This window comes from Cynocephalus volans, chromosome 7, assembly GCF_027409185.1.
Source record: "Cynocephalus volans isolate mCynVol1 chromosome 7, mCynVol1.pri, whole genome shotgun sequence".
Taxonomy (NCBI): Eukaryota; Metazoa; Chordata; class Mammalia; order Dermoptera; family Cynocephalidae; genus Cynocephalus; species Cynocephalus volans.
Genome location: NC_084466.1, coordinates 53164524 through 53236612, shown reverse-complemented (window position 1 = coordinate 53236612; position 72089 = coordinate 53164524).

The following is a 72089-nucleotide window of genomic DNA, read 5'->3' as shown; positions in this document are numbered from 1 at the left end:
TATGTCTTTATATTTAAAGTGGAATTGTTGTAGACAACATACAGCTGAATCTTGTTTGGTTTTTTATCTGCTCTCACAGGCTCTGTCTTTTAATTGTTGCATTTAAACAAGTCACATGTAAGGTGATTATTTATCTAGTTGGATTGGATTAATATCAACTATATTTGTAACTGTGTTCTATCCATTTTACTTGTTCTTTTCTTATTTTTTTCTTCTCTTTTTCTGCCTTCTAGGGTTTTAATTGAATATTTAACATGGTTCCTTTTTATCTCCTCCTTCAGCAAAACAATTCTATTTCTTATTTTAAAAAATTTAGTAATTGCTTAGAATTTCTAATATACACTTTTATTAGCTATCAAAGTCCATCTTCAAATAATACTATATCCCTTCACATGTATAACATTATTTCAAATTCCTCCCTCCCATCTTTTGTGACATTACTGTCATTCATTTCACTTATTCTTATGCTTCAATCTCCCTATACATTGTTACTAATATTATTTAAACAGTTATTTTTTAATTAAATAAAATTCATAATTTAATTAATTAAGAATAAAAAAAGTAAAATGTTTTATCTGTCTTTTATGTATTCCTACTTAACACTCTTCCTTTCTTTATATAGATCCAAACATCTGACTATATCAATTTTATTTTTTCTGGAAAAACTTCATTAAACATTTCTTGAAAGGAAGATGTTATATACTGAATGGTTGTGTTTCCCCAGAATTTGTATGTTGAAGCCTTAACTTCCAACCTTATGATATTTAGAGATGGGCCTTTGGAATATAATTAGGTTTAGATGAGGTCATGAGGACAGGGCCTTCATAGTAGGATTAGTACCTGGTATTAGTATAGAGAAAGAGACACCAAAACTCTCCCTCTACAGCATGTGAAGTCACTGCAAGAAGGTGGCCATCTGCAGTCTGTAGGAAGAACCCTCACCAGACACTGAATTGCTGGTAAGATGATCTTGGACTTCTTGTCTCCAAAACTGTGAGAAATAAATTTCTGTTGCTTAAGCCACTCGGTCTATGGTATTTTGTTATAACACTCTCAGCTGATTTAAGACAGAAGTTTTGGTGATGAAAAATTTTTCCAAATTTTGTTGGTTAGAGAATGTATTTTTCAATCACTTTTAAACTATAATTTCAATGGATATAGAATTTCTGGTTGGTGGCTTTTTTTTTCTTCAAACTTTTAATATTTCATCCCACTCTTTTCTTGATTGCATGGTTTTTGATGAGAAGTCTATTGTAATTATTTTTGCTTTTCTATAGATAATGTGTTTTCCTCCAATCTTCTTTCAAGATTTTCTTTTTGCTTTTGATTTCTGCAGTTTGAATATTATATGCCTAGGTATTGTTGACATTGTTTGTTTGTTTGTTTGTTTTGGACTTTCTTTTTGGAATTTATCCTGGTTTACGTTTCCTAAGCTTTCTGGATCTCTTTTTTGGTGTTTGTCGTTAATTTTGGAAAGTTTTAAGCCATTATTACTTCAAATATTTCTATGGTTCTGTTCTTTCTTCTCCTTGTATTATTACAAATACAAATAAATTAAACTTTTGAAATTATCCCACACTTCTTGGATGTTCCCTTTAGTGTTTGTTTTCAGTCTTTTTTGTTTCAGTGTGGAACATCACTATTGATCTATCTTTAAGCTCAGTGATTCTTTCTTTGGCTGCTAGATCTAGTCTACTGACCTCATCAAAGGAATTCTTTATTTCTGTTATGGTGATTTTTATTTCTAGCATATCCTTTTGATTCTTTGTTAGGGTTTCTCGCCACCTGCTTATAGAGCCCACCTGCTTTCATATGTTGTTTAGGTTTTTAATTTCCTTTATATATTAATCATGGTTATTAAAAAAAAATCCATCAGATAATTGCCAAAATCAGTGTCACATCTGAGTCTGTTTCTGTTGCTTGTTTTGTCTCTTCAGACTAAGTTTTTTCTTGCCTTTTTGATATGCTTTGTAATTCTTTATAGCCTCAAAATGTGGCTGTGGTCAATGTTTGTGGTATATTCCAGATGCTTCAGATTCATCCATTGTCCTTTTATTTGTCTCCCCTTTGACTTAGGGCTTTCCTAAGTACAGCTCTCCAGAGAGTATATGTGTTTCTGCAGCTTTATCCTCTATTATCGTACCACAGTCCAGTTGGTAAGGTGTGAGGGTGAGTGTTTTATAAGCTTATGGTTAAATCTCAGTCTTTCCATGGTTTGTATCTCTGGTCTGTGACTTTCACAAATTCTTGTCCTTTGGTACAGCTTTTTTTCTCCTTTCCTCCCTGATGTGGGACAGGAAGTTTGGGAGGGAGGGATTGAGAAGGAATACACTTCCTCTAAGTGAGATCAAGCTCTGCTAAAATCTTTTCCTCTGAAGAATAGGCCTTTGTCATAGAGAAGACTCTGGGCATATTTCACAATGTTTACTTTTTCCCTTCCTGTCAGTATCAGGAGCAGATATTCTTAGATCTTCAGTCTGAGAACCTGATGGAGTTCTTGGACATAAAACCCACAAAATGTGGGACTTCTCTAAACCAAAAGCCCCCAGGGGTTTCTTTTTTATTTTTATATTTATTTTTCATTTTTTATTATTAGTATATTGATTATTACAAATGGTATTTTTTCTTTATGCCCTTTACCTGACCTATCACTCCTCAAGCCCCCTCCCTCCCTACCCTTCATCTCTACTGTCCTCAGGTTTGTCTCTCCTTCTGAAAGTTCAACGTGTTGTTGTGGTCTTTTCTCTTCTTCTTTCATTCTTTTCTTATTTCTTTCTTTTCTTCTTTCTTTCTTTCTTTCTTTCTTTCAACATCAATTTATGAGTGAGATCATGTGGTATTTCTCTTTCCTTGTCTGGCTTATTTCACTTAAAATAATTATCTCCAGACTCATCCATGTTGCTGCAAATGGCAGAATTTCATTCTTTTTATGGCTGAATAGTATTCCATTGTGTATATATACCACATTTTCCTTATCCAGTCATCTGTCCATAAACTCTTAGGTTGGTTCAATATTTAGGCTACTGTAAATAGAGATATAATGAACATGGAGTGCAGGTAACCCTTTGACATGATGACTTCCATTCCTTTGGGTATTTACCCAGCAGTGGGATTGCTTGATCATATGGTAGGTCTATCTGTAGTTGTTTAAGGAAATTCTTTACTGTTTTCCACAATGGCTATGCTAATTTACAGTCCAACCAACAGTGTAGTAGAGTTCCCCTTTCCCCACATCTAAACCAGCATTTATCATTCTTGGTCTTTTTAACAATGGTGAGTATAACTGGGGTGAGATAATATCTCAGTGTGGTTTTGATTTGCATTTCTCTGATGATTAGTGATGCTGAGCATTTTTCATATACCTGTTGGCAATTTGTATGTCTTCCTTTGAGAAATGTCTATTCATCTCCTTTGCTCATTTTCGAATTGGATTGTTTTTTTGCTGTAAAGTTGTCTGAGCTCTTTTTATATTCTGGATATTAATCACTTGTCAGATACATATTTTACAAATATTTTCTCCCATTCTGTAGGATCTTTTCACTCTACTGATTATTTCCTTTGCTGTGCAGAAGATCTTTAGTTCCCCTAAGTTTTATTCTAGGAGTTTTAAAGTTTCAGTCCTTATACTTAGGTCTCTAATCCATTTTGAGTTGATTTCGGTATATGGTGAGAGTTACAGATCAAGTTTCATTGTTCTACAAATGGATATCCAGTTTTCCCAGCACCATTTATCAAAGAAGCAGTCTTTTCCCCAATGTATATTCTTGGTGCTTTTTCAAAGATCAGTTGGCTGTGAGTATGTGGGTTGATTCCAGGGTTTTCTGTTCTGTTCCATTGATCCAAGTGTCTGTTTTTATGCCAGTACCATGCTGTTTCGGTTACAGTAGCTTTGTAATACAACTTAAAATCAGGTAGTGTTAGTCCTCTGGCTTTATTTTTTCCCTCAGGATTCTTTGGCTATTCAGGAATTTTATTGTTCCATATGAATATTAGGATTGCTTTTCTATTTCTGTGAAATATGTCATGATATTTTGATGTGAAGTGCTTTGTATCTATAGATTGCTTTGGGTAGAATGGACATTGTCACGAGGTTAATTCTTCCCATCCAAGAACATGGTATATCTTTCCATCTTTTTGTGTCCTCTTTAATTTCTTTCAGTAGCATTTTATAGAGATCTTTCAACTTGGTTAAATTGGTTCCTGAGCATTTTATATTTTTTTGGTGACTCTTGTAAATGGGCTTGCTTTCTTGATTTCTTTTTCTGCTAGTTCATTACTGGAGTATAAAAATGCTACTGATTTTGATGTGTTGATTTTGTATCCTGAAACATTGCTGAAATTGTTAATCAGCTCTCAGAGGTTTTAGGGGGTAGAGTCTTTAGGTTTTTCTACATATATGATTATGTAATCTGCAAACAGGGACAGTTTGACTTCATCCTTTCCAATCTGGACGTCCTTATTTCTCTCTTGCCTGACTGCTCTAGCTAATACTTCCAATACTATGTTTAATAGGAGTAGCGACAGTGTGCATCCTGGTCTTGTTCTTATTCTGAAAGCTTTTCTTCATTCGGGATGATATTGGTGATTTGTCATAAATGGCTTTTATTGTGTTGAAGTAATTTCCTTCTTTACCTAATTGGCTGAGAGTCTTTATTATGAAGCAATGTTGAATTTTGTCAAATGTTTTGTCTGCATCTATTGAGATAATCATATGGTTTTGTCCTTGATTTTGTTGATGTGGTATATCACATTTATGGACTTCAGTATGTTGAATCAACCTTGCATCCTTGAGATGAATCCCACTCTATCATGCTGTATAATTTTTTTTTGATGTGTTGCTGTATTCTGATTGCTAATATTTTATTGAGTATTTTTGCATCTATGTTCATCAAGGATATTGGACTGTAATTTTCTTTTTTGTATATTTTTCTGGTTTTAGTATCAGGTTGATGCTGGCCTCATAGAATGAGTTTGGGAGAATGGCTTCTGTTTCAATTTTTGGAATAGTTTGAAGAGAAGTAGTATTAGTTCTTCTTTAAAAGTTTGATAGGATTCAGCTATAAAGCCATCCAATCCTGGGCTTTACTTTGTTGGAAGATTTCTGATTATTGCTTCAATCTCATTGCTTGTTATTAGTTTGTTCAGGTTTCCTCTTTCATCTTAGTTCAATTTTGGTAGTTTGTATGTGTCCAGAAATTTATTCATTTCCTCCAGACTTTCATATTTGTTGGTGTACAGTTGTTTATAATAATCTCTAATGATTCTTCATATTTTTGTGGTATCAGTTGTAATATCTCCCTTTTCATTTCTGATTTTTATTATTTGTGTCTTCTCTCATCTTTTTTTGTTGACCTAGCTAATGGTTTGTCTATTTTATTTATCTTCTCACCAAACCAACTTTATGTTTCATTGATATTTTGTACCATTTTGGGGTCTCTTTAATTTAGTTCTGCTCTGATCTTAATTCTTCCTGTCTACTACTTTTAGGATTGGATTTTCTTTTTTTAATGCTTTGAGACATACTGTTAAGTCACTTATATGAAGTCTTTCCATTATTTGATTTAAGCATTTATTGTGATAAACTTTCCTCTTGATACTGCTTTTGCAGCATCCCACAAGTTTGGGTATGATGTGTCTTCATTTTTATTAATTTTAAGAATTTTTTTTTTTGTTTCCTGTTTAATTTTTTCTTTTACTTATAGGTCATTCAGGAGTCTGTTGTTGAGTTTCCATGCACTTGTATAATTTCCAGAGTTTTTCTTGTTATTGATTTCCAGTTTTAATCCATTTTAGTCTGAACAGATACTTGGAATGATTTCATTTTTTTTTAAGTTGCTAATACTTGATTTGTGACCTAACATGTAACCTGACATGTCCCCATTTCTGGTCTATCCTGTGGTCTATCATGTGGTCTATCCTGGAGTATGTTCCATGTGCTGATGAGAAGAATATGTATTCTGTAGTTGGATGAAATGTTCCATAGATGTCTGTCAGGTCCAGTTGGTCTAAGGTGTAGTTTAAATCCTGTGGTTCTTTGTTGATTTGTTGCCTGGAAGATCTGTCCAATGTTAAGAGAGGAGTGTTCAGGTGCCCACTATTATCATATTAGTGTCTGTCTCTTTCTTTAGGTCTAAGGGTGTTTGCTTTACATATGTTGGTACATACATATTTATGATTGTTATGTCTTCTAACTGGATAGATCCCTTTATCATTGTATAATGGCCTTCTTTGTCTCTTTATACGGGTTTTGGTTTAAAGTCTATTTTATCCAATATAAGAATAGATATATTGGATAAAATAGACTTTATTCCTGCTCATTTTTGGTTTCCACTTGCATGGTATATCATTCTCCATCCCTTCACTTTTAGTCTGAGTGTCTTTATAGGTGAGGTGGGTCTCTTGAAGACAGCATACATTTGGGTCTAGCTTTTTAGTACAATTAGTCAGTCTGTGTCTTTTGAATAGGGGGTTTAATCCATTAACATTTAGGGTTTTTATTGACAAGTGCTGCTTTACTCCTGAAATTATATTACTTTTTGCTTAGATGTTTTAAATATCATTTGTTCCTTTCTTCCCCTTTTATTTTTCATCTTCAATGTTAGTTGGATTTTTGAAGTGACATGATTTAGCTTCTTTCTCTTTCTTATTTGCATTTTGGTTTTAATGGTGGGTTTTGCTCTTTCTCATAAATCCATTATAGTGATTATCATTTATCAGATTCCAGATGCAGTACTCCTTTGAGAATTTCTTGCAGGGCTGGTCATGTGGTAGTGAACTCTTCTAACTTTTGTTTGTCAGGGAAATACACTATTTCTCCCTCATTTCTGGAGGATACCTTGCTGAGTATAGAATTCTTGGCTGGCAATTTTTTCCTTTCAGTGTTTTGAATATTTTATCCCATTTTTCTTCTAGCCTTTAAGGTTTTAGTTGAGAAGTCTGCTGTTAGTCTTATGGGGGCTCCCTTGTAGGTGACTTGACGCTTTTCCCTTGCTGCTTTTAGAATTCTCTTTGTCTTTGAGCTTTGCCAGTTTGACTATAATGTGTCTTGGAGAGGATATTTTTGGACTGAACTCTTTGGGGATCTTTGGGCTTCCTGAACCTGTGTCTGTGTCCCTCCCCATACCTGGGAAGTATTCTGTTATTCTTTCCTTGAACAGGTTTTCAATGCCTTTTCCTTTCTCCACCCCTTCTGCAATACCCATTATTTGGAAGTTTGTGTGCTTGCAGTTGTCTGTTAGCTCTCTTAGATTTCCTTCAATTTTTTAATTCTTTTTTTTTTCCTTTTTTTTTGTCTGAGTGGATTATTTCAAAAAGACCATCTTTGAGATCTGAAATTCTTTCTTCTGCTTGCTCTAGCCTGCTACTTGAGCTTTATGTTCTGTATTTTATTTCATTGAATGAATCCTTCTAGGAGTTCTGCTACATTCTTTTTTAAAGTATTAATCTCATCACAAATTTCTTCCTTCTTATAGTGGATATTTTTTCTAGTTTCAATGTATTCCCTAATTGATTCTTCTCTTATCTCTTTGAGTTTTCTTAAGATCATTGCTTGGAATTCATTTTCAGACATCTCAAGTCTCCTGCTCTTTGGGGTCTAGTACTTGAGAATTACCATATTCCTTTTGTGGTGTTATATCTTTTTGTTTATTTGTAGTTCTGGTATTTTTTCATTGATGTTTGGCCACTTGGTAGGGCACTTGTTTCTTCTATTACTCTGGAGTGGTCTATGAGGGGAAAGACTTATTCCTCTATTTGTAGGTTCTGCTGGTGACTCTTGTATCAATGCAGTTGAGTGAGCAGTGGGCTGCCTCAGCTCCTGCTTGGGTGGTGGGCAGGCCTCTCTGTGGTTTGAGCATGGGCAGGAGGCAGTGGTAGAGGCAGCATGCAGAATGGCACTCACCGCAGCTCCTGCTTGGGTGGTGGGCAGGCCTCTCCAGGGCTCAGGCATGGGTCAGCAGTGGTGGTGGCATGTGGGACCAGTGCTCACCTGGATTCTTGCTCGGGTTGTGGGCAGGCCTCTCCCCACAGGGGTTTCTTATTCTTGTGCTAGTTTTGCCACTTTGGTGTTTCTACCATTGTATGGCTCCACTAGCTCTGCTCAAAGTAAGCAGATCTCATCTAGTTACAATATTCACCACTCTCTCCAAATTTCCATATAGAGATGTGCCCTGCAACTTTATTTCTCTGATGAGTTCAAGAAAATTGTTGATATTCACTTTGTTCATTTTTTCTTTTTTTTTTCTCTTTCCTTGTATACGGATGGGAATGATAATTTCCAAGCTTTTTACATGTTGACCTGTAACCAGAACTCTTGCATTGCCCAATTTTTAATATTGTGTCTGACTCATACCATTTTCATATGTTAGTAAAGTTAGTGAATGGTTATAACAATTATCCTCCTTTTAAGTATGCAAATGCCAATACATGTGATCATTTGCAAGTAGAAATTCATATAATCATCGTTTGGAGAATAAGAGCTCAATTCTGGATTTTATTTTTTTAGTTTTTGTAATAAAGTCTTATTTTAGACTTATGATAAGACAGCATGTTCTTATTTAAAATTGTTTATTATGCACCAATACTATATTATCTTTGGTGAGTTAGGCTGCTTAGTTTGGTTGGTTAGAGCAAAACATTAATGAAGCCAAGGTCACAGGTTTTATCTCCACATGAGTCAATTATCTTTCCAATTTCCACTGCCACAGATTGTCCTACTTCAACAATCTTCAATCTGGAATTTTGCAAATGGATGTTATTGCTCATTCAGGGGATGGAATTAAAGAGCATAACTGAATTACTTTTAGGAGAAAGAACCAATAAGCATGTTGTCTAGTAAGGAGACCAGCAGTTCTCTGATATAATAAGAAGGTATTTAATATTTATTCTTTTTCAGACTTGAAATTAATTTCAAACTATTCCTTCAAGCAACAGATGACCAAAACATGGAATGACATGACACATCATATGAGATGAATGTGTATATATAAACTTGGTAAATAAATGCACACATTGTGAAGAGATAAAGGGACATCCTGCATCAAATGAATGGATTTTAGAGATCTGCTAAACAAAGTTCCATTGACAACTTTTATATTATCACTTGTGCAAGTATGAGTATAAGAGTACTTTAGGACATTCATGGAAAGATTTGTATTATCTTTTAATTCCATTTTTTCCACAAACTTTTTGAAGTACCCTCAGACAGTTCAGAGAATATATAGTAATTATGTGCTATATCTATAATATTTTGTCTTTTTTACTTAAGAAAAAAAAATCCACAATTTTAAACTTACTTTCATCTGGGTGGTTTTCATAAGAAATGGAATTAACAAAGACAAGCAAAATATCAGCATAATCTACTGCTTTATTGTTAAGAACTCTATTTATAATCTCTAGTTATTAGTATCTGCTTAACCTCTCCCTTTCAACTCTCTCCTTGTCTCATTCTATAAACATTTTTAAGTTGCTGTTATTTTACACCATCACCACATGCTGCCTCTGTTTTTACATCCTTCCCTAATTACATTATTCAATTTCCATTAAAACATTTCACAACAGTATGCTACAGATATTGTGTTCATTATGTCTAGCCATTGCTATAAGATGGCCATGCCTTTGCTACATTGATGCCACTTTCATAAAATGACAGTAATCTACAATTACCAGATCCAGAGGACCCTTTTTGTGCTGATCTCAGTTGATCACTGCGAGTCATTTGGTACTGTTGGCTACTTCCTGAAATCCTTTCCTATGCTGGCTTTAATGGCACCACTTATTCCAAGATTTTTTCTAATTTAGCTGACCATTTTCTCTTGGTCTTCTTTGCTGGCTCCAATTTCTCTGCTTGTCCCTTTTATATATTTGTTTCTCTCTCCAGGATTTTATCTTTGGCTGCCTTCTCTCTCTCTCTCTCTCATCAATAAGATCTTTAAGTAATCTCAACCACTTTATATCTTTGCTTCCTGCCTTTATACTAGATGTTTGGTTTCCAGCTTTCTACACTAAGTACATCCGTGTCTTTAAAACCATAAACTGGACAGCCAGAATGTGATTAACTCTAAATTGTGTCTACTATTCCTGAAACCATAACACAAACAAATCAATTGTCAGTTTCTCTCCATTGTAGCTCCTTAATATTTCTCGTATCTGGCCTCTCCTTTCTAATAGTGACTCCTATTACCCTAGTGCAAACCCTAGCCACAGCCTGATTTATAATAATAAGCTCCTAGGTTTTTTTGTTTTCCTCCCCTCCAGTATTGCACAATCCATCTGGCTTTTACTGCCAGATTGATTTTTCTAAAATGCAAATCTAATCACGTTTGCTCCTGATTAAAACGCTTTAATGGTTCCCTGTTTACCACAGAATAAATACAAACTCCTTAGTATGATACACAAGGCTTTTTTTGATCTGGCCCTTTTCCTTTAACTCCACATTCCTCTTTCTTCACAGTCCTTTCTTTGCCTATGCCTATGCCAGATCCCTTTCAGTTCCCCTATTGTAGCAGGATGTTTCAGGCACTTGTTCCTGTCTTTGTCTTCTCTCCTTAGTTACATTCTGAACACCTCACACCCAGCCCCAACATACACACACACACACACACACACACACACACACACCCCACACACTCAAATATCTTCATTATCTGATGAACAATCAGTCATCATTTAAAACTTAGCTCAAATATCACTTTTTCTGAAATCTCCTAGATTATAAAAAGTTTGCCCCACCAAACCCATGTTTTTAATTGATGTTTGGTTTCCAAATTTTCTTGCTGAGTTCAACTCTGTCTTTGAGCCCATAACTGGACAGCTAGAAGAACATTAACTCCTAAGTTGTCTAATATTTATGCCACCATAACTATGCCCAACTTCCTTATTGGATTTTAAACTCCTCATCAACAGATTTTCTATCCATTTTAGTGTTCCCAGAATACAGCACAATTCCTGGGAAATATGTACTACAGTTCTGTAAAATAGCTAACTGAACTGAGGTTTTATTAGTTGGCAAAATGAAACACCAGGAAACAAATACTTTCTTATTTGAAAGTTAGAAAGGATTCCTCTATTCAAATAACTATACAAAAATTGAAAATCACCTAGGACTATTTTTAAGAAAAATTAGATACTTTCGTCAGCCTCATGGAAACAGAAGTGAAGTTGGATGGAAAGAGGAAGAAAATCTTAAGACACCCTGAAGATATCCTACTTCTTAGAAAATGCTATAGGTGAATTATCTTGAATCAAGATATTATATTCATAAATCAGAATATACAAAAGAGAAAAAAGTATTACATTTTAATTATAATTTACAGCAAACTATTTCCCTGTCTTTTCTTTTATTTAACATCAGCTACTTAGAATTATTGTACTGAGGAAACACAAAAGGAAGAGTAGCTGAGTAGACTTGTTTTATACACTTTTCTAGAGATAGCTATAAGTTTATAAGTTGTGCTTGAACCTAAGGAAAAGTAAGAATGAGAAAACAAAAAAGATCCTGTATATGCTCAAGCATCTGTAGCCCTCCTAAATTGTCACTGTGGTTTTTTCTTCCTGTAGGTGACATTGCATAAGACTCAGGCAAGGGTTTAAATGCGGAGAATAAAATGAATGAATGAATATATAATAAATATAATGACATGAATAAAATGAAACTATATACAATACATATGCATATTATATAGTATATCTCACATATATTTTAAATGTTATATACAATGCGTATTAGATACATATCTGATATGAACTAGATAATGGTCAACTGTTGATTCTGATTCTCTTTTACCCAGTCTCCTAACTTTGATCTGAATGTGTATTTTCAGATTTTGAACAATAGTCAGACAGACCCTAGAATGGAAAATGAACCACGGTTTACTCTGATAAACACTTTGCCGTGTATTTGTTGATAGGCTGGAATGCCTTCACAAAGCAGTCTGCTTTGTCAGCAAGGAATGGTTTATTGCTATTTCCTTCTAATTTCCCCGTGAGTGCAAACTTGAGATTATAAGACGAAACCGTCAGGTGTCAGATTGTCCATTTTCCTCTTCACCCATTGCTTTGTCCTCATTAACTTGCTCACCTGTCTACCTGAGAAATATTGCCTTGCCTCTCCAAAATGGAGCGTGAGAATGATTTTTTAAGAAAGATTACCCATGGACATGCCTAGAGAATGTCCCCTTTATTACTTTATATTATACTTTATCAACACTATCCATCGGATGAAAATTGCAAGAAAGATGTCTGTCTCATGGGAGGTAGTATAGCTGAGAAGGTAACTTTCACTTTAACTTGATATATTTCACCTGAACATGGATGAAAATAAACACACAATGAAAAAGGAAGCTGACTTGTGTGAGGTCAGAGACAAAGAAGGATCTCATGTGGTGTAGACGGGCCAGGAAGGATTTGCAGAGAAGGAATGCAGAAGTCATAATTAGAGAGCACGGTGCTTAAGAAAGGACTTTTCAGTTCAAAGAATTGGCTCTGGTCTCCACCAAATAACCAATCACAGCCTATGACACAGGACTTAGTGTTTGTTTTCTAAGCCCAGGTAACTTAGGTTTTCCATTCCGAGTTGAAATCAGTTTTCTTAATCATATAGGTTTCTAATCTTGTATTGATCAGTCAATGAACTGAATGTATTAAAGACTAAATTGTATGGGACAAATGATAGAAAGGTACATACCTGTGTTATAGAGCAGAATTCTCATAATAGGGTAAGCACACCCAAGGGGATATTTAAGATGCAAAATGATCCAATAGCAATGCAGGAAGAACTAATGAAAATACTATTTATATCTAATTTTATCTTAAACTAAATTTTAAAAGTTATGCTTACTTAAATTTAATTTTTTAACAACTGTCCTAGAGGTCTATCACAAGGAAATGGCACTAAGATTTTTTAAATTACAATTGTTTAAGTTTACAAATAAATTTAAAATATGAGTGTGTATGTATGTGTGTATATATATATATATACACATGTATATATATATATATACACACACACACACACACACACACACACACACAAGGGTATTTCAAAAAATCCATGGAAAAATAGAATTAAAAGATAATATGAATTTTTCCATGAACTATTTGAAGACCCCTCATGTGTAACAATACAAGTGTTTGACAGTGTTTTAGCTGGCAAAAAATGATAATATATTATTTAAGAGCATGGTCTTTGGAGTCAGGAGGATCTGGGCTTGAATCCTAGCTGTGTTATTTACAAACTATCACCTTAGGCAAGTAATTTAATTTCCTTCTGTTTAAGATTCTTTCCTCCTTTTTTTTTTTTTTTTTTTTAATTTGTAGTAATAATACCTACATCACAGAACTGCTCAAAGAATTAAGTTAGATCACATATATAGAAATACTTAGCATAAAGCTTGGTACACAGAGAGTAGTTAAAAATGAGCCTGCCATGCAACACATTTTTACAACTGAGAAAATTAATAATAGAAGTTGAATTCAAATAAATTGGACTTCTGATGAGGATGGCAGAATAGATGGTCCCCAGCAACTCCCTCTCCCACAAATCATCCAATTTACAACAATTAAAAAGCAACAGCTGGCAAGCTGGGACTGCTAGAGCTCAGGGGAAGAGCAGAAGAGACCCATGGAGTTCATGAAGGCAGGAGAAGCCATGATGAGAGAAAGAAAGGACTTCTCTGACCACTTTGCGCCCCAGGCATTTCAAGCCTGGCCCTGGAGAACACACAGAGCAAGAACTAGCAAAAGCCGTTCCTGTGCCCTTTGGATGAAGTTGCTTGGAAGCTGCCAGGGAGAAGAGAGCTTTGGTGGCCCCCAGGACAGCAAGACCACTAACAGGGCTCCTGTGGACCTACATAGGAGTGAAGGGCCACAGAAAACTTAAAAAAGAAGCCACACAGAGGTCAGTGAGTCATCACAAGGGACTGGTGAATGGCCCACCCCATGGGAAGTATTTGGAGTGTATGGGTTGGGGGAGATGGGGCCACTGGAGGCACACTCGGGCACAACAAGGACGGCTGATCTACCCTCCAATCAGCACAGGCCCTCTCAGTGGAGACTGGTCAGGAATATAGACTTCAGGGGTTGCCATTTGCTGAAAGGACTCAGGCCCAGACCAGAGTTTCCACATAACCCAGGTGTACTGGACCTCACAAGACCTGGAAATGCTTACAAGGTCAACAATGAAATCCTGAGCTGCACAAAAAGCCTTCCCCAGAGAATCAGCAGCAAAACAACAATTTAGTTCAACCACAGAGCTCAAGAGCTGGTTCCCACAGGAAGTTCCCCCATTTTAGCAGTAACCAAAAGACAACAAATTAGTTCCAGTGCAGAGTTTAAGTAGTGGGAATAGCAAATAATCCAACACAGAACTGAAAGAAAAACAAAAAGCCCACAGATCAGAGACAAAGTTCTGATATTAACCAGTGAAGGTCTAACACCACCCAAGAACATCTATAAAACCTAGAAGGACCAGAAGCCCCCCAGGCTCCCATGCTGGGGTCGGAGAGGGAAGCCCAAGAGCCTCAGCCATGCTTCCCCAACATCTGCATCCAGCCCAGCAATGACCACCAGGATGCCAACAGTAGCACCCAGGTCCCTGAGCCAGGGTGGTATGGTGACTGAGGGTCTCAGCCATACCCCCTGATGTCTTCATGCAGCCCAGCGATGACCACCAAGCTGCTGCCAGAAGCCCCCTGGGCTCCCCTGTCAGAATGAGAGGGGTGTCATGGGCCTTGACCAAGCCCCACCCTCCGTCTTTTCTCCCTGTTCCTCTTATTTCCCTCCCCTTACACCTCTTCCCCTCCTCCAACTGCTCCACAATAGCATCTTAGAATGTAAAAAAAATAATAATGATAAATAAACAAGAGAAAAAAAAGATATGTTTAACTACTCATTCAACTAAAACTTTATTTATGACCTGTTAAGTCTAAGGTACTTGTAAGAAATCCAAGTGGATATGTAAAGTAAGGAATGGAATATCTAAGTGTCAAGAAGTATATTGTTTTAATGCATTCTATTTAACAACAAGTAAGGCATGGGCACTGACTAATCAGGAAGAATAGCCCCAGAGTTTGGGAACAGGTCTTGAAGCTCCCTCAAGGTGAGGATGAGCAGAGAATTTTGAGAGAAGGGCCACAGCAGAAAGAGAGCTAAAGAAGACATTCAGGGCAGTGGCTAGTCACTAATTAGGAAGGAAGTATTTCAATATTCTAATAACCAGGATGCCTGTACTAATGCAAACTGGCTAAATATCAATTCTGAATGCAGTTGAAAACATTTATTGTTGTATCATGAAATACTTCATTTATGAAGACTGTTGGGAGAAATGTCTTTAAGAACAATGCAAAGTTACACAGTTCTTTAGCATCTGGCTTTTTAAAAAGATATATCTCATGGATAATCTGAATCTCAAAATTGCTTTCTCTCTCTTGCTATGAGAAGCTTAGAACAATATTTCCATCAACGTTAGCTATTGTACTCATCTTACATGGTATAAAATAAGATACCTTTTACTCCTGCATTTGGCTGTATTTTATTTTTATTGTTCTTTCTTGTTTGTCCTTTGAATAAAGTTTTCCATTAAAAAGAATAATGAATTCAGATAAGTTACTTAGCTGCTTTTGAGTTTATGTTGACCATTGAACATTAGGGCTATGAATTTTCATTGACATGTAACACAGAGGCCACGTACTTATCCCTCAAGTACTTGGCAGCCACAGTTATCCAAGGAGGACCAAAATAATCATTCTCTCTCTAACCTCAAATACAGAACCCTGGTTTTAAGAAATAAATTATACCATAACATCAAAGAATATATATGAACACTTTAATACTGGATTTTGAGGCTGAGACAACATATGCCAAATAGATGTTCTAGAAAATCCAGTGTGATTATTTTGTTAACCAAGAGCTGCTTTATTCTGGCTTCAGAATAAAACCAGCTGAATAATAAGTGATAAAAATAATGATTAAATATTAGTGAGACTAATGCTGTTTCTTTATAATTTGTTTATCTTTTATAAAAGATCTTGTAAAATGACTCTAAAGTACTTATACTTAATCTATTTAGAAAAAAAAAACTTTCTTCCTTTCTTCCTTCCTTCCTCTCTCTCTCTTTCTATAAAAAAAGTGAGGGGATACTGTTCACATGCTCCTGTCTATTACCATTGCCTAGGCTAATGAAGTCGATACCTAACTGTTTTCTCTGACTCTTAGTACTCAGAGCTCTTTCTTAAAGAATCAGGCAATGTGATTTTTTAGAAATGTACATTAGGCTGTCACACCCTGATAACCATTGCTCAAAAATAAAATCCAAACTCTTCACTGGGGCCTTTTTTACCACTGCTCAGCAGACAGACCTTTAGGTCTCTAAATCTGAAAACTTATTCCCACCTCAAGGCCTTTGCCCTTGCGATGTTCCGTTCTTGGAATTTTCCGCTAAGAGTCTCTGAGTGACTGCCTCACTCGCCCCTTTCAGATATTATCTCAAATTCAGTTCCTCAAAGAAGCTTCCCCACCTGGACACATAAACTAAAGATATTCTCCATGTACGCATGACCTTCTATGATTTCCTTCACAGCATTTATGATAATCCAAATTATCTTTTTAACTTATAGTTTAGGTTTTGTCCAATAACTATTGTCTCAATAACTAAATAACTTCCTTCATGAGAATGACTACTCCAAGACGGTAAAGAATCTGTGTGCTTTTTTACCACTGAATCCCAAACAGTCTGTCAAGGTGTAGCACACATAGGGAACCTGATATGTGATAGTTGAACGAGGGAAAGAATGTTTGCCAAGGTAGTACGTCAGAGATAAGGGAACAGCCTCAGATATGCTAATCTAGAGAGTCCAAATACTAACAGCAATATGTAGATGAGAAAATTACAGCGTATGAGGAGGAGAAGCAGGAATCATTAACCTGCATTCAAGGCATGGAATGCTTCATAGGAAAAAAAGACATATACATATTATAGACTGTTAAGAAGGCTATTTGACAAGAAGCACTAAAAAATAAGTAAATCAATAAAAATCCATGCATAAGTGGAAACCTTGGCAAATATATGAAAAGAAGATATATAAACTAATTAAAAGGCAATTCGGCGGAGATGATTTCAGCACCTTGGGTTCCTAGTAAACAAACAGAAACCCAACTCAGTGTTAACAGTAAAACAAAACTTATGCTTAACTAATCAGAAACTGCCAGCTAACCTCTAATTAATTTACTAATCAGAACCTCCAACTAACCTCTAACTAGGAACTTTCCACTTTAACCAATTAAATTTTTTTTGTCTTTCTTCCAAGAACATCTCATAAAGTTTTTCCCTCATTCCTCCTTGGAGGAGCCCAAACTACTTGTAGTTTGGTGTTTCCCAATTAACAAATTATTGTTTGCTCAAACTCTTAAAAATCAAAAACAAAAAAAGATATGGATTAAAAGTTATGACAACCTCTATGTCAATTATTCTGAAAGAACAAAGAAGAAAAGAAAAGAAAAAAAAATACCATTGTTGTAAGTGGTTAGAGTTCAACAAATTATTTTGATAATAACAATAGCAGCAAAGGGAATAAATGTTACAAATATTGGTAAGATGTGGTGACCAAAATCAATATAGAAAAAGATAAATTGGGACTAATTTATGTTTGTGAATGTACAAAGCCAGGAAGGTATAGTTTTTAATGATGCTCAAAAATAGTAATTAAAATAGAAAAATCAAATAATAGAACAAAAACCAAAGTTTTGACTATCTATAATATGCTATGAACTTCTATATATATTATTTAATATAAAATAATTTTAATGTATAGGACTTAAAAGGTTCAGAAAATAAATTATTTATTTTTCAGGAGTGGATTTGAGAAAGGAAAATGTTTTGTTTTTTATGTAGAGTATCTCGAGAAAACAAAATAAAGGTTTTTTTTAACTCATTCAGTATACATTTAGACAATAGATAGCCGCCTGCATCTTACACACTTAATAGAATCTCCTTATACAAGAATTCTACAATTTCACAATTTATTGATTTACAAGTAACAAAAACAAAGATGCAGATTCATGGACTGATAGGGTACATTGTGCAATAAGAATTTATGCCATTCATTTGTTAAGCCAACTTAGAGTGTACAAAGTCATAGGATTTTAACCGTTGATTCAATCTGGCTCAGCCAAAATTCAAAATCTTCTGTCTTGTATATTGGCTATTCTAACAGAGGGTAATTTAATTTGATTGTTTTATCCGTTTCTGCATATTCTGAAATTATACATGTGCAAACACTTGGGGTTGTTACCTGCTATTAATCTCAAATAATATTGATACAAACACATCCACACAGCACACAGACACTCACACGAACCAGCTATAGTCAATCTATAAGATCTTTGCTTAGTCTCTTTCTTTTCCTAAGAGTCACTTGAATTTAACTAACATTTTATTTTCTTTCTAAATAAGTAAATCTAGTGTGACGAGGTGGCCGAGTGGTTAAGGCGATGGACTGCTAAATAAGTAAATCTAAGTATATAGTCATCCCTCTATATACGCAGATTTTGCATCTGCAAATTCAACCAACAATGGATCAAAAATATTAAAGATGAATAAATAAAAATAACAATATACCAATAAAAATAATAAAAATCAAACAATACAGCATAGCAACTATGTACACAACATTTATATTGTATTAGGTATTAGAGATGGTTTAAAGTATGTGGGATAATGTGCATAGGTTATTTGCAAATTCTAACTCATTATTTTATAATTGATTTGAGCATTCACAGATTTTGGTATTCTCAGAGGGTCCTGGAACCAATCCATCAAGGAGACCAAGGGACAACTGTAGACTGTATTCCTGACCATGGATTCAATATTAAATGCATCACAGGGATTATCAAGAGTATAACATGAAAACAAAAATAAAACTATAAACTCTGGAACTACTAAATCAATGGATAGTCATTCCCTGCTCTGAAGTACACACACTCAAATGCACATACAGAATTCCTTAGAGTATACCTGGTATCCATAGGTTATTTTGTTTTATTAGATCTATGCTTCTTGAATCCCTGGTAATTCAAATAACAGTATGTTACAACAAGGTTTGCTCTAGAGCTAGATTTATATTTCATACCAACCCATTTTTTCATGACCGTTGCCCATCACTCCTGATTTTGAATCAACTTTACATCAGAGATAAACTTTTCTTAACTATCCTCTTTTTGTCCTTCAGGTCAACATTTGGGCTATGCCTATGTCCTTTTGACTATCACTGAAACAGTCTCCTTTCATGCTAAATAAAGAAACTCTAGATCCTATAGTGAAATCAATTCAGTCACAATGTGTGGAAAGAAAGCATGTTTAATTACATATCAGTAGTTACACACAAATTACAGCAGCTTGTTAAAATACATAATCAAACTTTCAAGTGTATTGGCTGAGTCACCAACCCCAAAGCATTGTCTTTCTTTTTCTATGGATAGTTCTGAATTGACTGACTAATGTTTTGAAGACAACACAGCCTTATCTATTTGTTACAATTCCAAACAATTGCACAATGCTAGGTACTGAGAAATGCTTGATCAAGGATTTATAATTAATATATAATAAGATACCAACCTAATGTTTAATTTTTATATATAATGTGGTATTGATACATTTATGATAAATCTGGACATTTCTTTCCTTATAATATAGAAACAAACAGAATTTTCTGTGCTAACCCATGTGATATCTGCAGTGTAGGTCATATTAAAATGAAATGAGTTTTTATCACTTCCCAACTGAACTCGTTATTCCATTAAGGTAGATCAAATTGCTTATCTTGACAGAGATTGATTACCAATTAAGTGTAGAATAAGCCAACAAAAATGAGGGGTTGTGAAATGCTTTGAAGTTTACAGAGACATCTTTATTAAATACAGAAGTCTGTGGCATAAATACTTCTAAGAAAATTGTTTTTCAGAAATGTTATAGATGCCACATTGAGGTGGTAATGATATTCTGACAAAATAGGAAATCTTAGTAGCTCTGCGGTGAAACTTAAGGTGACCTTGTAAATAGCCTCCATAAACCATTTAATAAAATTCAGATTTCCTGACATTCTTTACTCTTGCCACAATTTGACGTTCAGTTGCATCAGGTCAAATGAAACTATGTGAACAGCCATCCTTCAAACATTAAATTCCATCTTTTTTCCTGCTTTTCAGGACATGGAATAAGTGCTTACCCCCTGCTGTTTGTAGGTTTCTTTGTCAGGTTGCAAGCTGGGATTGATAACCTCTGACTTTCACAGCACTCCGAACTTTACTAGATCTGTGGTAGTCTTCATATCTGTGATAGTCTGATCACAAATATTTCTCTCTTCAAGTCTAATAAAGTTAGAGAACAGCATTAGGATTAAACGTTTCCAAGATTAATTTGTTTTAAGTTTTCACACATGTGGCTTAGTAGACAGCTTCAGAAATGGCAGCTCCAGGGCTGATTCTCTAAATCCCAGGAGGAAGTTAGTGCAGCATCTGTAGTCTAAATTAGGTTGGCTCTACCAGTTCCATGCCCTTTACAAAATGATTATCTGATGTGTGGCTACTTGGTTTTATCAAACAAGTACTTCTGCTTTCTGGAACCTGTCAAAATGGCAATGGGTCTCAGGACCTAAAACAACTCCATAAATTGAAGTTCTACATTTGTTTCAGACTCTAACAAGCCTATGATTTTATGTTTTTAAGTCTTGAAAATATTAGAGCCAAAACACAAAATATCTGCATCCAAGGTAACTCTGAAACATGGGATATATATGAACCAAATGTCAGAAGGCATTCACCTGAGATAAACTAGTAATAATGCTTCAGAAAAGACTTTTTTCCTTCTACTTGCCTGATGGATGCAAATCAAATTCCTCGACCTTAGGAGAGTGATCATAAAATGTAATCAAAGTTTCCAGATCGAAAGTTGCTCTAAATGGTTCAGTAGGCAGCTGCATCAATGCTATAAAACATCATGACTGCAAACATAGGTCATGTTTCAGTAAAACAAGATGAAAACCTCTTGCTTTTAAAAGAAATTTGGTCAAGTCCCAGGAAAAAGAATAACAGCTATATTTATATGGCCTCCAACCCTAAGGAACTCCAAGCAATTTGCAGATTTTTAATGTAATTAACCTCCAGAGTATTCTTGTTTCATATTTATAAAAGCTAGTTTTGAGTACTATCATAACACTTCAAAATGAGAAAGCTAAAGTGTTAGACATCTAGTGACTTATCTCAAGGTTACAAACCAAGCATCGGTATAGGTTTTTAAGTACCATTTCATTTCTTTCTTGCAGGAAATTTAGAATATTTTGAGCATTAGAGAGAAAGGGTCCCTAAACTACTACTGAACAAAAAGAGCAGCTCACAATGTGAAAACCAATTAGTAGCGTATTTGATGAGTGCATAAGCCTCAAATTACCAATTGTTTAAAAAACAACCAGAACGTACCTGTCTATTCTCTTGGTGCTTCAAAACTATATTCATTTGAATCTGATGCCTTTAATGTGAAATTCCTGTCTGAATGATTCTATCCAGTTTGAAGCGTGTGTGTGTGTGTGTGTGTGTGTGTGTGTGTGTGTGTGTGTGTGACCTTTTAAAAGAGAGGCGTTATTAAATATCTTTTCTGTGTACAGTTTGCAACTACACTCCCTCTACCATCCCACAAAATGTGAAGGATTATGCCAGAAAGAGGCTAAATTACAGGTTACATTTTAAAATATTTTTCAGACTTTAGTACAAGACAGTGTGTGACTTCTCGGGGGAAATATTATCATTCATGAAGTTTACGGAAGGAAGTATTTTTTTTTTTATATATATATATATTTTTTTATTTTTTTTAATTTTGTCGATATACATTGTAGCTGATTATTGCTCCCCATCACCAAGACCTCCCTCCCTTCTCCCTCCCCCTCCCCCCTCCCCCCCAACAATGTCCTTTCTGTTTGCTTGTCGTATCAACTTCAAATAATGAAGAAACCCTATAACAGGGAAGAATGTTTAAATGTGGCAGTGAGGCTAATATTGGTTCTTAAGAAGGCAAAAGTAAAAGAACTACTGCTGTCAGCCTCTTACCTGTTATCAATTTAGGTCAAGAAACCAACAATTTTTATTGAGCACCACAACAAACTAGGAAATATATTATAAATTAAAAATATAAACAGAATTGGATAAAGGGATTGTCTTCAAGGAAAACAGAGAAATATGTCATCAATTACAATGTAATTTTTTTTTTTGGCAGCTTGACTATACTGGGATCTGAACTTTGGAACCCTTGACCTTGGTGTTATAACAGCATACTCTAACCAGCTGAGCTAATACAATGTAATTTTAAGTACTGTAATGACAAAAGAAATAGATAATAGTATTATGGACTGAGTTGGGTCATCCCCCCAAAAACTGGTATGTTGAACTCCTAACCTGCAGTGTAACTTCATTTGGAGACAGAGTCTTTAAAGTTAAATGAAGTCTCAAGGGTAAAGCTCTAATACAATCAGACCGATGTCCTTATAAGAGAAGGAGGAGACACCAGGGATGCACATGCACAGAAAAAAAGGCCATTTGAGGACATGACCAAATAGTGACTGTTTGCAAACCAAGAAAACAGTCCTCACCAGAAACCAACCATGACAGAACCTTGATCTCGAACTTCCAGCCTCCAGAACTAAGAGATAATAAATTTCTGTCGTTTAAGTCACCTTGTCTGTAGTATTTCTTTAATGGCAATCGAAGCAGACTAAGATGCGTAGATGGTAGAAAGGTATGTAGGTAGATAGATAGATAGGTACGAAAACATAGAGGAAATAATAAGAAATCCTATCTACAGATACGACAGAAGGCTGTAGAGAGGAGCAAACACTTGAATTATGTCTTAAAAGGTCATTTAGGAAGTCTTTCTAGTATAATGCTTTCACAATTTTATGCTTATGTTTCCTTAAAAATAAGGAATTACCATAATTTTTACAAATGACCTTGTCTTGTCTTTTCTTATAAATTTTATTCTGATTTTACTCACCTTGCTCCATACCAGAGTGTAAAGCTATGTGACTACGCCAATTGTTGGGTTACAGCAATTCATAACGAAAGCCAAAACGTTTCATTATTTTAATTATACCAAGTTTTCCATTTGTATTGTCAGGGTAGGGCTCAGACCCTTCAAACCCATTGTACAGACTGGGTCACCAGACCCCTCACATGCCAGGTTTGGTCACCAGACCCCTCACATGCCAACCTGGGTCACCAGACCCCTCACATGCAGGTCCACACTAGATAATTGGGAAGGATCCGGGAGCCATTGGCAGATGACAGGAGCTCAGTCCTCAGTCCTCAGCAGCAGCAGCTTACACCAGCAGTAGCAGCAGAAGCAGCAGTGGTGGTGGCCTCTCGGGGCATCCCAGGGACCCTCGCAACAACAGCCTCCAGCAGCAGTAGTGGCCTCCCTGTGCCCCTCCCCTCCCCCCAGGGCACCCTTAGGGGCAGGGGGCACCATGGATCAGAGTTGCTCATCCTTTATACTTAAGTCATAACCCAGAGCACCTGGGTGCACATGCGCAATTATATTAGACAATAACCAAGGAACACCTCCGCGCACGTGCATATTTACATCAAATGCTGGCAAGATTCCGAATATCTGAGGGACTCTGACCATTTTCCTATATTTTCCCAGCATAGAGTGTCAATGTCCTTCAAACTATCTTCATTTTGATCCAAACCTCCACTATTGTTTAAGTGCTGAGTTTTCAATAATGCCCTGCCTCTTACCTGCACTTTCAGTGAAACATTGCTACTTGAGTCTTTTCTCCATTTCTAAGAAATAATTACTTCAGGCATATTGGCACTACCACCACTACTACTAATAATAATAAGAAGAAATTTTTATGTTTATCAGTACATAATATTTTCATGTATGTTATTGATATTACCTAAAACAATATAATTATGCAAATATCTTGATTCATATTTCAAATTAGAAAAAGTTAAAGTTCAGAGAGGTTAAGTGATTTGCTAAAGTTACTCAGTTATCATGTTTGGCAACTAGGACATGAAATAGCTTCTGTTTTTAAAGCCAGTTTTCTTCTAATGGGTATTTACTATTTGGGAGTTAATGGCCAGCACCCATTCACCCTATTTCTCTTAAAAGCCCAGTCTCAGTTTGGCAACACCTGTCCCCAGTTCACAGTTTCTGTGCTTGGATGGAAGCCAGCCTAGGCTTAGGTCATTTGGTGTTTTCCTTTTCTCTGGTTACAGAGATTAGTCTAAAACTAGTCATGTGAAGTTATCCTTAATCCCAGGGCTTTTGTTGGAATATCTTGGAGAGGTGTTTGTTCTCTTCCTCTAAACTTGAGCCAAGAGAGAATAAAATGGGAACCACAGCACCCACCTCATCATTACGTGCAGCATAAGAAGGCAACCTACACAGGGAGGAAAGGCAAGCCTAGCAGAGGGGTAGAGAAACTGAGTACTGAAGGCAATATTTGACCAGTTAATGCATTTGTGTCTGATGCCACTAGATCACATGGGTTCATGCGCACTGACAATATCACCTTTCTTGGTTAAGCCCATTTGAGTTGGCATTTATATTAATCAAAACCTAAAATCCTAACTGAACAAGCTTTTCTCTAAAACACCTCTCTGGGCAGCAACTTCTAAACTGATGGCTGTATTGAATTATGAATGTGTATTTGAGTTATGAGCCTCCTTATGCGGAAGACCAAGCAACCCATAACTCTGACTTCAGAGTTAGCATCTCAAAGTTGGGTCAGAAAACCTGCTTATATCAGGAGACAGACATAAAGTGAAATGTTGCCACATGAAAGAGAAATACAGAATTAAATCCAAGACAGTATGGTCAACCGTGAGATAAAAAAATCACAATAGGAATATTTTTAATTACAAACACAAAAAGAGAGGAAAATGGCTAAAAACTCAAGATGAGTAAATTGAGAAGGAAGCCCAATAAAAAAGAAAACTAATGGTCACAGATTTATGGTGTCAAAACCCAAAAGAAACTGGCCTATTTGCCATGATCAAGTGGCTGCTAAAAGGGAAGTTTCAGCCTCACACAAGAACTGGTGAACTAGCATCCAGTTCTAGTGGAATACAGGGAGCAAATTAGGAACAATGGCCAGTGCTATTAATAGACTGTTCACACTGCTCAGATCTATCTCTGACCCAAGCTTCAAGTTAAAGGAGCTATAAGAGTCCTGAAAGCTGAGAATGATACAGCCCAAGTCTCCAAGGAAAACCCCCACTGAGAATTAAATGGCATATTCATCCTTGTGTTCTCAGTGCCTAGGATAATACTAGGCAAAATAGTAACTCAGCAAAATTTTGACTAAATAAATAAATGTTGAATGAATGGAGGCCTCCATTTATTTAAAGCTTTTAAGGGGCTTAAAAGAAAGAATCCAGCATTTAATCAGGGCCAAGAGAGAGGGAATTTTTAGCTAGACTACTTATCCAAAAATAGAACACCCATGGAAAGGAATTAGAAAATGAGAGGTGAGGGGCAAGAGTGGTATGTTTTAAACATACACTCAGCTAAATTCTTAACATAATACTCGACATGCATGTCATTTTTATTATGAACTGTCACCCACTATAGAAGAAATTAGTTCTTCATTTAAATGAAGTATGAAAATGAAGTCTAAAAATAGACTGGGTATGCCAGTCTATTTTCAACTATGTGGGGAAATTCAAGGTACCAATGAGGCAAGAAAGGTCACAGAAATGCTGGGATTCCGAGGACATGGTTTCTAACAATTACTTCAAGTCACAGAAAGGTAAAGTGCAAAAGTAGAAAAAAGAATCCCACTGAGGAAGCACAATGATTGAAAACTGCCTAGTTTTGTTTGTTTTGTCACATAATATATTAAGAAGAATATCTAACCTACATAAGAAAATAAACTGTTTTCAAGAACTTTATTTGGGCCATATTCATACACACATAATAATATGCTAATTTTAAATGAGTCTCAGCTTTTCACTTAAACATGCCAGCAGGAAGTCTATTTGGCAATACTTTCTTGGATGTTTTGCCAATTACTGTATGTACTTGAAAACAACAAAACTGCTTTCTGTCAAAAGCATCTATAATTCAAACTTTTCAGTGATCCAGAAGGGGTTCCACCTCAATTACTCTGAATGTGTAAAATTTTACTATATTTTTTCTACATCGATTCTGAGCTCTACTGTCATCTCAGGAAAGAATTCTAAAATCATTAAATAGGGAATGTTGAATTTTATGAAGATTTTTTTCCCTTGCCTCCCAGGACTGTGCTTAGCAAATATAAATGGTTCCCTCTGCATGTGCTATTCTGACTCATTCCTCCTGACCTGTGTACCCTTTAACATCCCTGAAATAGGTTAACACGGCTATCATCTAGCATCAATACTTTCCATTTATTAAATACTAACAATATATTACAAACATAAGGATACTGTCTCATTTATAAGTCCTGTGCACTGGGTGTTATTCTTATCCTCATATCACAGAGGAAGAGACCGATAAACAGAAGAGTTAAGTAGCTTGCCCTTAAGTTACACAATTAGTCAGTGAGGGGGTTTAAGATTCAAAGGGAAAAGATTCAAAGAAAGGAGCAAATCTATTTCTCCACCAGTTTTTGGAGTAAATAATGTTTTATTGAGACACAGCCATGCCCTCTTGTTTGTGTATTGTCAGTGGCGTGGGTCATTGAAACAGAAACCATATGGCCCACAAAGACAGAAATACTTATTAGCTAGCCATTTGCAGGGAAAAAAATTTGCCAACCTCTACTCTAAAGCCTATACCATTAAGCTGTACTCTCTGTAGTATTCAATAGTATTACCAAAACCGTTTTTACCTTGTAGGCAAATTTCATTGGAATTCAGTATTGCCAAGCAATCAGTTGTAAAGAGTCTGTCAAATTTGAAATACAAAAACAGCAATTTGGGAAAATCTTCATGTGCTTCTGGAAAGTTCCTACTTTTGAAGAAATAAGTACACCTTTTATTAATCCAAATGATTTTGTGTGCATTTCTTTGGTATGTTTTTTCCAAGTTTCATTACACTTTTTACATTGACTGAAGAAATCGTTTTAAACATAAGCTATTTAGCACATGCTAAGTGGTAAATTGTAACTGTAGAAGACACTATGTAGAATATTGCCCATGGACGAATAATACAAACCAAAATATTGTTGGATTCTTGTATGAAGAATTTCAAATAGTAGTTTCATAATAGATAAAATGTCCAGTATTCCAAATATTCTTTTCCAAATGCTAGATGAAAGCAGAGTTATTTGAGGGTGGTAGAAGCTGGAGTAGGACTTAAGAAAACAGAAGAGAATTGCAACGGATGATTTAGAAGGCTGTTAAATGTATGTAGCATAAATGGAAGCTTTAGACCTTCAATAAAAAAATCCATTTTGCAAAGTCTAAATGAGAACTTTAACAGAGATTGTTGTTCCCAAGCACTCTTATGGTGAGAAATGAAACTTCTCAGGTCCTATAGAGTAAATGAATTTTATGTGTTACTAACAGTCATTCATTTGATCTAGCAGTGGCAACCTTTGTTCTGTATTCAATAAACTCTTAATCTTTAAAAAATTTTCACTTTTTAAATTTTACATTTGTTCTGGGTTTAGTTTATTCATGAATTTATTTAAAATCTATTAGAGAATTGTAAGCTTCACTATTGATTTGTTAAAGATAAAGAAAAGCCACTGATGCAATACAAGCAACTGTTTTCTCAAGCCAAAATTGATTGAGAGAGTCCCCTGTATAAAAATGAAATGCGTTTCTGGGATGCACTGACGCTTCACCATCTGTCCAACATCTTAGATTTACTCTCCCAGATAACTTCATATTTCACCCTGCAGTCCCTAAAGAAACATCACTTTAAACAGGGCCACATGGAAAAATGCACTTCAATAACATTTGAAGGTCTTGCATTTAGCTGCAAGGGCCTCTCACCTAAATGACTGATGTGCCTAGAGAGAAGCTCCATTTGAAGTTATGGAAATGGGGAGGAGCAAATGCAAGGGATGGAATGTATAAAAAACTAAATGACGGCAGTAAAAGACACAGGGATTTACAGATAAAGCCAAAAGATGCTGGCAGCCATCTATCAGTCTGCCTTGATGAAATAGGTATTGGAAATTAACTCGGGAACCCTATGAATTACATTCAATCCATGCTCTGGGCTAAGCACTTGTCAATTTCAGCTGCTATTGCAACCTATTACTTACAGACTACATGGCTGGCAAGTTAATAGCACTGGATAGTGTTAAAGAAAATAGGAGAATAAACTGAATGTAGCAAAGCTTGTCACTGACAGAGCATGCCTCTCTGAAGTCCAGGGTGAACACTCAAAGCCCCGACCATTCACTTGCTCCTATGTGAGCATGTAATGTTACACATCATCATTTTGTCTATGAAGAAGAGTCTTCCTGGAGTATTAGTCACCAATCAGCCAGCTATCTAGGAGCTTTTACAAGTGTTTTCAAGGCCTCTGAAAAATTCCTGGAATTTAAGTGTTTTTGAGTTGTCAACTCCTCCCATAGTTGCATTGTGTCTGAAGTCAGATGCTATCACTGACCAATTACTTTTATTTTCAAATATGGCCAGTCCTGATGCTTTATTATTTTTCTTTTAATCAATAGTTGACTCCCTGTGTCTACCTAGGTACCATGCAGTACCTTCACTTAAAACAAATTTAAGAGGGAGTTCTGATTTTATACTATAAAATATATATCTCTTCACTTCCAATAGATTCCATATCTATGATTCAATATCTTCATTTTTATATCATGAAAACTAAGAAAGATGCATCAGTACAACAAAACATTCCTTTAAGATGAGCTCTACTAGTGCTCCAGAACTATATTGTATTTTTCAACTGATAAGCTTGTCTAACATTGAAATATTTTAATAAGGAAGCACATTCAGAGTAAATGTCAGCCAGAGCGATCTCCTGACTAACAGATGCGAGTGGGTATAGAGGGGGGAGAGGGACGTAAAAGCATTGAAAAATCAAGCAAGGCCAAATTAGAACAAATGTTTGTCAAGTAAAAAGGGCAACTCTTCATCTGATGGAAGGGGATTTAATTAGAAAAGTCACAGAGAGAAGCTGTTTCAAAAGTACCAATCCCATTCTCTTCAGATAAGCTAATGAACCTCATTGAACTTTGCAGAGAAATGCTGAACCAATAATACAAAGGAGAAGGAATTCACAAAGTGTGCTGCTGTGACTCTTACATTCAAGAGGGTCAATTGCTTATGCCACTTTAGGTCATAATAGAAAAGTGCTGTGGCAATTTACCTTCCGATTCTCCTTGCAAGTGGCCAAATGAGTAAATGGATCAGAGGGAAAAAGGATTTAAATATGTCTCCTTTTTATAAGTAAAATAAATTTTATTGTTAAGCAGTAAATGATAAAATATGAATTACATGTTTTATGTACCAAATCATCTATAAAATATGTAACCTACACAGATTACAGTCTAATTCTATTTCAGATAATATTCTCCTCCACAACAGTAGCTATGACATAAATCTATTAAAGGGCAATTTTTTTTTTCATTAATCAAGGGCATCTTGGATGTATAAAAGAAAACTATAAATAGAATTTTGTAACAGTTATTGTGTAAGGAACACCCAAACCCCATGAGAAGCTAGATATGGAAAAATCTGTAGTCATTTACAAATTGCACTATAAGAAAGAAGATTCTAAACTCTCCTGATTGTTTAATGCTTCAGTGCCTTTGTTTGTCAGTTTTATTTTCCTTACTGGTTAGCCTTTTGCAGAGAATTCATGTCTGGGATTGAATTCCTTGAGAGAGTAATAAAGCACATATGGAACAGAGTAGCACATCGAGTTAAATTGTAAAATGCATACCATGTAGCTTCTCTTATATGGGATATTTACCTTAAAGAAAGTTTCTTTTGTTATCTGACATAAGAAATTGCTGGTGCAATAAATTAAATATATTAGTCAAAATTTTCCCTAACCCACTTGACACCTCATGATAGAAATCCAGAAGAAATGACCTAGTTGTAATAGTTTACAAATGAAACTCTTGAAGTTAACAGGCACCATTGTCATTTTCAAAAGCATGTAAAGAACACACAGACATAGATACACACGCACACAAACACATACACATACACAAAACCCCACACACTCCAAAGAATCCTAGTCAAAAAGAAATCGGATTGCAGTGGATTGAATTATGTCCCCCACAAAAACTCATTCGAGCTTGAATTGTGTCCCCCAAGTTTCATGTATTAGAAACTTAGCCCCTCTTGACTGTTAAGTGGGTGGGAAGTCCTATTATAGTAATTGAAAGGTGCAGACTTGAAGAGGTGATTCAATTGTAGGACCGTGCCTTAGTGAATGGATTAAAAATGGTGGTCAGGGGTGTGGTTCTGAAGGCTTTAAAAAAAAAGGAGGAAAATCTGTCTTTCTCTCTCTCTGCTCTCTCTGCTTCCACTATCTTGCAATGGGAGACCACTGGATCATTGTTACCACCACCAGACGGACTTTGGACTTTCCAGCCTCAGAAATTGTAAGCAACACATTTAATTTTTTTTTTTCTTATAAATCACCAGTTTCAGGTATTTTTTTATAAGCAATAGAAACGGACTAATACATGAATTTACTAACTTTAACATTTTTCTGTTGTTAAGGAGATGTCTTCATTTTATCAAATTGTAACAGATTTTCTGACTTAAGATAAGAATGTATACAATATTTAAACACACACATATACTTATTTTGCCTTTGATGGGGAGAATGGTGTCAGAATAGAGAATTATTATCAAATTTCATGGTGTCTACTTCTAATCTAATATTGGAGCTAATTTCATAGGTCTGATACCCTTCAGATATTAAAGAAAATCACCCATAACTACTTGGCTTTAGGGTGGGGGCCCACAGTGAAGACTTGAGGCACTTTTTGTGCCCATCTTCAAGGCTCTGCTTAATGCTCTCTATGGTTTTAATGTTACAAAACTACCCCAGTCCCAGGGAATATCTTCCATTACTCTAACTGAATAGTTCTCCTTCAACTCATTTCCATGTGCTGCCTCTTTCTGTTCTTACCAACAACGCAGATTTTAGCCTAGAGTACACTAGAGCTAAGGAAACCATGTGTATGTTCCTTTATGATAGCATAAAGCTCTTTATTTAGAAATGCCAGTGTCATGAGGCATGGGGGAGGAGTGTGTCAGAGGACTGGTGATTGGAGGGTTGGGAACAAAGGTCTCCTATTTATGTTCTTCCTCTTGGGATTATTACAGAGTTGTAGCGTGGTTCGAGGAGGTTGAATCAACAACTGTGATGAACCTGTCTTGCAATATTAGCCACTCTCTTGATAAGAGAGAAAATAGATAAAGTAGCTGCAAGTAGGAAAGCAAGCAGGTTTAGCTACCTCCCACTTTTGACTTAATGCAAAAATTTTAGTAGATTTAATTTATCATTTGTGAAATAACTTATTGAGGTGATTACCTTACTCAGAAGCCATTCTGTATAAAGAAAAGGCTATAGTAATAATTATGATATCTACAAACTAAAAACATTCAGGTCACCAGAGAAAAAATTGGGTCTTAATTTAAACCTGTGCACATGCATGCTCTTTGATAGTTAGTCTTGCATTTTTGTAAATAGGTTTTTTTTTTTTTTTTTTAACTCATGGCTAAATGTAATTATGAAACAATTCACTGGACCTTAATGTTGGAAAGTGACTTAAAGACCACCTAATTAAGCCTTCTAAGGTCAATGATGGACCACATAGATTAAGGTGGTCTCATTATGGTGGAGCTGAAAAATTTCAATGGCTTAGTAATATTGTGGTCCTCATAATGTCATAGCCCAATGCATTACTCAAGTTAGTGGTGGTGCTGGTGTAAAGAAAACTACTGCAAGACATGCTGAGGAGGAGGGCCTAGCTTATCCATGGGGTGACTGTCCCAATCAGACCTTTGAAATAGAAAGCCAAGAATTCGACACATTACATGTGACCCCCAGTTAAAAGGCTTGCTGTCTACTTTAGAATTCTTGCATTTTTAAGTGGTTTCCACCCACCCCCCATAGCAAAATAATAGTTAATAACAGTTAGCTAACACTTGATGAGTGCTTACTGAGTGCCAGGCATAATCCCTACCTGTAATTTAATTTCCATGACTTTGTGAGGTGGTGTTATTCTAACCTCTCTTTAACAGATGAAGAAAGTGAGGCACAGAAAGACTTAGTAATATAATTAGAGGTCCCACACTCATGCAACTAGTGGTCAGTGTAGATAATAGAATTCATTGCTGTCCCTTTTCATAATACGTTTCCATACAGTGATGAAATTGCATAAGGACGCATTGCTCAGAAAGTATCCCTGTCATTCTGTGACACATGACTATATTCAAAATGGATGCTGAGGCAACACAAAATTACAGAGATTCGAAACACACGCACTGCATTAAAATGTTCAGAAGCAGCTGTCATATCCAGTTGTAGTCTTTCTCTGTCCAGACTAAACTTGCCCAGTTCCGTTTTACCATTTTTTATTTCACTGGTTTTTACAACTTTTACCCTCATGTAAACAATATTTCAAGTTGACTGCAAACTCTAGTTATAGTTTGACAACCATGGTATAAATTGAACTACTATTGCTTTTTTCTAGATATTACATTTCTTATATGTCATAATTCAGATTACTTTCAGATTGTCCACATTTTATTTATTTATTTATTTATTTTAATTTTATTTTGTCGATATACATTGTGGCTGATTATTGTTGCCCCTTACCAAAACCTCCCTCCCTCCTCCCTCCCCCCCCACCAATGTCCCCTCTGTTTGCTTGTCGTATCAACTTCAAGTAATTGTGGTTGTTATATCTTCTTCCCCCCTCCGCGTTTTTGTGTGTGTGAGTGTGTGTGTGTGTGTGTGTGTGTGTGAATTTATATATTAATTTTTAGCTCCCACCAATAACTGAGAACATGTGGTATTTCTCTTTCTGTGCCTGACTCGTTTCACTTAATATAATTCTCTCAAGGTCCATCCATGTTGTTGCAAATGGCAGAATTTCATTGGTTTTTTTGGGGGGGGTTTTTTTTGGGGTTTTTTTGTTTTTTTTTTGTGTGTGTGTTTTTCGTGACCGGCACTCAGCCAGTGAGTACACTGGCCATCCCTATATAGGATCTGAACCCGCGGCGGGAGCGTCGCTGCGCTCCCAGCGCCGCACTCTCCCGAGTGCGCCACCAGCTCGGCCCTTCATTCGTTTTTATAGCTGAGTAGTATTCCATTGTGTAGATGTACCACATTTTCCGTATCCACTCATCCAATGATGGCAGATTGTCCACATTTTAAATCACATTAAACTCCCTGTAAATTGAAATTTTTGTCTTATTTTGAGTACACTGTGTAGTGGATTAAATTATGTCCCCCCATCTGCCTCCCTCAGCTTGATTTGTGTCTCCCAAGTTATATGTATTAGAAACTTAGCCCCACTGTGACTGTTAAGAGGTTGGAAAATCCTATTATGGTAATTGAAAGGTGGAGCCTTGAAGAGGTGATTGGATTGTAGGACCATGCAGTAGTGAATGGATTAAAAATGGTGGTCAGGGGTGTGGTTCTGAGGGCTTTTAAGGAAGAGGAGAGTCTCTCTCTGCTCTCTCTGCTTCCACAATCTTGCAATGTGAGACCCCTGGGTCGCTCTTGCCACCACCAGATGGACTTTGGACTTCCCAGCCTCAGAAACTGTAAGCAGTACATTTTGTTTTCTTATAAATTACCCAGTTCCAAGTATTCTGTTATAAGCTACAAAAACGGACTAATACACACTGTGATGCTAAGCTGTGTCTCTTCCTTACTGTACATTTTTACTACTTCACAAGATAGTTATTTGATCATAGGGCATTTAAAATCTTTATAAAGTTTTTTTCTTATATCAGGAAAAATATATCTCTTTGTACCAACCATTGATCTTACCTCTCTTTGGAACAGAATCAAAAATACCTGTCCATGTGGCTACTTGACAGTGAGGATAACAGGAGCTAGAATTTTTTTAAGCACTGTGCTTTCTCTGAATTACCTCATTTTATTTTTCATTATGTGTTAGAAACTATGTCTTATCTCTATGAAATCACTGGAACTTCAGGAGATTCTGTGACTATGTAACGTCTCACACTTAGTAACTGATAGAGCTGGCACTCAAAATGCCTCCTAAAACTCCCTAAAATCCTGAAAATAGAGCTACTACGCCTATTCTTAGTTTGCCATTCTTTCATTTTTTAATTAAACATTTATTGAACATAACCCAGAAAAATAACCTGTAATACATACCCTCCCAAGTAAGCAAAATACATACTGTACATACCAGAAATATGTGAAATAATGTTATGCTAGGCATTATATGATTAAAGCACAGAGGGGGAGTTTTCTATACTCGACTAAAATCAAGATACTTTGCCTTCCTGGATGAGGTATCTCCCAGATTGCGTTTTGAAAGATGAATGAAAGTTACCTCAGATATGGAGAGGCTGGGATACGTAAGGTCATATACTTGCAAAGGCTAGAGCAGAGAGATCCTTTTTGCGAATAGACTTTTGATCAATATCAGAAAATTGGTGAATAAAAAGAAGTGCATCTGGAGAAGTAAGCAGATGCCAGGTCATAAAATACCTCACATGGCATGCTAAGGGGTTTGGACTCTATCATGAAAGCTATGGGAATGATTATAAGACTCTGAAGCAGGGAAAAGACATGATTAGATTTGATTTTAGAAAGCTCACTCTAGCAGCAATGTAAATAGTGGATTAAAGGAAAGTAAAACTTAGAAGGAAGGAATCCAGCCAGGAGACTGTTACATGAATCCAAAAGAGAGGGTGAGGGCCTAAACTAAGGTATCAACAGTGAGGATGTTCAAACTAGACAGAGTCATAATTCAAGTGATAGTGTGAAGATAGAATCAACACGATTTGTTGGCTGGATAAGGGAAATAAGGAACTAGGAAGACTCAGACAGTCCCTGGTTTCTGGGTTGAATACTTTTATCAACTGAATGTAGCCAGAGACAAAAGAAACAGGTTTAGAGTGGGGAGATGAGGTTGTTTTTGAACACTTGGGGCTAAGGTGCCTGTAAAATATCTGAATGAATCTTTGAGGGGGCAAAGGATGTTTACCTGCAGCTCAAATTGATCTTGGAGGTCATCAATTTACAGATATTAGATGAAGACATGACTATGGATAAGAATGCTTACCCTAAGTATGTCTAGTAATAAGAGAAGGCCAAGTACAAATGTAAGGGGAACAATGCACATAGAAGACTAACACAGAAGCCCAGAAACGCGATAGTGTATTTAGTCACCAATATCAAAGATGAAAAGTGTCTCAAGACAAAAAAAAAAAAAAGATACAACAATCACAATAATTCCTCAAACTTGCAAAAAGAGAGAATGGAACTGAGGCCACCAAAGGTGGGAAAGGGGGAGGGGGACAGAGGGGTTAGAAAGAAATGGGTAAAGGGCCACAAAAAATGTTTACATGTGTAATAATAAAATAAGAAACACAAAACAAACAAAAACTAAAAAGAACAACAATAAAAGAAACAGCAATCCCTCTTCTGGGTATATATCCAGAGGGATGGAAATCATCATGTCAAAGAGATACCTGCACTCCCATGTTCATGGCAGCTCTGTTTACAACAGCCAAGATATGGAACCAACCTAGATGTCCATTGATGGATGACTGGAAAAGGAAACTGTGGTAAATATACACCGTGGAATACTACTCTGCCATGAAAAAGAATGAAATACTCCCATTTGCAGCAACATGGATGAACCTGGAGAAACTTATGCTGAATAAAATAAGCAAAGCACAGAGGGATAGATACCACATGTGCTCACTTATATGTGAGAGCTAAGAGAGAAAGGAGGGAAGGAAAGATCACAGTAGTGCCATGGACTTACAGATTGATGGGACATTCCTAGGGCTACACAGTGGAGTAAGCGAGAGAGGGGGTGGGGGAGGGATGTTGGGGGATAATTGCAGGGGGATGGGGGATATAAAAGTAATTTCTGGTAAGAGGTATGCCCCCAGTATGAATCTGGCCCTCACATCATGGGCAGGAGGGGTGACAATTAGCTTTGTATCTCACGAATATTCTTAATAAAAAAAAAGAAAGAAACAACTCTATGATGTATGTCAGAGACAGCAATGATGTTAAGAGAAAGTCTAAGAAGTCTCCTTGACTGGAATTTTGGTGAAGGGCTAAGAGTACTCTCAATGAACCATGAAATAAATTAGAAGTAAGTGTAGCAAATACATTTAACAATTTCTTTCCAAAGCTTATATGTGAAAAATTGTTAGCCAGATGGGCGGGAAATGACATAGTGGAGAGTTGCTTTTTTGTTTTTCTTCTTTTGTCTTGCTTTGGATCATAACAGGAGAGAAGGGATTTAAATGGGATGGAAGCAAAAAAGCATTTATCGTGATGGTTGAGGTGTTAGAGAGTTCTCATACACTGATGTCTACTTTTCTCTGTGAAGAAAGTGGAGAAGTCATCTCTTGATGGTAACGGCTGTTGCTTATCTAAAGAACTAGTGGGGGGAATGACACATATTGAAATAGCCTCTATAGAAACAAAGCTCACTGGGGATATTGCGAAGGTTTTCCAGTTGAGATTAGAGAACAGGGGTTGATGTTGACCCCAGTTCACACTTTTTAGAATGATTTCAAATGATCCTCAGCAATACCAGTCAGAGAGAAGGTATCAAGGAGACAGAAGATCGGACTGATTGGAAAATGGGTTCCTGGCTGTAGCTAGCTGGGGGGCGAAGCGGGGGTGGGGAAGGGACAAGAGCAAAGAGGGAAAGTAGGTGAAGGAAGTAGTTGATTACCTTATTAACAAATATTTATTGAGAACTAGATGTAAATTAGTGACAAGGCTAACGCCTGAGGATAGAATTCCAAACAAGGTAGACTCAGTCTGCCCTGTTGGAGCTTTAAATTATTGGGCCTTGAAGTCTAGTACAGCTAGGGAAGACCATATACTTAATCTTCTATTTCTTTAGGTTGAACTTGCTGCCTAACATGAACAATGTCACATGTTTACATGTTAATGTATCTTTATTATTTGACTTTTCAGCTTTGAAAAATATATTTCAATTCATAGCTATAAAAAATAAGGTTATCAACTTATTTACAGTATTTCTCATCTCAAGCCCATTCTCCAATGTTAGTAAATTGTATTATAATTTCTACTTTTTCCAGGATTGTCAGGTTTATATTATCTTTAGAAATCATCATTCCCATGAGTCTGGGAGACTTTCTCAGGTTTCTGACATATTCAGAAAAAAGACTATTGTTGTTTCTCCTCAGAGTAATCCACCTCTTTCGGGCAGCTCTATGACTTGAGAGCTTTTCATTCAAAAGAGAAAAAGAGGAAAGTTTTGCAGTGTAGGATGTCCCTCTCATTTTCTGTTTTATTTTCATATAGTCTAAGAAAGGATACAATGCAAATGTTTACTTAATTTTTCATTTTTATAATTTAGCATTCCTGAGTCTGGATGCAATTTAAAATCTTTTCTGGAATAAGCTTAGATACAAGTAAAAGTTAATAAAAGAAAATAGTAGTTAGAAGGTAATATATGAAACTTCAACCCAATGCTTAAAAGTATCAAATTGGAGAAAAGCTTTTGTTTGATTGTAGCAGTGTTACTAAATGGACACTTCTTTCGTAGGAGTTTCCCATTAACGACTTAGAGGGAAATTTTCACTTAACAAATACTTGTAAAATCATAAGGAAAGTGAGAGTTGTGTTATATCTGACCAGGGTAGCAATTTCTGCCTTTCTGAAAATGAAAAAAAAAAAAAAAAAAAAAAAAAAAAAAAAAAATCAGAAATGTAGCTTTGCATAAAGGCGGAAATGAACAAAAGAGAAATTCAGGTAATTACCAGTATTTTATTAGTTTGGGTCTCAAAACCTGGTTCACTCAGTATTTTTTAATGAATTCTAGGTCTAGGACCTCAGTTTATTCACCTGTAAAGGGAGAGAAAAATCACTGCAACTTGTAACAATCAACTTTCTTGTTTTATAATCTAGTAAAACATTTACATTAACAACCCAATAATATATTAATATATGTATGAAAAAAGTGCTTTAGCATTGGAGGAGGGAACCAGAAATTCTGATTATAGAAATATGAAAACCTTCTTAGTAAATTGAAATTCAAAGCTCAGTGAGGAAGGATGATTAGGGGTCCTACAATCCCTAAGAGGCTAGAATCATCAGAGGAAGAATTTGGGTCTGCTAATGTTTTGGTTCAGAAAATATCACAATTAATGTGATTTGCTGGTGTCCTGTCCTCTTATATGTGGTAGGTGATTTCCATACACTTTCATTCTTTCCCCATTTCCACTACTTAATAGCACAGCTCTAGCCCAAACAAACATGCAGAAAGCTTTATTTCTGTTTTCTTTTTATGCTAATTTGGTGTAATTATATATTTGCACCATTATTTAATAAACCTTTGTACATTTGTAAAGACATTTTAGAGACTGAGAAGAGATTGTCATTCTGCACATTTCTGTCATTATAGTCATTCCTCAATATATCCAAATGATATTAACTAATTACTCTTGGAGCGTACAAGTGTGAGCTTCCTCATGTTCTCTCCCCCCTAGATTTTACAACATATACATCACAGACCCAAACACACCAATTAATAGCAAAATTTAGTAAATTGTAGCATCTTTTCTTAATACTGTTGTTATTACCACAAGTTCCAACATTCACCCTTACCGTTTATTGGTACTATCAGAAAAAATATTCTATATTTAAGACATTAATAACATTGAAAACAACAATGAGTTTTACTAACAAATATCTCCAGCCAAGTCAATCACAAATGAAATAAGAAAAATTGTAAATTCCATCTGCTAGATTACAGTCACTTATCTTCTTGAAAATCACATCACTAATTATTCATTGGAAATCTTTCATTGAAGGGGCTGAAGAAAACACCCATTTATTACCCAGATTTAGGTAGAGAATCAATCTGTAATTCAGCTGTTGATATATAGCAAGTGTTTTAGGCAACTAAATTGGTTACCAGACAGAAACGGAGTGCCATTTCATAGCAAAGACATCAAAGAAATATCAGTGGAAGGACTATTCACACATAGGCATAAGAATTGCATATTATGGGTACTAGCAAAGAATTCTTTCAACAAGTATGCCAGAAATACCTGGCTGTACCATATCATCAGGGAGCAAGTTAATATTATTGATAATATCTTCACAGAAATAGAAAAAACAATCCTAAAAGTCATGTGAAACCACAAAAGACCTCAAATAACCAAAGCAATACATTACGATTTACAACAGATCTGTTGTAGACTAGTTAGGGCTGATTTAAAACAATTGGATATATAAGACAACTATTAGTAGGATAACAGATGTTGTTTATTATTTTATAAAAAAAACTGGCATTTAGATCATTTGAAATTTTCCATCCATATGTGCTAGTTAATTTCACTAAAGGTAAAAGTAAAAAGAGAGAAAGTGGGTAAAGAAAATTGTGGCTATTGCTAGTTTTACCAGACACAATACAATTTAAACTAATCAGGGTAAGCCAATTAAATTATGCTTAATTTATTGTATAATTATGATAACAACATTCATTACTTTTTCAGTGTTTTTTAATTACCAGGTGTCGTACTATGTGTTTTACACACTTTTATTTTATGTAACTTTTACAACAGCCTGAGATAGACATTACTGCACCCACTTTACAGATGAAGAGTCAGAGGCCTTAAGAAATTAACTTTCTCATAATACCAGAGCTACAATATGCCAGGGACAAGCTATAAACCCATATCCTGTCTAAATATCCAAAATATTTCCTCTAGATTGTCTCTTACACTTTTGAACCCTGGATTTTCTGATCTGAGAAAAACTGGAAATAAGTAACAAATTTGGAACCAGTTCTGGCTCCAAATTTGAGTATGATATGTAATTTTAAGCAACTAACTCAAACTTTCAAAATCTCAATTTCCTCATCCCCAAAATAAGAATAAATGTAAACTAATCAAAAGGTTCCTGTGATTATTAACTACAATGATTTGCATGTTAGCGGGCAGATACTAATATTTCAGTAAATGCTGACAATATCATCATCATCATCATTACCATCTCATTATTTCCTAGCCATGGTGGAAGTATCAGTTCTCTGTTATGTTGTTTGTTGTTATGCTCTTAATTATACTTCAGCAGACCTGAATGTTATCTTTCCTTGACTTTGTCATTTATTATTTGTGTTATTGGAAAAGTCATATAAACTACCGTTTCCTCACATAGAAAACACAAGGGAGGGAGATCTTTATCTGTGTTTTATCACTGGTTGTTTGACATAGGAAATTTTAGTTACATACATAAAAATAATTTATAAGTCAGGCTATACAAACACAGAGATTTAGACCAGTTTTGTTTAAAAAATAAATGAATAGAGACTTTCAAGATGGCGGTGGCTGCGGGGGTTGGCGTGGAGTAGCTGAGGTGGAAAGGGTAGCCACTGGGCCTCAGGCAGCCGGGAAACTTGTGGACCTTCCTCTTGCCATCTCTTAAGGGAGGACCGCTGCTGCTGGCCGGTCGTGGGGGGTGACCGCCACTTTGCCCCTGGCAGGAGAGGCTGCCTCATTTACAGGCAACAGCTTTGAAGTGTGGAGCAGGAAAAGAACTGTTTCTTAGGTGCAAAAGCGAGTCTCGAAACAGGGAACACGGCGCCAGGGCTGCTGTGGATGCAGCCAGGATCCCGGAGGCCGGGGCCGCGCTGAAGGTGGCCAGCTGCCCTATTCAGGATTCGAGGTTTCAGGCCGGCATTAAAGAAGATTCCTGGGAGCACCCGAGCCGCAGGGCAACTGAACAGCCCGAGGCGGCAGCGGCTGAGAACGGGAAAGGCGGCAAACCAGAGGCAGAGAGTGAGCGCCCGACCTGGCACAACCCTGTGAGTGACCCCTAGACCAGTCCTGTGGGCGGCAGACGCCCACCCGACTCCCGCCTGCATCACCAGGCCACTCACTGCCCCCGGGCTCCCTCCATTTTCCCAGGTCCGGGCAGCTCCACCCGGCTCTGCCGCCACTGAGCCCTCCCACTTGCTTGGCCTGGCGCGGGGCTTTCCGGAGCCTGCGGAACGGCCTCCCCTCCCACTCCCTCCACGGTTCTCTGGCGGGTTGATGGCGTGGGGCATCCCCGGCCAGTGTTGGGAGGGCAAGGAAGTACGGGCGGTCCGACTGTCACTCCACCGCACCCTGGACTCTGGCCCCCGGTAAACTTCCTGTTACTGGGAGGCAGATACCATCTCTGCAGCCACCAGTTTGGAAAAAAGCCTAACCAATTTCTGGTTGGGAATAGTGTGGTAGGAGAGTTCTCAGGTCCGCTTGAACCTTCCGGAGAGCTGGCTGCAGGCGGGCGCTAGACTCGGTTTATACCGGGGGGATACAAAGGTGAACAAGTCCCGAGAAAGATCTACACAGTGCTACAAAGGCACCCAGAGCGACCAGTCGTCTGTGCCTAGCAGAAACCTGGTAGACTTCCTGGGCAAGGCGGTGCCGAGCAGGGTCTTGAAGGAACAGCTGATAGACGAGGGTTGCAGAAGACACGCTGCAGCCCAGCACAGTGCGCACAGAGTGGGGAGACGTGCGGCCAGGGAGGCGGAGACTCGACAGAAAACACACACCCGGTGGGGTCGCCACTGCACGATCCAACAGCCTGGGCCAGAGCACACGGAACAGGGAGAAGTCCTGCACAGGAAGTGAAAGCTCAACAGCGATCACACACCCTGTGGTACGTGATCCACCAGCCCAGCAGAGTCCAAGCTGACCAGAAAGGTGGCTCCCTGGAGAAGCCCAAGACCCGAGGCAAGCACACACACAAGGCACTAGAGGCCAACTGAGCAGCCACGGAGGTAGCCATACCAAATTGGCAACCACAGAAACATCCTAGTTATTCATTAGTCTCAAACTGGTGGACTGTGAAACCCCCTGCCACAATGAATAAGCATCAAAAAAAAAGATATCAGAAATACAAAAAACAAAGAAAGTACACCACCAAAAGTTAATAAATCTCAAACTCTAGATCCTATAGAACAAGAAGCCCTTGAAATGACTGACAAGGAACTTCGAGTGATAATCCTAAGGAAACTGAATGAGATACAAGAAAACACAGCTAGACATCATGACGAAATGAGGAAAAGTATACAGGACCTGAAAGAGGAAATGTACAAAGAAATCAATGTCCTGAAAAAAAATGTAGCAGAACTTGCTGAACTGAAGAAGTTATTCAGCGAAATAAAAAACACAACGGAGAGTTTAACCAGCAGGCTTGTCGAAGTTGAAGAGAGAACCTCTGAACTTGAAGATGGGCTGTTTGAAATAACACAAGCAGACAAAAAGAAAGAAAAAAGAATCAAGGACATGGAAGAAAATCTGAGAGAGATATCAGACAACCTTAAGCGCTCAAATATCCGAGTCATGGGTATTCCAGAAGGGGAGGAAAATGGAGATTCCATTGAAAACATATTCAACAAAATAGTGGCAGAAAACTTCCCAGGTATAGGAAAAGTCACAGATATTCAGATCCAGGAAGCTCAACGATCTCCAAACGTATTCAACCCAAAAAGGCCTTCTCCAAGACATGTCATAGTCAAATTGGCAAAACTCAGAGACAAAGAGAGAATCTTAAAAGCTGCAAATGAGAAGCGTCAAACCACCTATAAGGGAGCACCAATCAGGCTAACATCAGACTTTTCATCACAAACCCTAAAAGCTAGAAAGGAATGGGATGATATTTTCAAAATACTAAAAGACAAAGATTGCCAGCCAAGAATACTCTACCCTGCAAGGCTATCCTTCCAAAATGAAGGGCAAATAGTATATTTCTCAGACAAACAAAAACTGCAGGAGTTCACTACCACACGACCACCCTTACAAGAAATCCTCAAGGGAGTACTGGGTTTGGTTCCCGAAAAATAACTACCACTGCCATAAAAACCCAAGAAAAATCTAAACCCACTAGTATAATAAAAATGGCATTCATGAAGAGAAAACAAGCAAACAAAAACGCTATCTACAACCTAAGGAAACAACAAACACAGAAACTAATCAGTAAATCAGAAAGCAAGGAACAAAAGAGCCCTAAGACAACCAAACAACCAACAAAATGCTAGGAATAAATCAACACCTTTCAATAACAACTCTTAATGTAAAAGGCTTAAATTCCCCAATCAAAAGACACAGACTGGCTGACTGGATCAAAAAGGAGGACCCAACTATATGCTGCCTACAAGAGACCCACCTCACCCATAAAGATTCACACAGACTAAGAGTGAAAGGATGGAAAAAGATTTACCATGCAAACAGAAAAGAAAAACGAGCTGGAGTAGCTATTCTTATATCTGACAAAATAGACTTTAAACGAAAAACCATAAAAAGAGACAATGAGGGACACTACTTCATGATAAAAGGACTGATCTATCAAGAAGACATAACAATCATAAATATGTACGCACCCCATGTTGGAGCAGCCAGATTTATAAAACAAACTCTATTAGACCTAAAGAAGGAAATAGACACTAATACCATAATAGCAGGGGACCTGAACACCCCACTGTCAATATTAGACAGATCATCTAGGCAAAGAATCAGTAGAGAAACACAAGATCTAAACAAGACTCTAGACCAATTGGAATTGGCAGATATCTATAGAAAATTCCACCCAACAACCTCAGAATATTCATTCTTCTCAGCAGCACATGGATCATTCTCCAGGATAGATCACATATTAGGTCACAAATCAAGTCTCAATAAATTCAAAAAAATTGGAATTATCCCATGTATCTTCTCAGACCACAATGGATTAAAACTAGAAATTAATAACAAACAAAACTCTGGAAACTATACAAACACATGGAAATTAAACAGCATTCTACTTAATGACATATGGGTCCAAGAAGAAATCAAGCAGGAAATCAAAAAATTTATTGAAACTAATGAAAACAATGATACATCATACCAAAACCTGTGGGATACTGCAAAAGCAGTATTGAGGGGAAAATTTATTGCATTAAACGCTCTCTTCAGAAGATTGGAAAGATGGCAAGTGAACAACCTAACACTTCAACTTAAAGAACTAGAAAAACAAGAACAATCCAAACCTAAAGTTAGCAGAAGGAAAGAAATCATTAAGATCAGAGCAGAACTAAATGAAATTGAAAACCAAAAAACAATTCAAAAGATCAACGAATCAAAAAGTTGTTTTTTTGAAAAGATAAATAAAATTGACAAACCATTAGCATGGCTAACAAAAAAAAGAAGAGAGAAGACTCAAATAACAAAAATTAGAAATGAAAAAGGCGCTATTACAACTGATTCATCTGAAATACAAGGAATCATTCGAGACTACTATAAACAACTATACGCCAACAAATTTGAAAATCTGGAGGAAATGGATAAATTTCTGGACACACACAAGCTCCCAAAACTGAACCATGAAGACGCAGACAATTTGAACAGACCAATAACAATAAAGGAGATTGAAGCTGTTATCAGAAGGCTCCCAACAAAGAAAAGCCCAGGACCAGATGGATTCACAGCAGAATTTTACCAAACATTCAAACAGGAATTGATACCGATTCTTTACAAACTATTCCAAAAGATTGAAATGGACGCAAATCTCCCAAACTCATTCTATGAAGCAAACATCATCCAGATACCAAAACCAGGTAAAGATATAACCAAAAAAGAAAACTACAGGCCGATATCCTTGATGAATATAGATGCAAAAATCCTCACTAAAATACTAGCAAACAGAATACAGCAACACATATTAAAAATTATTCATCACGATCAAGTGGGATTCATTCCAGAGATGCAAGGTTGGTTCAACATACGCAAATCAATAAATGTGATACACCATATTAACAAACTCAAACACAAGGACCATATGATCATCTCTATAGATGCTGAAAAAGCATTTGATAAAGTTCAGCACTCATTCTTGACAAAGACCCTCTATAAGTTAGGTATAGAGGGAAAGTATCTCAACATAATTGAAGCCATATATACCAAACCCACTGCCAATATCATCCTGAATGGGGAAAAGCTGAAAGCTTTTCCTTTAAGAACAGGAACTAGACAAGGATGCCCACTCTCACCACTCCTATTCAACATAGTGTTGGAAGTACTAGCCAGAGCAATCAGAGAAGAGAAGGAAATAAAGGGCATCCAGATTGGAAAAGATGAAGTCAAACTGTCCCTGTTTGCAGATGACATGATCCTATATATCGAACAGCCTAAAACCTCTACAAAAAAAACTGCTGGAATTGATAAATGATTTCAGCACAGTAGCAGGATACAAAATCAACACACAAAAATCAGTAGCATTTCTTTTCTCCAATAGTGAACATGCAGAATGAGAAATCAAGAAAGCCTGCCCATTTACAATAGCTACCAAAAAAATAAAATACTTAGGAATTGAGTTAACCAAAGAGGTGAAAAATCTCTATAATGAGAACTACAAACCACTGCTGAGAGAAATGAGAGAGGATACAAGAAGATGGAAAGATATCCCATGCTCTTGGATTGGAAGAATCAACATAGTGAAAATGTCCATACTACCCAAAGTGATATACAAATTCAATGCAATCCCCATCAAAATTCCAAAGACATTTTTCTCAGAAATGGAAAAAACTATCCAGTCATTTATATGGAACAATAAAAGACCACACATAGCCAAAGCAATGGTGAGCAAAAAAGATAAAGCTGGAGGCATAACACTACTGGACTTTAAGCTATACTACAAAGCTATAATAACCAAAACAGTATGGTACTGGCATAAAAACAGACACACTGACCAATGGAATAGAATAGAGAATCCAGAAATCAACCCCCACACTTACTGTCATCTGATCTTTGACAAAGGCACCAAGCCTATTCACTGGGGAAGGGACTGCCTCTTCAGCAAATGGTGCTGGGATAACTGGATATTCATATGCAGGAGAATGAAACTAGATCCATACCTCTCACCGTATACTAAAATCAACTCAAAATGGATTAAGGATTTAAATATACACCCTGAAACAATAAAACTTCTTTAAGAAAACTTAGGAGAAACACTTCAGGAAATAGGACTGGACACAGACTTCATGAACATGACCCCAAAAGCACGGGCAACCAAAGGAAAAATAAACAAATGGGATTATATCAAACTAAAAAGCTTCTGCACAGCAAAAGAAACAATTAACAGAGTTAAAAGACAACCAACAGAGTGGGAGAAAATATTTGCAAAATATACATCTGACAAAGGATTAATATCCAGAATATACAAGGAACTCAAACAACTTTACAAGAAGAAAACAAGCAACCCAATTATAAAATGGGCAAAAGAGCTAAGCAGGCATTTCTCTAAGGAAGATATACAAATGGCCAACAGACATATGAAAAAATGCTCAACATCACTCAGCATCCGGGAAATGCAAATCAAAACCACACTGAGATACCACCTAACTCCAGTTAGGATGGCTAAAATCCAAAAGACTCTGAACGATAAATGCTGGCGAGGTTGCGGAGAAAAAGGAACTCTCATACATTGTTGGTGGGACTGCAAAATGGTGCAGCCTCTATGGAAAATGGTATGGAGATTCCTCAAACAACTGCAGACAGATCTACCATATGACCCAGCTATCCCACTGTTGGGAATATACCCAGAGGAGTGGAAATCATCAAGTCGAAGGTATACCTGTTCCCCAATGTTCATCACAGCACTCTTTACAATAGCCAAGAGTTGGAACCAGCCTAAATGTCCATCATCAGATGAGTGGATACGGAAAATGTGGTACATCTACACAATGGAATACTACTCAGCTATAAAAACGAATGAAATACTGCCATTTGCAACAACATGGATGGACCTCGAGAGAATTATATTAAGTGAAACAAGTCAGGCACAGAAAGAGAAATACCACATGTTCTCACTGATTGTTGGGAGCTAAAAATTAATGTATAAATTCACACACACACACACACACACACACACACACACACACACACAAAACCGGGGGGGAGGAAGAAGATATAACAACCACAATTACTTGAAGTTGATATGACAAGCAAACAGAAAGGACATTGTTGGGGGGGAGGGGGGAGGGAGAAGGGAGGGAAGTTTTGGTGATGGGGAGCAATAATCAGCCACAATATATATCGAGAAAATAAAATTAAAAAATAATAATTACCAAATAAAAAAAATAAAAACACAGGCAACCCAAAGAAATAAAAAATAAAAAAATAAATAAATGAATAACCAGCATCACTACCTGTAATAGACATTATTAATCCATCACTGCACTCCAGCTTGGCTAAGGTGTTGTCTAAGAATCCCTCTTTAACAGAGTGTTCCAGAAGCCATTAACAAATAATTCAAATCTGCAATTATAATGAAACTCGTCACCTTCCAGGTCTCCAGTTTTGGTTGCTATCCGTAGATAAATTCATACTTATCTTCCTAACTGACCTGACGGACTCTTAAATGTGTTTAGTTGAATAAGCAGATAGGAATTGGTCTAAGATTTCTGCATACTTAGAGTTAAAATAAAAAATCAAATGATCATAACTGTAATGTTGTATAGCCTTATAAATTTACTATCTGTATAAACATTTTAAAGAAAAATTCAGGTTTAATTTTATTTTTATTCTGTTCAATTAAAATCATCAGTGATAAAAATGAAAATTTAATTTTGTAGTTTCTTCTAAACTGCTGGTTGAGGACTTTTTAACCAATGTAGGAATACCTGACTGATGCTCATGATTATGCATATTAAGTATTTTGAATATTCTGATCTATATAGTTCTATACTGCCTATCATAGGACCACTCTATTCTTCACCATCTCCCAGCCTCCACCTCAAGACCAAACCAGATCAGTACTTCTGACCTTTCAGATAACCACCCAGAGTTCCTATTTGCCTTATTATTTATCTTTGTTTACTTGCCTTAAAGAAATAATGAGGCATCAGGATCAACAAGAAAACATCTTTAAAATACATTTTCTATATTATTCATCCCACCTCTATAGATGCAAAATCAAACATTGAGGTAGAATCAAACATTCTTCTGCTGTGTGCTCCTAAGAAAAGCTACCTTTAGAAAACGGTGGTTATAATCTCAGGTTATAAACACAGGTTATAATCTCAACCTCACACTTTCCAGATATGTGACTTCACACGTCATTGAATATATTTGAAATATGGTCATTACATACATAAATGATTATTGTGAAGAAAGTAGCTAGCACCTTGCTTCTTGCCCTGCAGAAGCTTAACAGACATCATTTCCTTCTTCTTTCCTGCCCATTCATCTTCACAAATTCCAAACTCACCGTGATTAGTGGTAGATGAAATCTTCAGAGCAACCCCAGAATGGTGGCTGAGAGAGCTGAAGTGACTTGCCCAGTCTCATACTCTGACTCTCAGCTTTTTAATGTTGTATTCACCCGCAGTTGATCACTTGCTGCTGTCCACCCTCTACTGTACAATACATCCAATGAAAAACTGTCTTCCTCCTGCTCTTCGGAGGAATCAGGTAGAAAAATGACATCTATTCAGAACCTGCTATGTATTAAGTACATCATACGTATCATGATATGAAATTCTCATACTGATCACACAAAGGAGATATTATCCCAGTTTTGCAGGCAGGAATACTAAAATCCAGATAATTTATGTAATATCTTTCCACTTATAGGTAGTATGAAAACAATTCAAATTTATGTATGCCATTACTAAAACTATGTGCTTTACACTAACCTACCCCAGACTGTGATTTTCATCCCTTTGATGGGATTGTAACATCTTAGAATCCCACATTTCAAAGTAAAACCAACTAGGGATCAGCAAGCGATGGTTGATGGAGGCTCTAAGAAAGGATTAAACTCATAAGGAGTTCTCCCCGTCTCTGTGAGAATTCTGGCCTATGGCTGTCTTTTCTGATTGCACTGTCTTTAAGTCAGCACCAGTGACTGGCTTCTGTTCCCAACTGTGATCTTATTGAATTACAGACCACTTTTGCAAGCCTCTAGATAAATGCTATAAGCTCTGATTGCCCACAGAGAATTCCTCACTAGTCAGTTTGACTAGTTGCCTTTGATACAAAGCAATTCATGATAAGCAAAGAACATGATTATGTCACTGAAGAAAATTCCAAGGTATATTACATAAATAATAGAAAATAAGGGTGGTATCACTAAACTAATTTTTTTAATCTCTGATAATCAATAATTTGAAAGAGCCAAAAACTGTGAGTACTAAAAAGTTAGTCACTTGCACACACCCCCCCCACACACACACCCCACACACACCCCTGCAAACACAACTATTTATTACATTTTTTCGATGGCTCTTTGTATGTTTGCTGTATAAAATTGAAACTTTCTTGAGTAACAAAAAAAGAGATTGCTCTCTTATTATATATTTGATTCTCTTTTTCCTTAACGTAAAAAATTGGAAATATTAGTGCTTTATTACTTACATAAAAACACTGAGGATTAATTAGATGAATATGAAGTAGTCTGAGCTCCTTGGAAAAGCAGGAGTAAAAATAATGTTCCAATGAGAAAAATTATATCACAGATAATATGCATGTATTAAACATATTAATATAGATTCAATTTCTACTTATATGTACAAATATACTAAATTTATATTACATAAATACATATATATTTAATTTTTTATCACGCATACATTTACACATGCACACATATATAAATTTGCCTTTTTTGCTTGTTTGTTTGCTTATAGAAGTGAAAATACTTCAAGAATATCTTTTGTGAATTTTGTGGCTCTTCGAGGAAATATTCTTTTAAAATATCTGAAATATGTGTTAAGAAAAAGAAATGACTTCACATTTTCTTGAGAAGAAAAAGCAATTTCACAGTGCACAGAATGGCTTAGAGTAATATGGATGTTTTTTTCACTGCATTCTTAATTAAGAAAGATTGACACCTGTGAAGGTTTCAGGCCAAATAAAAATTCCAGATTTTAATTAGCTTTTCTAATGGTTATGTTTTCCTGCTAGAAGACATTTGCAAATCTACCAATTTCTCAGAGAGAGTATCAGAAGATAAATAATATTAATAATTATGTTTATTGCTTTCATTAAGCATCATGGTAAGCAGTCATGCAGGGATAGAACAAGATTAAATAATTAAATATTCTACAGTAACTTCTGGCATCCTCTTCTTCACCTTTTTAACTTACCTTCCCAGATGTTCGCAGTGTACCCCCAAATGCCACCATCGTCCATGACCCGTTCTCCCCTTGCGCATGCCTCTGGGTACTGTCACCCTCTTACACATGCCCCATTCACATCAATTTTCTACAGATAGGACCCAGTTCTACGAGTTTCTAGCCTGTGTCTTATAAAAACTACAAATACTGATTTCCATTACTACTCACTATAAGTTCAGGCTATTGATAAAATAACCTATGCAAAATTGAGATATCATACAGAAATACAATATATTTTTACTGAATTTATTAATAACATGCTTCTCCTCCATAATGGATATTGTTATTTTAATAGAGGGAAAAGCATTACCTCAAATAATGAATTACTAATAGTGGAGTGCTGAGAGTTGTTTTCAGCCAGGGACAGGTGAGATGATACTCAGACCTCATCTGATAGGTGACAATCCACTTTATATCAGTGTATAACATTTCTGAAAAATAGCTGAGGGACTAAATATCAGTCATTTATCTTATCATGCATCACTGAGAGAACAAATTACTAATCATAGGATGGAGTCTTGAGATAAATCAATACAGAAACATGTATCATTTCATGCAAGTCTGTATATAATTGTGTCTATGTAGGGTACACACATGCATGTACACAAACACATATGCAACACACCCACACATACACACACAGTTCTGTATTTATTTTGACCCCAGCCTATCTGTTCATTATTTTCAACCATTTATATTCTACAGCCAAGTAATCAATTGCATTGACTACAGACTGATTTAATTAAGTCATTGTGTTGGCTAAAAATAGCCAACCAAGGCCAGTTTTCTCACATTGTCTAAACTTAGCTATAATGTTTACAGGATTATTAAACTTCTGTGGATATATAAAAAGGTCATCTGTATATAAATTTTACAAATTGCTTGAGCTCATTTGTCAAATAGAAATTAGAAAGCTTACTTTAATAAAAATTTCAGACATTCATTTGAAAGAGCAAGAGATTAATAAAACCAAAATTAATTAAAAAGAAGATGATTAAATAAAATATGTGTCAGAAGCTCAAAACAGTTGACTTGTCAATGAATGAGCTGTCATTTGAGACATTCTAATAAAATGTGTTTGGTTAAAAAGCACAAGTGATTGTTAAAACTCAAGTGTTAAAAAATAATTAAAAATAATTAAACTATTAAAACAATCTTTAGAACATATTGCATTGCTGAGATGTAGTATTTTTTATATATTTGTCCCCTTTGTTCCTTCTTTTAATAGACTCAGTAGACTTTCAGAGCCATATCCCCAGCATCTTTGGGCATCACTATATTCGGAAAAGGATGCATAAAAGCTATTAATTGAGTAAATAAGTATGTTAGATAACTTGCAATTAAATTGATAAAGATTCAGTCCTACACCTCAAGGAGCTTAGTGTCAAAATGTAAAATATTATAATTATTTTCTTTCAATGTGACAGCTCATGTCTTCTGGAGAATATAGAATTAAAACACCTCATTTAACCTCTTTGCCTGAAACTGTACCTGAACTTACAAAGTAGTGTAAGTTTTGGTATAACACCAACGTGGTTCTACTCCCCTCAGATTTGTCTCCCCACTGCCTAAATGTGCATTATTGTAGATTTGTTTCTTTACACTTCATAAACAACAGAAATTAATATACTTCTAGAAAAAGTGACATTCATCTCCTCAATAAGTGATATAGAGGTGAAACATTAACCCACTTTCATACATCTTACTTTACAGTATGGGAAGTGAAACTGGCATTAAAAAATAAATAATTGGGGCCGACCCCGTGGCGCACTCGGGAGAGTGCAGCACTGGGAGTGCAGCAGTGCTCCCGCCACAGGTTCGGATCCTATATAAGGATGGCCGGTGCATTCACTGTCTGAGCACGGTGAGGCTGGTCACGAAAAAGACTAAATAAATAAATAATTGTATTATATATTTTTTAAGGTGATTTGGAGAGAAAAGAAACAAAAGAGAAGTGGGACAAGAGCTGCCAGCTGAGGGACATGCTGAAATTTTATGTAGGTTTGTCCAGGAAGGCCTCACTGGAAGAAGATGATATTTGAGCAAAGACCTAAAGAAGGTGATTAACCAGCTCTGTAAATATCCAGGAGAATAAATTTCTAGGTAGAAAAGCAGCAAGAGAAAGTCCCTAAGGCAGAAGTATGTCTCACAAGAGCAAGGAGACCAGTGGAGCCAAATAAGCAGCAGAAAGTGTAGTGGGAGAAGGGATCAGAATAGTAACCAGATGGGAGGGTCTTATAAGCTGTGGTGAAGACTTAGCTTGAACTCCAATTGAACTGGGGAACCATTTGAGGCTTAAAAAGAAAAGTGAAATCAAATTTTAATAGGATTGCTACAATTACCATGTTGAAAATACAATATAAGGGGACAGAGAGGAAAGTAGAGAGCTCAGAGAGGGGTCTTGGCAATAATCCAGGTAAGAGATTGCAGTGTTGCATATAGCTAAAGCAGTCTTAAACAAAAAGGACAAAGTTAGAGGCATCATACTTCTGGACTTCAAAATATACTATAAAGCTATAGTAACCAAAACAGTATGGTACTGGCATAAAAACAGACAAACTGACCAATGGAACAGAATAGACAGACTCAAAACAAACCCATACACTTACAGCCAACTGATTTTTGACAAAGGTGTCAAAAATATACAGCATGAAAGGGACACCCTCTTTAAAAAAGGGAGCTGGTAAAATGCACATGCAGATATGCACATGCAGAAGATTGAAACTAGACCCCTGTCTCTCTCCATACACAAAAATCAACTCAAAATTGATTAAAGACCTAAATTTAAGACCTGAAAGTATGAAACTACTAAAAGAAAACTTATGGGAAACACTATGAAAAATAGAAGTGGGTAGCACTCTTTTGAATGAGACCATAAACACACAGGTAACTAGAGCAAAAAGTAAACAAATGGGACTACATCAAACTAAAGAGCTTCTGCACAACAAGGAACACTATCAACAAAGTGAAGAGACAATCTACAGAATGGGAGAAAGTGTTTGCAAACTACACATCAGACAAGGGGCTAATATCTAGAATATATAATGAACTCAAACAAGGCAACATCAAAAAACAAATAACCTAATTTAAAAATGGGCAAAGAACCTGAATAAACATTTCTCTAAAGAAAACATATGAATGGCCAACAAGCACATGAAAAAATGTTCAAAATCTCTAATCATCAGGGAAATACAAATTAAAATCATAATCAGATATCTCCCCCCAGTTATGATGGCTATTATCTACAAGACACGAAAACAACAAATGTTGGCAAGGATGTGGAGAAAAAGGAACTCTCCTACATCGCTGGTGGGAATGTAAGTTGGCACAGCCACTGTGAAAACAGTTTGGAGGTTCCTCAGAGAACTAAAACTAGATCTACCTTATGACCCAGGCATCCCACTACTGGGTATATAGGAAATGAAATCAATATATCAAAAAGGCACCTGCACTCCTATGTTCATCACAATGCTATTCACAATAGCCAAGAGATGGAATCAACCTAATGCCTATCGATGGATAAATGGATAGAAAAACTGTGGTATATATACACAATGGAATACTATTCAGCTATGAAAAGATATTATGTCATGTGCAGCAACATGCATGGAACTGGAAACCATCATGTTAAGCAAAGTAAGTCAGGCACAGAATGACAAATACTGCATGGTCTCACTCATAAGTGGAATGTTAAAAAAAAAAAAAAAAGAAAGAGAAGAAGTGGTTCTCATGGAAGTGGAGAGTAGAACAATAGTTACCATAGGCTGGGAGGGGGTGGGGATGGGGGAGAGGTAAAATGGTGGACTAATGGGTACAAAACTATGCTATCTACCCTAAGTGATTAATCATGCAACATATGCATTTATCTAAATGAAACAACACACTGTACACCACAAAAATAAATATAAATAAGATTAACAACAAAAAAATAGATTGTGGTGCTTGGACTAGCATGTTTACACTGGAGATTTGAAACATGTAAAGAATAATTCTGGTGGCTTTGACCTGAGCAAGTGGAAGATGGAGTTGCTAACAACCGAGATGGATAATGCTAGTTTCATGGAGGGAGGTGTATACAGACATCAGTTCTGGACATGATCATTTTCAGATATGTTGTTAGTCATACAAATGGGAGATTTGATTAGGCAAATCTGTTTCAGAAATTCAGGCAAGGTCCAGAATGGACATACATGTTTGTGAGTTATCAATATATGGATGCTATTAAAGCTATGAGACTGATTGAAATAATCAAAGAGAGACACCAATAGAGAAAAAGAAAGCTCAAAAACGGAGTCTTGGGATAGTCCAACATTAAGAGGATGGTTCTGAAGAGAAACTCACAAAAGGGACTAGGAGGAAGAGCCAGTGAATCAGGGAACCAGAAGGAGAGTGTAGAAACCATCTGAGGAAACATTTCAAAAGGCAGAAATGATCAATTTTGTCAAATACTGCTGAGAGGTCAAAAAGACCAGGACTGGATTTAGTACAGGAAGATAATTGATTACCTTAAAAAAGGTCAATACCCATCGAGATGTTTTGGGAAATTCTTCTTCAATCAGGCTTATGAAAAAATGTGAGAATGTGATGAGAGGAATTGGAGATGGCCAACTTTTCTGAGAAGTTGTAGTGTAACCAGAGTAAGACAGTGGCAGGAGTATCGTTATATCAAAGCAGGTTTTTGTATTAATGCTTATTGTTTAATACAGGAGAAAAGTTATCCAGTTTTGTTTAATAGGAATTATCTCGAAAAGATGGGGTTAATATTGACACAGGAGAGAAAAGGATTGAAGGAACTATGTTCTCAAGTATGTGAGAAGAGATAGTATCTAGTACAATTCATTCGTCTATGGAAACTAGAGAGAAGACAAAGGACAGAGGACAGATGGTGGCAGATGATTAGATGCTGGCAAGGGGGACACCTGTGGAAGTTTTCTTCTGATTTTTATATGTCCTCAGTGAAATGAGTAGACTCCTTAGCTGAGCATAAGAAGGGTGATGTCGAAGTGGAGACTGCAGAAGGGAGGAAAAGGTGTGAAGTCGTCTTCTACGGTCATGAGAGACTATTTGGAGTAAGGGGATGTGTTGTTTTGGTCTGGCAGGACTAAGGGCTCATTTGATATTGGTGATCAAAAATTTAAAGTGAGAACAGTAAACATGATTGTGTATTTTTTTCTCCAGCCACATTTAACTGCATAGTACAAGGTCAGGGTGAATACAGTTTTGGATTTAAACCAGGCTGGAGTTTGACTATGGAAAAGCAATAAGATGTAGGTGATGGTGAGTTTGTGTTTCCTGAGTTAGTGAAAGCATAACAGTAAATCAGGAAGAAACTAACAAAAGGGGATTACAGGAGGTTCTGATGAAAACCTTTAAAAAAGTTTCCAAATTATTTTAATATGCTAGAACTTACTGAGGTTTATGCTATATAATATAAAATGTCTGTCCTATAAAGAGGATAACTTTTCCCGGTTTCCATATCCCTATGAAAAGGACCTGCAAACATAGATAATGAGAAAGGAATGAACCAGAAATAAGTAATTAGAAATTAATTAGAAAGAAAGACCAATATAATGCCTAATGATGTTATGCTATTTTTATAGTTTTAATATAAAAATTACGCTTTTGATGATTACTACTTATTTAAACCCAGATCCCCTTTTTTTCTTCCATTTTACATTCAGGACCAGTGCCTAAGAAGCATTTGCAATAGTTTCTCGAGTTGCCTTAAAAGATATCTACAATTTCTTTCTGCTTTTCTAAAAAACGGAAGTCAAACTAGAAGAATATACAGTGTGTGATAAATTGATATATTTTTCATTACTTGAGAACGTGGACTATTTTCTCTCCTATATATTTATCTGTTTTGGCTTTGAACCTTTGCACTTCAATCAAAGTGTAATTTTGAAGGAAGACTGTGTCTTAAGTTTTATTGAAGATTCAGCTATGTTTTCTTTTTCACTGACTGCACCAGAACTAAATATCCCAGCAGAGAAAAGTCACTGCTTGTGACCAGTTGAAGTACCCATAGCCCAGAGGCACAGTTGCCCATACATAGAAATCTGTAAATTTGTTTGTAAGGCCTGCAAATGAGATTGATCCAGTGATAAATATCCCTAAGAAAGAAAAAACTGGAAACATGTATTCTTCTATTATCACCTCAGCATCCACTATGGTTAGGTCCATGATAAAAACAAAGGAAGAATATTATATGAAAAGTCGCAAAAGTTCTGACAGAACAATGATAGACTTTTCAGCTGTACCCTTGAGAGAGATTAGATAGATGTGTAACATATGTATAATTACTTAATTATCAGTGTGTGTGTGCACACGTGCACATACACATGGGATCTTGAGCAGCTCATATCCTAGTACATTACTTTTTAAAACTTTCAGTGATATCAGCAAGCCTATATGTAATGCACACCTACAGAGCCAGCAAACTCATGTCATCAATATTTCTATGATCTCTGATAACAAGCTATATGTTGGGTAAATGCATTTAGATTTAGAAATAACAAATTACTGGGCCATTTGCTATATTTCTAATGTGAAAGGCTTGGGGAAATCTATAAATACTCTAAACTCACACTTGCTGTGGAAAAATTTTACTTGTCGCTGAATTATTACACGGCCTCTAAAAATCATTATCATCATTTGGCTCCCTCGGAGAGATAATTTACCTCATATGGACAAGCACTTTCCTCCCAAGAGGGAGTGAGTTTTACTAGCCTGCGTCTCATAGGATCAGAAATACTTTTAATTGTTTCTTTAACACAGATATCTTCTTTCAACTGGTGAGAGGACTAATCATCTTATGCAAATACCAATCCAATGAAATAATATGATGTTTGCATTCAAAGCAATTAGGTTGCCACTTTAATTTCTATTCTGTTCTCATAAATTGCAACAAGAAAGCCTGAAATATCATTTGTGATCTTTTCATTTGACCTCTAATTAGCAGAACACATTTAGAGTCTTTTAAAGATTATATATATATATATATCAGAAAAGTCACATAGCTTAATATCTTAGTTTCTTGATACTTTTATTTGTAAAGATGGACTCAAATACATAAAATTTTAAGTATTATTTAAAAAAATTATTTCATTGTTTTCTAAGAATACAATAGGTAACAAAAATAAAATGATTACTCATATTTATCTCTTAAACACTTTTTTTCCCCTACAGTAAGTATAAAAGTAGCTTAGTGCAAGGCTGCTATATTATTGATTAACACATACCGTCAATGGCTCCCAATATGCAGACCTAGACACACACATACACATGCACATACACTCACAGATTTTGAGGTCCTTTATCTTATCCAATTTATAGTCTTCTCAGTGGTCTGGTTCTCATTTCTATATGAAATGTACTGTCTAAATCACTCTAGGCCGCTACCTTGGGCAGCTTTACGCATCCTAAATGAAGACAGCAGGGCTGTGACCATCCCCTAAGAACAATGTTCTCATTTCAGGAGGCAGGCGCCAAGCAACAGGAGTCCCAAAGCAGCATCTGACTCGAGCCTGTCAAGCTTTACAAGCTGCTGTTTTCCTTGCCTACTCACTGTCCTGGGGACTGCCCGATTGTCCTCTTGAAGCTTTCACCATTGATTCCCATTTTCTTACTGTGATGATCTTCCTGGGAGGTACAGGGCCTTGTGCAGATTGTTCTAATGAGGGTAATGCACAGAGTCCTTACAAAGAAGATGTGTGGGAGCAGGAAGGAAGCATCAGAGATGCCCAGATGTTTTATTTAATCTATCTTTTTTATTAATCTACAAGCTGCATATCCCGTTCCCTTGAGAGGTTTGCTGTGATATGTTGGTGTTTGGGACTGTCAGATTTTGTATTTATATAGACCTGGATTTGGAGGGAAGGAGGACTCTACCCTTCCATTGTCTTTTCTTTGAGACATCAAGACAGAAGGAAAGAAAGGGTCTTATGTATGTATGATACTTCTCAGTTAAAAAAGTGACACTGTTCCACAGGGAACCTGTTCACAATATCCTGTTATGGGTGGCCCAGTCTGGGTTACAAAAATTCTGTATCCATCAGACTCATTTTATTGTCTTTTTCTGAATTTTGTGAAAGAATACTATATTCAAAAAAGAAAGAGAACTTGAGAGGGAGAGATGAAGAATGAAAAAGGGAGGGACAGTTTCTAAAACAGAAAAGATTCCTTTAACACAAATTATGGTACAAGTGAAAATATACTGCAGCAATTGAGATGCAGATTCAAGTCCTGTTTTATTAATTTTAAAGCATTACAGATGCACTCAAAAGACAAGCCATCAGTCAGCAATGACAGCGAACATGAAAATGCATAAGAATAAATTGGGCTTTAATTTTTCTTGACTAAGTATAGATATTTATCATAACTAACGCACTTATAATAACATAGTACTCTTTTTTTCCCTTCTATTTGGTAATCTCATCTATTTTGTTATGTGTCTTAAACGTAATTAGAAAGCAACAGACCTGACCATAGTAAAATGGCAATATTTCTTTTGACCAATATTGGTGGAACCCACTGCAATTAAAGTTATGGCAAAAGTTTATGCAAAAACAGTGCTATGTTTTTGCTAAATAGTGTGTGAAGTCCTCCTACTTGTGATACCTAATTACTGGTGTCATGCTTGCAACAGTGGCATCTGTGCACACTCCACACTCTAATGGGCAGCTCCTACAGGACTAATGCATTTTAATTGATGGTGTTTAGCGTGGCTTTTGGTTTCTCTCTCATATGAGAAGCTATGGCCTTCTGCTCTCCTGTCCCCAAACGAGCTGGCCCTCTGCTGGGGAACTCACAATACAGATGGTCAACAAAAGGTGAAGATTGCCAGGATTCCAGCTATCAGTCTCTTTTCAGCCAAGATAAAATCTGAATTACTAATCAGCTTCCTTCTGCCCCCGCACTCAGCCTTACTCTTAACCCAAGCTGTTTACATTTGGACTTAATGATAATCTCTTTTTGTCAAATGGCTTTATCAAGTCCCATCTGATTTGAAACACACCTTCCTAACTAGCAAATCAGAGTTGGACCATTCCAGTGTCTCATCACCCATAGTTCATCTCAAATATAAATTGTTCTTTCTGTGGGGGGAGAGCTAAAGCCTCATTTAATTTCATCTCTGGTATCACCTGAAATGGGAAGAAAAAGTACTTGAACACAATAGAACAAAATGACAAATCACGTGTGCTTCACATGAATCCGAATAGTGCATCCTCCATAGAATTGTTAACAATGTTATTATGTTTAGCTTTTCGCAAATACATTTGGACTTCCAAGTTTTCTGAGTAGTGTGTCCGCAGTTCTTTGATAAGAAGTCGGGCATATAGGAAAGAATAAATGACATGATGTACACCTTTCACTGCCTTGACCTTAACAATGCTTACATCATTTTTCTTTGTTACAAAAGAAACTATTTAAAAAATCTTTTTTTTTTTTTTAACAGCTCCACACATAGCTTGCAGCTGTAGAGAAAGATTCTATAAAACAGTGTATAACTCCCAGGTCTACAGTGCTCAAAACATCTGAGAAGGGGTCTGAAGGATATGACAGGGTCAATCTCTAGTTTAGTCCAGCAGGGTCAATCTCCCTGATGGCCAATTTACTATAGAGTCCCTGTCCTTAATTTTAAAGACAGCAAGCAGTGGGCCTGCCTGTGTGGCCATTCAAAAGGAAGTGCCACAAAGTTCTAATGAAATGATGTTAATTTTGAATGATATTCAGTCTATTCCTCTTTTTTTGCATTAGGGGAAAAAAGAGACATAAAATTGCACTCCCTTAAATCACGATTCTAGTACTGGTTTCCTGGCAACCATAACAACTGAATGAAATGGAAAAAAAAAAAAGAGAGATAGAGAGAGAGAGAGAAGAGAGAGAGACATTGGAAGGTTTTTTCCTTGAATAAAATACACGTTTTTGCCTGTCAATCAGGAGTTTTTACATTATATATTCTGTAATAAGATATTTTTAAATCTAAGCTTTAAATTAAGGGAAAAAATCACTCAAGATAAATGCTATGTGCTGCTATTTACTTTAAGCTCTAAGAAAAACACCCTCCTTAAAAGAAACTTAATGAGATTAAGATGGCAAATTCTGTGTATATTAGGAAGTAGACATTCTTAAGATATGTGTAAGCCTATAGTTTCTTGGTAGCAGAGATTAAAAACCAAAACAACAGAGTATTGCAAGACTAAGCAAAGAAATAAAACTAAAGACATTAAACCGCTACTTCAAAATAAACACTTTGTAATGTTGAAGGTTATTATGGAGGTGCACACAGTCTGCCAAATAATAATGCCTAATACTTATATAATTGTCACTTTGCAATTTTCTTTATGTTAACTGGTTTAGTCCACACAATAACGTTTTGAGATAGGAATTATTACCTCCTATTACAGGTGGGGAAATTACCCAATTTCTATCACTATTAAGGGCAATTTTAAGGTTTTTACTTTGGGTCTTATGATTTCTGAATCAGAGATTAGTTTTATTAACTTCAGAATGAACAAGAATACAGTATTCATCTTACTCTTATATGAAATCCAGTCCTAGCGAAAAGGTCCAGTCAAAGTGGCCAGATGGGACCTCAGAGGTTACCTCGAAATCTGAGAGTAAAGATATTCAATAGGTTGGCCAAGGTCCTAGAGCCTGTTGGTGTTAGAACTCAGGTCTTCTGAGTCCGAAGCTTGTCTTAAAATGCAAGAGGTTTTCTCTTTTCAAATCTATATTTTGCTGTTAACAGTTGTTTTTCAGTTAAGGCCAAAATAGTATAAAATCATGGAAATTAATATTATTTTTTTATTTTAATGTATAAGGAATCCTCAATCAGAATGTCAATAACCCAACAAACATCATGTTAACCTTGATTTTATCTTTTTATGCATATGTCCAAAAGCTTTTCAACATGTATAGTATTAAAATAATACCTGCTTAGAACTGTGTGTACTAGAAGTGGGAAAGGGGGAAACGGAGGGAAGATAGCAAGAGGTTAGTTAATGGACACATAACAGCCAGATAGGAAAAATTAGGTCTATGGGTGCACAGTTGAGCTAGACATCTATATTTAACAACAATTTACTTCATGTTATATGGCGAGAAGAGCAGAGATTGAATGTCCTCATCACAAAGAAATGAATGTTTTATGATGATAAATATGCTAATTACCCTGATATGATCATCACACATTGTATACATGTATTGATATTCAGCTCTGTGCCCCACAAATATGTATAACCAATATGCTTCAATAAAAAAAAGAAAAAGAAATAACACCTGCTTATTTTCATATATACAAATAATATAGAAATAGTAAAAGTAAAAAACAAAACTAGTTTTGTTCTTTCAGCTAGTCTCTGGCATTAATATTCACTACATAAATGTTTTGGAGTAAATGAATGAACTACTCTACACACTTTTAAACTTTGTGAGAAAGGGTAAGTTATTCAATGGTTTAGGTTAACGTTAAGGATACAGAGATAAATAAGACACTTCTTGGCAAAGTTTATTCAGGGGGCAATAGTCTCAGCAATATATATTATAATTTTCATACAATATAATGAAGTTTATGGAAGTGCATGGTATATTATGGGAATAAGAGGACAGTCATCTGGGTCATCCTGGGGAAGATAGAAGTAACTGGGCAAAGCACGGCTTTCAGTGAGATGCCAAAATTCAGCCTTAATTTCAGGATCTTTTTCAATCACAAGCACAATGGTGTAAAAAAGCAACCTTGAACCATGTGAAGCACATTGCACAACAAGTATACATACTCTAAATGTAACTGCATTCCAACAATATTGAAGTAAAGTTTTCTTTTCTCAGATTGTTTGTAGAATAAAGACATTCTGAGATAGGCGTAGCAATAGCTCTTAATTTATTTTATGCATATAATAGAGAGAAATACATGTATTTACATTGTAGAGAATGAGTAAGAACTTATAAATATTCCAGAAAATTAATGATTTTCCTATCTTTCTCAAGCACATTCTTAATTTCAATACTCAAAGTTCTAAACAGTTATGGTTGCTATTTCTGCTTCTTGAAATGCCTTCTACTTCCTTCATGACAAATATATTTTGGGTTTTTTTGCTTTATTTTTTGTAACCCTAATTATTATATGACATTTTTCTGGTGCTCTCCCATTGCCTCTGACCTGACCATCAATTCTATAATGTGTAGATCCATAGAAAATTCAATATATACATATTTTGATTATTATTATTCCATTATCACTTGCCCAAATTGGTTTTGAATAGTGAGTCCCTTTGCAAAAAATTTACTTGTTGTGAATATTTTACAAATGCAGATGAATTAAGCCTAATTAATATTTAATAATTACAGAGGGAATCGTGCCTAGAGAGGAACCAGTAACTCTATTAGCAATGAAACAGTTGTTTCTTAGGGATGATATCCTATTGCAGAGACTCACTTAAAAAGTCAGTTTGGCTCAAAAGTTCTGATACCAAACTCTTGCTCAGAAAAATTCAATAAAAACAGTTCTCTTTCCAAAAATAGCAAATCATCTTTTTGTTTGTTTTTTAGATCCTGACTATGGCTAAGTAGAGCAATAAAATAATGGATAATTTAATCTGTTTGCCTATTAATCCAAGATTTTTTTCTTTGAAATTAACCAATAAAATGTTTAAAAACTTGCAAGGTAGTAAATAATAAATAATAATTGAAATCTTAGCAAGTATACCCTACAAGAGAAGATGCATTTATTGGCAACAAAAAGAGAAAAGGAGAAGATTACCTAAGCATATATCTCTGTCTTCTGAGAAGGGAGTAAAATAATTTTGTAGTAGTGTTTGGAAGGTCATATTGCTACTGTATATGTAACCTCTACCAGGGAATACACTAGAAAGTAGGATTTGCCTATTTTTCCCATGTTAAGCAATATACTGCAAAATTTCTCAGCAATTACTTAAATCATTGTTGCTAATTTGTAATTATAATAAAGTACCATTACTGATGTTGCCTGTTGAAAATAGAAACTCATTATTATTAGTCACCTAATAATTAATTATTCTCTATTCCTCACCTCAGCAAGAGTTAAGTTCATATATGAATAGGTTAAAGAGTATTTTTTTCAAGGTTTATATAACAAATCTTAAACTTACAGATTGTTTAAAAATATATATAATAATCACCAGTATATTGATCTTCTATATGCACCAAACACACACAGAAAAAGCATCAGCTATAACCACTGTGGAAAATATCAGTAGAAAGATTTGCTAAAATATATTATCTAAAATATTCAGTTTTTAATAGAAAATTATCAAATGCAAAGAAACAGGAAACTGTGACCTATAAAGTCAGGGGAAAAAAAGGAGTTGTGGACTCTGAGAATCCCAAAGCCTGGACTTTGCAGAAAAAAACCTCAAAAACGGCTAGTCTCCCAGTCTTCTGCTTGCCTTAACAGGGAAAGAGAGAATGGGCGAGAAAATATTTGAAGAAATAATAAGTGAAAACTTCCAGAATTTGATAAAATAATATTAACATATGCATACAATAAGTTTAAGAAATTTAAAACAGGATAAACCAAAAAATATACACATCTTCAAATATTATAGTCAAATCGTTGAAAGACAAAGACAAAGAAAAATTCTTGAAGACATACAGAGAAAAATGATTCATTATATACAACAAAACACCAGAATGATTAATAGCTAATTTTATATTTGAAGCTATGGAGGCCAAAAGGCAGTAGGATATCATATTCAAAGTGGGGGGAGAGGGGTTAAAATCTGTCAACCAAAAATTCTATATCCATAAAAACTATTCTTCAAAAATGAAGCAAAATTAAGTTGAAGACAGTAAATAAAGTTCTGAGAAAATTTGTTGTTAGCAAACCTGTCTGAAAAGATATACTAAAAGAAATCGTAATCCTTGATTCAAAGAAAATGGCACCAGAGAATAATTTGAATCCACACATGGAAATAAAGGGCACTAGAGAGAAAAAAAAAAAAAAAGTCTATACAACCAAATCGTTCAGAATAATCTAATATTTATTTAGCTTGTGACTTTCAATAAAATAAAATAAATATTATTGAAGAAAAAGCCTGTACTCATGATACCTTCCTCTATTTTCTCTCCTGTCTTCCAATGTTCCAACATCCAAGCAATCAACCTGAGAACACTTTTTTGTTATTAATTTCCCCTTAATTTTTTCCTCCAACCAATAAATGATCTTTGTTTTCTATTCCACCAAATAACTGTTTCTCATATCCATATAATTTTTTCCATTTCATACCATATCACCCTTGCCTGAGCCTCACCATCGTCTCACAGTCACAGCAAGCTTCTAACAGGTTTGTTGCTTTGTCTTGTAGCACGCCAATTGTATTCATAGAAGTCAAAGGGATAGACAGCCCCCAACTTTCCCACCCCCTCTGTATGATACCCTCCCTTTGAGTGTGAAGTGTTTTTGAGAATATGATAGGACAATAGCTCCCTTGATTAGGTTACATCATATGGGAAGGGTGACAGAGATAGTCACTGCTATGATTGCGTTATGTTACGTAAGACTCCGTCAGCAGACTAGGGAGAGATTTTCTGGCTGTCTTTCAAGAAGTAAATTCTCAAGTCGTGAGCAAGAGTTCCAAATGACAAGGAGCTGAGGATGGCCTGTAGGAGCTAGGAGCAGCCTTCGGTTATAGTCAGCAAGAAAATTGGGACCTCAGTAATACAACCCCAAGGAACTGAATTCTGCCAACAACCGGAATAAGCTTGGAAGAACCTCAAATGACAGCAGAACCCTGGATGACACCTTGATTTTAGCCTGCAGATGGCCCCATTAAGCTGTTCCTGAACTCACTGACCCATGGAAACTGTGAGATAGTGAATGGGTACTGTTTTAAGCCACTAGGTTTGTGGTAATTTGCTATTCAGCAATAGTAAACTACTACCTGTCATAACTTCTGTTTCTTTTGTGGTTTCTCTTTGTGAAATATATTCCTCATATCCCAGTCTACACTTTAGCCAAACTGAACTTACTCAATTTCTCAAATATATTACACTCTATTTGTTAAGAAACCTCTCACAGCTCCTATTTATCTAGCTAGGTCTACTCATACATCAGGTCTTCACTTAAAGTTTCTTAATATCTTTGGAACAGATCTTTGCTGTAGAGTCGTCTTGTACTAGGCATATCGTGAACATTCGGCAAATGATAAATATTGGTTAAATGCTGATAATGAATTTAGTCATGAAGATGACTGAAATAAGTGGGCTGTTTTCACCATATCTTTTGAGTGATCAAATTAAATCAAATACTTGTTGGCATAATCACTTATTTGGCATTTCCACCCTTGGAAAACTATTATATAGAATTGGCCTTTTCACATCCTACTGAGAGTGAATGATTATATAGCTATTAGGCATGAATATCCCTAAGAAGTTTTATGTCTTTATTGGAAAAATTTCCCACAAACATTGCCCAGTCACTGACAATATATTTTTTCCTTCTCCCTCAGAATGACATCCTGGCAGCTCTCAGACTTTGAAAAGCAGAAAATAAATCAATTGCTGACCTTAGAATGCATTAATCATGAATACAAATAAGTACATTATAGTATTTAAGCAACTCTTTCAAAGGAAGTTATATCTATATATTTTAATTCAAGATGAACATTTTTAAAAATATGGAAAGCAGTAGTAGTTAACCTATACACAGCTTATTTTTTTATTTTGAAAATGAACATTCTCAATAAAAAATCCAACAGCCTGATATATGTATTGAATGCACATCCTGACTGGCTCATGTAATAATAATTCACACTATTCAAAAAACGACTGGGCAAGTGATTGCAATTGCACTTATGAAGCTTTAATTTTATAAGCAACAGATTAACATGTATATCTAGGTAGAAATGTAATGTCTCTAAAATCATGGATATTTAATTCTAGAGAAATCAAATTAGGGAGCAAAAGGCATTCTTGCTGGTCCAAATTACAAAAGGAAGATATATCCATATTGATTTTGGTTTGAGTGTGACATTTAAATCTTGATTTCCCCAAATCTAGTGATCCAGTTTTCTTTTTGAAAAGTTATACACAAAATGTTATTCTAGATATTTTAATTATATTAGCTTCTAACCTATTTTCCATGTTTAAAATTTTCATTTTGATGACTGCATTTGTCCTCCCATCCTTTTTCTTAAACTACCCTCCAGCAAGATTAAATACTAGAGATATGGCCCCATATAGTTGGTTTATATCTATTCGACCTTAGCTTCTGTCATTTTACCTCCATGTTCTTCTTGCCATAGAGTTTTCGGTACTCTGGGATCTATTCTTCTATACCAAAAAACAAAAACAAATTTCTGTTTCTGTATTTAAAATTCAAGCCACAAACTTAAAAAAATTCTTATTTGACCAATCCATCTTCAATTCTATTTTCTTAAAATGCTTTAATATTTTGCACCGATCTGCACATTCTTGTACAATTATCTACTTTTTATGTCCTGCTATTTTCTTTACACATTATACTCCACCCCAAACTGTAATTACAGTTTTCCTTAAAGTTTCTTAATTCCTCCTTGTATCTGATTGCCCCTTACATCCTAAAGGCTTTTCAAATTTCCGAATTAAATTACATGAATTAGAGAAGTGGGTTATTGCTCTCTTTCTTCAGACTTTGAATTGCCTAAAGATAATGACCCAGTGCAAAATCTGTTCACTCTTGTATATATAAATTTCTACCATATCATTTGAGCTTCCACCTATCTGGACTGTTGTAATAGCCTCTTTACTAATCTCCCTATTTTATTTCTTGACTGGCCTATTTTTGTCTTTGCAAGATACATTCCACTCTCTATCATTAGCAGACGGATGTTTGAATATTTTGTTCATTTGATTTATTTGTTCATTCATTCATTTACAAAGCTCTCCTTAAATTCACTGCAGTGATTTTTTTTTTTTTAAACATGTGGGGCAAACTCCCAATACCTTCTATGATCTATAATTCTGTGCACAATCTATTTCCTTACTTACCTCTACAGATTCATTTTACACCAATCTCTCTCTTACTTATAATACCCAATCCCACTTTTTTTGCAGTTTCTCACACATGCCAACCTCTTTCATGGTTACAATTTTTGTAGCTACTATTTTCTCTGCCCTTCCCTCTTTTTCTTTATATGGCTGTCTATTCTCAAGCTTCATAGCTCAAATTAAATATCATTGTCTAGAGAAGAACATCTGAGGCCACGCTGAGCAACCACCACTCATTATTCTCTATCAAGCCACTTTTTTCACTTATTCTCCACCAGATATTTTTGCTTGCTTGATGTTTGTTTCTTTTTCTCAAAAGATCTTTGTAATGTGTATTTATTGATAACTTCATTTGATTAAAAGGTAAATATTTACCACTTCTCATTCTGCATTCTGTTAGCAAAGAGACTTGTCTGTACCCAAAAGCCTATGACAATGCACTTGGCATTGTAAGCCACTCACCTGTCAAATCATTTTTTGTTTAGTGAATTAGGGTTTTGATTTGAAAGGGATGTGGCTTACAATGCTCCATCATCAAGTATTTTGTCCACAACTAGTCCTTGAGACACGCATGATTTTAAAACTTTCCATTTCCAAACAAAAGAAAGGTGAATAACCTGGCCCTGTCTCACTTGATTACATGTACACGTAGAAGGTAAAGGGTTTGCTACATATTAATTCGTAATATATTTTTCTAAAACACTACCCTAATCCTACAGGACATCTTATTTTAAACATACACCCATATTTAAAATCGTATGTCTTTTCTAAGTATCCCATGATGCAAAACAGATTGTATTTGGTACTAATATTCCATATATATTATGAGTACTTAGGGGTATATTTTAATTTATCTTATTAACCAGGGAAATTGATTTGTTTTACACTGCCACAATTAAATATTTCAACCAAGACATAAAATAGTGCCATTTTTATAGACAGAGTATTTGGTTTAAAGATCATTCACTTGTTATAAAAATTACACAATTTTAATTGTTAAAATAACCAACATAAGCAAGATGTTTTAAAAGGATATCTGAGTTTAAGTCTCAATACACTTTCTTTTCTGATTTCCATATATTTGGATAATTTTATTCAATTTGTAGAATTCTACTTATTTTTATAACATGAAGACAATAGTAAAGTAGCATAGTTACAGAAAATTTAAAAATATCTTATGTGAAAGAAGTTTTAAAATGTTAATCTTATACGAATGTTAGCTGAAAATAATATACTATAGTTTTTATAAAAACAGATGAGATGGGATGAGAATGACAATATTATTAAGCACTTTTCCTAGGAATTTATTCCACATTTCAGCAGTTTTTATCTGATTGCAAGAATCCATAGGAATTATAAATGATTCCCCCATTCCTTTATGTTTCTAACAGACTGGAAACATCAAATTAGAATTCAGTCTTTTTTCTCCCCATGACTTTTAGTATCAAGTTTCCATTTGAACAACCAATGCATTTGTCTAAACCACCAGGGTGCCAATCTCTAAGAGGAGGTGGAGGCATACACACGCTAACTTTTATGTCATCTTGTCATGCTGTGGTATCTCAAGGTGCATTGCAATGACATTAAACTTTAAAAAGTTATCTTTCCTGCTGAGTTAATTAGTTAAAATCAGGTAAGTGGCAATGACAACAAACACATCTCAAGTTCAGGCTTGAACCTGGATCCAGTATCAATAGACATGAAGAAGTTGCCTGAAGCAGATGTATTGTAGCTCAAAGGGAGACCACCTGCAGAGACATATTTCAGCAGGGAAGATGTAAGGAGACCTGCTTTAGTTGACTTCAACTTTCGAGCAGTGAAAAGAATCCTAGTCCAAGAGGTAAGTCTTTATTTTTGACAAGCATTGTGAATTAGAGTTAGCTTAGTGGTATAACATGACCTTTAACAAGTGCCACTGGAACAAGCCTTACATCCAATGATGTAAGTTCTGAATAATTGGCAGCAACTATGTTTTGAATCCGTCACAGTCCATTAAATAAATGAGTTAGGCTATCAGGGAAGGAAATGTCAGATGTTTTACACCTTGTAAAAAAATGAACTAGACACCCACTGTAACCATCCAAAGAAGAGGTGGTGCTCTGTATTTCTTTCTTTCTAAGAGCAGATATTATCAGAGACTGAGATCAACAAAGCACAAATCTAGATTGCTTAACCACAGTAATATCACTACTACTGAGAACTCTAGAAAGCCACAGAAACAGTGTCCATCAAGGAAGAGAACCTCAGAAGGAACATTTAGTACTTGAACAATCCCACAAATATTCCACATTTTACTCTCACATAGGTCTTAGGCAATTATGTTTTGCATTTTTATCTTTATCATTTCTTTTAAATTCCTCCATGGTAAGTTGTATTATTATTTAAATTAATAATAATTTTTATTATTAATAATAAAATCCATTTGCTTTGGAAATATTATATTAGTCATTAACATCAGACTTTAGCAAATGACTTGCTTTAGCCAATAAATATGAGTAGAAGTGATGACAGCCACTTTCAACTGAAGTTCTAAGAGCCGTCCATGGTTTCACCATGCCTTTGAGATTTACAATGTTCAAGTTGGAGGATGTACCTTTAGCCTGGGTCCTAACATGAAGATAATATGGAACAGAAAGGCAGCCATCCACAACAGACATCAAATAGGATTGAAAAGTCATATTTGTAGGATACTGAGATTTGTTATTTGCTTGTTACTATAGCATAACTTAACCAAAATTAATTGATATACCATCTTTTCGGCAAAAGCAAAGAAACAAGCAAGCCAGCAAAACAAGCAAGTAGGCAAACATTGAAAAACTAAAATATAATTATAAAAAAAAGAGAGAATAGCATTGCAAATGTCTGGAAAAGACTACATAAAACAAAGTGTTTTAAAGTATAATGAACTCAAGTTATTCCAAAGATTAATAGTGCTTCCTACATTGTAAGTTTAAAAAGTCCTTTAAAAGTCTTTAAAGAGTTTAACTTGAAATATCTTAAGTACTGGAAATATATTGCCTTTGTGGGATGTTATACCTAATAAGGATTAGCACAGTGGTGGCAAAAATACTTCAAAGGACTTCAGAAATGATTCTCTATGACTGAGGTAAAAATCATATCCAGAGTAAGAACTCCACGTTTTCAATGTAGGCCCATAGTTGGTCTATGCAAGCATCCACTGATTATACAGAAGTAAATTTAATTTTTGACTTTTTATATCTTATACTTCTTAGCTGTTATAGGAAGAAAGACAAAGCCAGTGAAAGCCACTGTACTCATGTTCCTAACTTCTCATTAACAACCCGTTTCCTGTGTTCTCAGTCTATGGAGTACTATTTCTATTTGGTTTCTAATTATAGCACCAACTATAACTCTTAACACTCAAAACATAAAAGAAACAGCATATATGTATTATGCTATTACACAAAATTTTTTTTAAATGTTAAATAAACCTATACAGGAAAATAGGAGAGTGTTTTTGTAGAAATACGTAATGAAAATAACATAATAAAAAGCCATTTTGCTGTGTGAAAATGTATGTATAAGGTTGATCATGGCAGAAACAATCACCAAAGCATCTGTTCACTTTGGCACTGACAAGGCATAATTTTAGAAAATCAAGTTAGGATACAGTCCATAATATATAAGTTGCTGGGTAAATGATTTATTAATATTGTGACAGACAACAAGTATGTTCAAATAATTTTAAAGATAGCAGCTCTCTGAATAAAAATATTGTTAAAATTGACCAGTGACTAAGACTTGTTTTAGAAGTTATGAATATACCTTTCCAAAGAAATACATAAGTTAAAAAGATGTAAAAGATCCAAATGCAAATTTATTCTTCTACTCCCTGCCTAACTATCCAGAGACTGGTTGATGAGGCTGAATGACAATTATGCATATAAGAAACACTATGGGCTTAAAGGTTAAAATAAGCATTGTCAATCTGCCTTCTTTATTCTTAAGTCTGCAAGCCTGGTGGCTATAGTTAATACACAAATTAAGTAAAAGAAATACCAGTTTTACATATCAAACTAAAAATTATCATGCATAAAGAATATGAAATTTATTTCCCACAATTTTAAATAATCTGCCTGATCACCCATAAAGTAGTCAATTTACATCTTCAAAAATTAAGATTACTTTCCCCTCACCAAATATAGTTTCAATTTCTTCAACCCAATGCATTTCAACTTCTCCGAATTTGTACTAAACCAAAATTAACTTTAAATTAACTATATCCATTCATGTATTGTGGAACACCTTATGTGGAGAAAAACACTGCCTCAAATAAAAGAAAACACTGGAAAAATATTGTTTCACATAAAAAATAATATGTCTATTGTTGACTTTCCTATATTTTTCTGAATTGGTACTGGAGGGAAGATATTTGAAAATGTTTAATCCATGTAATCAGCAGTAAAAAGTTGATATACTTTGATATACTCTTACTTAATTTACTTAAGAGAAAAAAGAGGCTATATTGTAAAGCCCGAGGCAAACTTGCAAACTCTGACCAAAAAAAAAAAAAAAAAAAAGAGTGAAGTGGGACTCTCAATCTTCATAATGTAATGTGTGCAATTGACACATGACAAAGAGATGCCAAACTGTTGTCCTGTAGTCCGCTATAAGAAAGTTGGTGAAGACAAAAATAGCCAAGGCATAGGTACATTACAAATTGCCCTCATATTTAAAATATAATTCTCTATTTTCTAACATTATCAAGGACACCTAGTACTTGCTGGATTCTCAGTC